Here is a 72,089-nt window from a genome sequence, read left to right on the forward strand (position 1 = left end):
GAGCTATTCTTCCTCTACATCATTCCTAGATTATGGATAATAAAATGATTGGGAAAGTGTGTTTTCAGCAGTTTTTCTACTACCTTTTTTTTTGTACGGCATTGTGATGAGGTATATCTTAGAGGCCCCTTTTCATTTCTTGGAAATCCTTTGCACACTCTTCACTTTACTCTACTAACTTTTGAAACGATAATGCTAACTGCCTTGAAAGTTGGTTAATTATGGATAGAATGTGGTAATTGAGCATGCTCAATTTCAGCTTAGTCTTATAATCTCTTCATCGTTGTTCCCCTGGTACATCCTGCGCCCCCCCCCCCATTCATTGCACATCTCGCATAGCATGGTAAAGACTAAGCGCTGGAATAGACGCTGTACTTCAGAGCCTCTTTTCTCAGTCACACTATTCTAGAGTAGGTGCTTTCTTTCCAATATATAGGTAGGTTAGGAGAGTTAATTCAAATTGAGTTATGCATCATTTAACGCTTACAGTCTGCTCTTTCAGAATCTGCCCTTCTATACCTAAAAATTCACGTCTGGCGACTTTTTGTTGGTTTTGTAATGCAGGGTCACATACAACACGGATTCTTATTATCACTGAGTAGCGAGTACAGGCGAGCAGAGCAAACAGCTCATTCATGTGCAACAGTGTGTAGAAGACCAACCATTATTCAGATTGCATTCAGATTGCATTATACAACTGTAGTATGCATGCCATGAAGGTTGCAGTATATTTGACTCCTGTACAATTAATAGCAATCAGAAGGTAATACAAACCTCACATCCAGTTTGCTGGTCGTCGACCAAATCTCAGAATCACCACACACAAAAATGATCCAGGAGATTCACAAGGCACATACAATGCAGTTGGTACAGAGATATATCAGAATGATATCCACGAACAACACAAAAATCTGAAAAAACAACAACTCAGAGCTTAGAATGGAGGTAATCACGCACAGCGCTCTGACAAAAACCAACCCCCAAAACTTTCTTTTATGCACTCTCAAACGGAAATAACATAAATAATCATTACATCCAAAATGCATATGTCTGCATGTAAATTATCAAAAGAAGTGATTTTTTTTCCTGATCATACGCAATGTGGAACATACAGTATGTAGATAAATCTGTAAGAGCTTGTTGTCCAAATAGTAGAGGCTACTACTAGTATGTAATTCCGTGAGGTTTTTGTGCCAAAATATATATATTTTTTTGGCTAACTTTGTCAATTTAGGGGTGCTGAATCCAAAAAAAACTTTGGTTCCATTTTTTCCAACAACGTCTTCAGCCGCCATTTTGAATTTCAAAATGGCCGCCATAGCAAACTGTACTTTGACACATATTATTTCATAAAGTGAACATTGTAGAAGCTTCAAATTTGGTGCAAAATGCATGGGTGTGATGTCAGACACTCTGATATCTCTTTTTCTGATATTGTCGATTGTTTTGATACAATTTGTAGGCTGCCATCATGAATCTCAAAACGGCCGCAATAACAAACTGTATTTTGACCCATATCTTATAAAGTGAGCATTGTAAAAACTTCACCTTTGGTGCAAAATGCATCATTGTGATGTCAGACACTCTGATCTTTTTCTGATATTGTGGATTGTTTTTTACAGTTTGTAGGTGCCATCTTGAAATTCAAAATGGCCGCCACAGCGTGTTTACCCATATCTCAGAATGCAATTGTTGTAGAAGCATCAAATTTTCAAGAATGCACATGCTTGTGGTGTCCAACGTTCCAGTACAGCTATTTCTTGATTGTGGATCATTTAGGCCACCATGTTGAAATTCAAGATGGCCGCCATAGAAAACAAATATAATACTGTGGTAAACGCCTGAGATGAATTTGCCAAAATTGTACTAGTTAGACCGACTTCATTTCCAGGTCACGCAGAATGACAGCCATCTCTCAATTCAAAATGGAAACCATAAATTCAAAATGTAAGGACGAGTTCCCAATGACGTCATCAAGCCATGCTGAGGAGCAAAAACTGTGTATGGGGGGGGGGGGGGGGGGAGGGGCATACCACTGTCCCATGTAATGTGGGCAAGGGTGTAAGCGTTACATCCCTTATAGCCAGGCGGGTATATGCGGTTCGCGAACTGCGCGTTAAAGTGGTTTGTTTTTGCCTCTCAGCAACACATTATTTTGCGTTGTGGAACCTCGTTAATGATTATATTTAATCCCAGTCAATGAATATTTGTACAAAAGCAAACATTGATACAATTGAAGGTGATCTTCAAAAACTTGATGCTGCCTCGAGAGAACAAAGACAACAAGGAAAAGTCTCGCAATGCCAAGAAATGCCATGGTCATCCTACCAGGCATCCCATTCACAACCTTGTTTGTTGGCCACAAACTGAAACAAGGTGTGCTAGATATATTTCTGGAATAACACAGAATGAATAAGGAATGAGTAGGCTTTTTCCTGATTGCCCTTGAGTGGGTCATCTTTAATTATTAAGACTTCCAAACTCTTACTGTTGTACAGCCAATGATTCTAAAACTACAAAAGAGCAATAATAGCTCAGTTCTGTGGCACTGTGCATGCATCAGAATTCCTCCACAATTTAGAAAACCATCGCACGAGGGTACTCTAAAAAATTGTCACCGCCTTTGACTGATAATGTGGTGTTTGGCAGTCAGGTATCGGAAACATTCAAGGGGGATATGCTAGAAAGAGATGAAAAGGGTAGTTGTTATGTTCTGTACTAAGAATTTTTATCTGAGAGAATTAGAATATATTAATCTCTGGGATAGTACGAGAAATGCCATACATTCAGCTCGTTCAAAAAAAAAAATACACAATGTAAGATTGGATCCAAAGCCATTAAAGCTTAAGAGGATCACCAACTTCTCAAAACATTTCTACTGGTTCTACAGACTGATAGACCTGTCATTATCCAGTCATTGCTGAACGATACAATTATCGAATGGTATAAGTTCTAATTAATTCCACAATCACTCTTCGTCTCATAATTTCATGGCCTTCTCCTCATTATCACTAACAAAGGTTCATTTTTCCTACCCATGCCTTATAAACCCACAAAACTGAGCCAAATAAACAGCCTGAAAAGTTGAAATACTGAGCAGTCCATCTGACACAGAGACCACATCATGGAAAGAAAAACAGGGTTCATCAAAGATGCCATGGGAGCTGTCACCCGTCAGTAACAACAGATAGCCTCATTCCATTGTATGTATTAGATGCTACTTCAAGAGCAAGGGAAAAATTGGATATATTAATGATTATTACGTAGACACTGACATTTCAATTGTCCTGATGGATCTTGTAAGTTTGCTTTACTTACTGCATTGCATGTTGTCTGCTCCATCACTGGAAAAGGAAATGATAAAGGTACAATTGACATTCTTGAGAGATTATGTTCTGCAGTTCGTTGTGAAAAAGACAACAACCAAAGGTCTGCTTTTTCATGCCTTTCATGGTGCTGGCTGAAGTTGAAAATGTGAGGATGTCTCAAAGAGCAGATGGACGAAGAAGTATCTAAACGTTGAATCATGCAGAATGTGCAATGACACAGTCCATGCCTTCCAGAAGTTTGGAGTGGATGACTTCAACCAGGACATTACTCCGGCTTTACCTTCGTAGAGTCTTGATACAACACATCCAGAGAAGTAAAACCTCGTAAACTCTCACAACCTAATTTGTGCCTCTACTACAGGGAATATGATATGCATTACATTGTAGTTATTTCCAGAGGGTATGCATAAACTGTTCAATTATTGTAAAATGCTTCGAGCTTCCTACACCAATGGTAGCCACAGAATTCATTATCATGCTCATATAGCAAGAAATGCAAAAGTCATTGTTTCTGGAAGAATTTAGAACCAATTGTTCCCTGTGTGGTACACAGTGTGTACGGCCTTAAAGTGCTGTTACTTTAAAAAACACATGCAGGGAATGAGCCTAGAAGACATCTATTAAAGTGACTATCCCATGAATTTTTAGAGTATAGGGCTAATATTGTAAATTCTACAACCAAATCGTCTAACCGGGGCATTTAGTCACTCAGACACAATTATTAAGAGGTTCTTTTGAAAGTCATTTGATTTGACACAATAATCACATGATTTCCCATTCACAAATTCTACCCAAACGCTATGCTTTTAAAGGAATGTTTCCATGGCAGCCATTTTGCATTTCAACATGGCAGTGTACCTACAGGACAGGAAGCACTCCCGGCTATCCAATTCACTGAAGTGATTGACCTACACATGAGACAAATGTTCCAACATGCTTTGATTTGCAGTTTAAAGATCTTACAGCACCAAATATGGTCGAAATCCATCTTGAATTTCAAGAGTAGCAGCCAATACGAACGATCCATTATTACAGAATGTATAGGCCCAATGTGTGTGTGTTTTTTTTTCTTAAAGAATGAACACTGTACGCCACCATAAACATTGATATGTCTAAAAGTTGCTTGTAACCAGAGATAATAGCTGAAAAGCAGGCATTTTGAATCTTAAGATGGTAGCTTCTAAAGTAAGTGACCTGCAATTTTAGGGAAGGGAAAAGTGCATCTGAATGTTCAACATTATGAGCCCGGTTTATGCCCGAAATGTGAACATTCTGCATTTCCTACAACATAGTTATGGGTCAAAATATACATTCTGGTATGGCGGCCATTTTGAATTTCAAGATGGCCACCTTTGATATCAAAATGAACCATCGTTTCAGAAAAAGATGTTTCAGAATATCTGATAGCATACGCATGCTCTTTGCCCCAAATTAGAACCTTACACAATGCATGCGATATGAGATACAGGCCCATTTACATTTGTTATGATGGCCATTTTGAATTTCAAGATGGCCACCAACGAACATGATCCATCTTTTACAATCAAATGTATATATTAGCATGTCTGACATTATAAGCATGCTTTTTGCTCCAAATTTATACTTTCCATAATGCTCATATTATGAGAATTGGGTCAAAACCCAGTTTGCTATGGCGGCTGAAGACGTGGTCAGAAAAAAATGGAACCCAAGTGTTTTTGGATTCAGCACCCCCAAATTGACCAAGTTAGCTAAAAAAAAACCACTTTTGGCACCAAAATCTCACGGGACCAAATGTTTCGACATAGCAGACTGTACTATAAGGGAGAAACAAGCTAATGGAATGCTTAAACGCTTGAATGCTTTCAAACATTCATGTGTTGTTGTTTTTTTTTTCGCCAGTAGGCCTAGTTATCTTCCACGTTTAGGTATATGTACTATTTTTTTTTTGTTTGAATTCACATGAAACGAGTACAGTCAGTACAGTACATGTATACTACTGACCTTTTAGTTGACTTCATAACTACAATTACGCCCTCTACCGGCAATTTCATGACTTCCATCATAAATCTCTTTATCATCGAGCTATAGAGATCAATGTTCTTTATCAAGGAATAATTATTTGTTTGTTGACCAGCCGTTGCGACGGCTGGTCAGCAGTGAGGGTATGTTTTGATGGTCAAGGAATCTAGTAAAATATACGAATGTTGGATTAGGGTTGAAATGAGCTGTTTGGCGGCTGTCCATGGGTGCGTTTATCAACTCTTTTTCTCGGCAGAAACAGGTTTTCCAAACAGCTTTCAAGGAATTTTTACGAGTTGATAAACGCAAAGCTGTTTTGAAAGCCCTTTCGGAAAGCCTTTTCGAAAGCAGCAAATTTGTGCTTTCCGAAACAGGTTTCCTAAACAGGTTTCCAGAAACCTGTTTCTAGAAGCCTTTTGAAGGGAGATAAACGCAAAGCTGTTTTGAAACGGCTTTGTACTACAGTTGCGAACCATGCACACCTTTGACCTTTTCTCCTCGGGTCGATTGCGCAATGCAGCTGGCAGTGACAGACCAGTTATCGTGTCCGCGAAGAGTTGATAAACGCAACTATTTTGGAAGCCGTTTCTAAAGGGCTTTGGAAACGGCTTTTGAAAGCCGTTTAAACAGGGGAAAGATGATAAACGCAGCCCAAGACTTTCCACGAGTGCTTTTTTTAGCCCTGTTTTTTTTTTATACTTTTTTCAGGAAACTGCAAGTTTTAATGGGGAAGTCCAGACGATTTTCATAATTTCACACAATGTAGAATATAAATCGTCAGTTCCATGTATACATTTTTAGAATTTAATGTTTGTCCTTGAGCAGAGAAACCAATACTCTACAAAAAAAATACTAAAAAAAAAGAATAAGGATGATGACATACAGTGTAGGAGACTGCGTTGTTGCTTCCGTTGTTACCATGGACCTTCTACACAATGGACGTTCATCAATCATTAATTAATTCATGCACCTGTTTCTGTCACAAGTGTTGCAATTACATTTTTAATATGCTTTCCTGCTTTGATCTCGTCATTACCGTCAACAGCCAGCCTGGATAAAAACAAGACAGCGCTTTGAGATATGTAAAATAAAGTAGGTCCTACATGAGCAAAAGATAGTCACTCTCATCAAGAAAAATGCACGTGTAGTAGATATTGTAGAGTGGGGAATCACTGCTCAAGCGATTTTCTTTGCGAAATGATCGTACGTTACAAGAAAAAGCAAATATTTAGGCTGCTGATTGTGATTTGTAATCTAATTTTCCGGTTTTCGCACATTGTTTTAGAGTAAACATGGACAGTAACAGCAGATAACATTATGTCTTATCATTTAGCAAAGTTACATGCATGTCCACAAGACTAAAGTGTCCCCTTCAGTCATGTCAGTTATAACCAAGTTTGTGACACAAAATTTGTCATGTTTTGAGGTTCGCCGCTCCCATCGTAGATGTTTATTAAAAGGCAGTTGAGTCTGAAAAAAAGCACCTCAGCCAAATAAGACCGAAATGAGGGAAACGGTTCTTTTGTATTACAGTGACGATGCACGATTATGCACAATCGTCATCGTCCAAACATTGGAAAGTACTTATTTATGTCAGTTGTCATTGTGTGTTTTCTTTTAATCGTGGCTCTTACACATGAAGCAATGTAAAAGGAGGTCTTACCTTTCTGCGCCAGGAGTGTCACATACATGGCGCATTAAAAGACTCTATAATTCTTTTTCTTCTTCTTCTTCTTCTTTATTTATTATTATCTATTCCCTATTATTATCATTATCATTATTATCATCGTTATTATTATTATTATTATTGTTATCATTATTATCATTATTGTTATTATCATTGTTGTTGTCGTTGTTATTATCATTGTTATCATTATTATCATCATTGTTATCATTATTATCATAATTATTATTATTAAGATGCACATAATCAGTTGGCAGCGGTGGCGATGGGATCAATGAAAGCCAACGACGCAATGGCTTTGAGGGTCGCAAAAGCAAGCGCGCCATCTAGCGTTCATGATTGGCCTACCAACGATAAAGAATAATACGTGCAATGAAAAAAAGAATATTAAAAAAAAAAAATCCTGGATCAAAAGACATAGCATCTTTGGTGGAGGTGCAAAATATGGTCATCCCCCAAGCAGTGACAAAAGTAAACAAAAGTCTTATGGATTATCATCGTCTAATCAGCCATTTTCTCGAAGACTCATACTGCTGGTCACGTTGCATCTGTATGAATCCTTTCTATAGTTCCATAATCTCTTTTATTTCACTGGTATGTACTGATTCTTTGTAAAGCAATGCTGCTAATAACTTTGTGTCCTATTAATGAACCAAAAACTCTCGAAATCAAGTAATTGCTCGTAAGAATAAATAAGCACATTTCAAAAATTTGATATGATCTTCTGTTTGAAATGTGAATATTTTTAGAGGTGATTTCAGATAATTTATTTTTCTGCTGCTTCTTTCCGTAAACAAGATTGAATGCTCGATCTGTGTTATCGTGAACACCAAGTATAAAAGAAGAAGAAGAAGAAGAAGAAGAAGAAGAAGGTACTACCCTGGGATTTTCACTGGCGTCACCTACTGCTTACCGGGCAGCGGCATTACCACTGGGCTACAGCTAGTTCGTCACTGGCGGAGCCAGGGGAGGGGGCGCATTTTAACATTAATTTCATTTATTCAGTCATTTATTTCATTTCAAATAAAATGCAATCAATCAAAGACTCACATTTTGCGTACATAGCTAAATGTACCGAATGCAATAATTTGTGTCATTTGTTGTTTGTTGTTGTTGTTTGTTTTTATTTCCGTCTTCATATAAAAATACACACATTATAAGTTGCATATACAGTGAAACCCCGTTATAACGAGGTCCGTGGGACCGGCGATATTACCTCGTTATAACCGGTACCTCGTTATAACCGTACGCATCAAAAACAAAGAAAAACATAAGCACGAAATCATATACCTATCAATCAGACGTTAGAACAATCTTTACGTTGTTATTACACAATTATGGATCATTATTATTGAGATATAATAAAGGGAAATTATTTGTGAATTAGACGAAAAAGTAGGGTTGAAATGAGTTAATTCTTTATTGTAATTCTTGTTTGTTAATTTTTCTAACACCAGCGCAAATATAGTAAAATACAGGCGTTTTTTACCGTAACTTGCGAGGTATTTTTACGCTGTTGGTGCCCAGCGGGAATGCGATGATTTCATGAATCATTCCGGTTGTAATCTTGTACAATGTATGATCGTTGCGCTCGAAGGGATTGAAAATGCGTTCTTTATTTTCTTCCGAAAATCTCTTCGCGTTTTTTACATCCGTTCTTAAAAAAATGCGACAGGATTGAATGTGGAAGGTTACGTTGTGATCCTTTTTACGCAAATCTGTACCTCGTAGACCATTCTGAAAGAAAGAAAAATCTTCGTTGTGAAATGCAGTGTTGAAATTGCGATAATGAACAAACCAAGATCTATTCAAACTAATAAATGCGTTTGTTTCTTTTTTTATTTAGGTTAACATGCGTTATTCAATTACTTTTTACGCTACTGTCACCTGGCGAGATCGCGATGATTTCAGAATAACATACATGCGTTATGATCGTTGCGTCCGAAGGGATTAAAAATGCGTTCTACATTTTCTTTCGAAAATTTCTTCGCGTGTTGTACATCCTTGAACTGTTGAATGCGTTTGTTTCTTTTTCCGAACACCGATTAAGTAGGTTAACATGCGTTATTCAACTATTTTACGGTATACTGTCACCCGGCGAGAACGCGATGATTTCATTAATTATTTCGGCTTTAATCATACACACTCATATTTAAATTGTCATTTTGTTAAATGATAATGAACAAATCCAGATCTATTCAAGTTAATAAATGCGTTTGTTTCTTTTTCTGAACACCGATTAAGTAGGTTAACATGCGTTATTCAATTATTTTTACGTACTGTCACCCGGCGGGATCGCGATGATTTCATTAATTATTTCGGCTTTAATCATCCACACTCATATTTGCTAACCAGCAAAAGAACTGGAAGTCGAAACTAAAAATGGAAAGGATATAATGACGAGTTGCACACGCATTCCAATTGTCCATTTTTGGCCACAAGACAGTGTCGCCACATGAAAAGTTTTTGAATGCGTGATTTTTTTTTTCTCGTTGCGCTGTGGCCTGATATCACGCACGCGTATCTCGTGAAAAAGAAAATCGAATGATTATGTTTAATGATTTAGTAGGAATATCGGAAGGCATTCCTGTGTCTTATCGCGTGATTTAGAAGAAAACATGGAGGGAACGGTTCTCTGCAAAACGGAGAAAAGACGTGGATAGCGTGAATTCGGCTTTCAGTGTTTCGTTTGTCGCGTGTTTGAAAGCGGCAATTTAGTCAAGAAATTGAACCTCGTTATATCCGATCAAATTGCTTATGTTTTTCTTTATCATGATGCTCTGAAATTGTCCTCGTTATAACCGGAATCTCGTTATAACCGAACTCGTTATAACCGACTCGTTCTGCCATAGGTTTACACGCAAAGGAAAACGGGACCGACGCGATCACCTCGTTATAAGCGGTTCCTCGTTATAACCGAACTCGTTATAACGGGGTTTCACTGTACATTGCATATATACGCACAGAAGAAACGGGGGATTGCCTGTTCAGTCATATTTTCAAAATATGTCTGTTCTTCCACAGGGTCCCGAATTTACAATACAATACAAGAATAATACACTGTATTATACAAAACGAAAGAAAAAATAATTTCTTCTTCTTCATTTCTATCCTTTCTTTCTCCTTCTCCTCTTGTATGAAGGAAAATAATTGTCATTATCATCATGATAATTTACTATCATAATTGTTCTGATCATAGAGAAAGAGAGAAAAAAAATGAAAGCTGGCATTGTCCCAGTGCCCCCTTTCGGGAAAACCCGGGACTTTGGACGAATATAGAGATGCCAGTCAACGTGACGCAAACACTCCCAAAGCACATTTTCGATTTTATATCATTTGTTCGAGTTCATATGAATCCTGTTTGTCTTTGCCATTGCTGCAGTCATTTCGGTTTGGCTCTGAAGTTTTAGGCTCTTGGGCCCATGGCTGGACTTCGGCTGTCCCAAAGATGCTGAAGACGATGAGACCAAACATTGACACACCTGCTGTGGTCCAGAAGACTAACCGCCATCCGTGCACGTTTCCCTGGCAACGGAAAAGAGAATGAATTAATCTTTGAGTGATGACAAGTTGCTTGAATTGTATTAATGACATTCAGTGTATTTGCCTGGACTTTTTGTCATAGATGTGATCATAAAAATTTCTCAATAATACGAATGCCTGGTTACTCAATAAGAGATGCCTTGTTACTCAATAAAAGAGATACTCAACTTGCATGCGAATTGGAACTTATGTTAACGAGTTAACAATTGGTGCAACTCGAGCAATAAGGCAGAGCAACTTGTCGATGATGAGATATTTTCCAGTTGTGATAATAATCACCGCTATCAAAAACAACTCTCACCATCAATAACCTTACATTATCATCGTACCACTTTATAATTGTCAAAATGATAATTCGTATCAGTATCATGATTTGCAAATCACATAAAATCAAATCAGATCCAAACATTAAGGGTGAGCAACGAAATACCTGACATATATACATGATATAGCTCAAAACTAAAACTAAATAACACATCGATATTTGTTTTACGATGGTAATGTAACAGAGTAAACTGCCGTGAGTTTCAGTATATGAACGCTCATTTTCATTTGAATGCAGTTAGGATCAAGAGAAGCATGTTGTGTCCATAAAATATGTGGGTGATACTAGTATTGTCACCGAAGAAGGCAAATCCAAGACAAACACTTCCTTTTTTCGAAGACAGTTTCAGCTGATATTGTTTGCATACATTGTCAAAAATTTCGCCCTGAGGATCAGCATGTCAAAATAAGTGTAAACACTTCTACAAAATAATGTCTGAAGAAAAGATTACACGATTATCACTTAAATGACTAAGCCTAGAGTGTTGGTACGTACACAGTACTCTTAGCCAGCTAGAAAAAGATAAATGCTCACATCGATACATGTATCTTCTTTAATCCCAATTATTATGGAATGATTGTGTTTGAATCTGAGGGACAGTTAAGCTCGGACAGAGTTGCATAAGGGATTATCTCGTCAAGCTCAAGATTCAAAACACTGTATAAAAAAACTTCCGAATTTGAAACAGTATCTTAAAGAACGTTTTGACATTACAAACTGTCGTTGACCATGAAGCTACGCCCAGTATCCCCATGCCAAAGTTACTATACCTCATTGGTTGTCAATGCGCCTATGAGGAGCGGAACGAGGAAACCTGCCGTGCCAGCAAAACAGTTGATAATGGCTAGGAGGAAGCCCGCGTATTTAGGCGCAATGTCAAAGCCACAGATAGACGCACCGCACAGACAGAAAGCACTGCTCCCAAGACCAAGCGTGAGCAGCGCCACACCCAATGTGACGTCACATCCAACGTAGCCAACGGACACCAGGCAGATAGTGGATGGGACGAAACCTTAATTGGCGGAAGAGAGTGTATAGGAAATATATGGCGTTATATATTCTGATGTGCCTGATCTTCTTCTTCTTCTTTTTTTTTTCAAAATCTGCACTTTAGTCACATAATATGTATTAAAGGAGAACTCCGGATGATTTTAACTTTTACATTTGATCAACTATGAATTTGTTATACCGGGAACAGAGTTTCAGAATCTATCGTGTTTGGGATAAGGAATAAGAATCTTTTCAACAAACTGAAAATGGATAATGACATCGTAGCTTCACCATAATAATGCATGAGTGTGGACTCAATTTAGGGGGCAGAACAAAAGAAGAAAGCATGCATATATTATTCACAGGTGACTTTGTTTAGCAAGCGGTATTGTAATGGAATTACATTGCTGCATTTCTGAAATATGTGAGTTTTCTACTCATTCATTCTTATGGTAAAGCTGCTATGTCATCATACTTGTTCAGTGTAATTGGTATTGGGGTTTTCAGAGTGTTGGTTCTCTGCTCAAGGGCCACAAAAAATAAAAAAATAAATCTAAACATGGAGCTGTAGACTTATGTACCACATGATGTGAAATCATAAAAAATCGCCTGGACTTTATCTTTAAATACTCGAATAATCAATCTAGTTTGCATCTTGTAACAATATGAAGCAAAGGTATATATTCTGTTCTCAGTGGATTCTTTTAAATTTTAAGATAATTTTAAATCATTTAGCATATGATTAGTCAATGATTCAATTTCTGAACCTCTTTTTTATGCTGTGTGAAGGATTTTGTTATGCACTTTAAGCACTCGAACTGAATAGTAACATGCATTATAACTAACCCCCATTATTATTATTATTATCATTATCATTATTATTATTTTTATTATTATCATTATTCTAAGGTTATACCTCAGCACTTGCAAATGCTCTTGCATTTTAAATATTGTTAATTCAGACTCTTCTTAAAATTGATTTCCTATAATTATCGTAACATTTATTACAAACATTTTCTTTTACAAAGACCTAAAGCATCAAAGGTGAGATTATAACTTAGATGACTGCGTGTTTCTACGATCTGTAAATTTAAAAAAAAACTTTATAAAAGGTATAATTATTTTTAAATCATCTTCAAGAAATGAATCTGCACATAATTATATAGAATAAATACTGTATGGTACTTCGTGATGCTGGCAGAAAATATTGTACAAGATTTTTTGGTTTTTTGGTAATGCAGAAATAACATGACATCAACCTAATCATATAATCACATACAGTAATCATATAGAATAACTACTGTATGGTACTTCCTGATGCTAGAAGAAAATATTGTACAAGATTTTTTTTTTTTTTTGGGGGGGGGGGGGGTAATGCAGAAATAACGTGACATCAATCTGGATACTTAACTATTCATTGAATATAAGCAAAGTGATGTCATTGACAGGCTCACGAATTATAATAACAAAGTAACTGAAGAAAGTCATATTAATGTTAATTCTTTCAGTAATCTCTTTGCAAGTTATGGGTTCCACTCTTATAGGTAGCACAGACGAACATGAACTTTGTTTCATACCTTGGATCATCATAATGCCACAACATATAGTACATAAATCGACAGCTCCATGTTTAGATTTGTGGAATTAATTGTGGTCCTTGAGCAGAGAAACCAATACCATGAAAATCCAAAGCCCTAGTCCCTATCTCTGCTCTGTATCTTCATCTATCATAACTTCATTATTAGTGCATATCATACTCATTTGAGTTAGGGCTCGGTCGCCACAATTTTTTTTTCTAGAGATGTGCTCCATCATGTTTAAGTCGATGCCATTGTTATCTGTGCTAAATTGCTTGCTGAAAACAAATGTCGTTGAACTGCAACGAACTGGACTGAACTTAGATAGGGAGTGTTTGACAGCATTTTACTGACGGATGGGGAGATCGTATCAGGGCAATTACCCCCCGAGGGCAATTACCCCCCCCCCCCCCCCGGCTAAATACTGGTTAGTGATAATATTAAAGTAACGATTAGGGTTAGGGTTAGGTTTAGGGTACATGCACTCCCGTTACAACAAACACGGTTATAACGAAATTTCGTTATAACGAAGTAAATCTTCTGGTCCCAAAATTATCACCATTAAAGCCTATGGTACAAAATTCGCTTATAACGAACACGGTTATAGCGAAATTTCCGTTATGACGAAGTCTTTTCCGAGCGCCACAGACAAAGAAAAACAAAAGAATTGTGCTCCGTTATAACGAAATGCGAATTGCTTTCGAAAATACGTAGCGGAACAAGCATTTATAGCGTCTCTGCATGGGTGAACGTTTCACACCACTGTGTGTTCGCTCCTTGTGTCACACACAGTTTCTGAGAGGAATTTGCGTTTATTATTGTAATACAGTTATCCCATCACATTTCACATAGCTTTGCAGTGTATTCAGCAAACGTAATATACGTGGTTCCTTGTTTTCGTTATATATTGTATTTGTTCGGTTATAACGAAATTTCGTTATAACGAAAGAAAACTGCCGGTCCCGAGCATTTCGTTATAACGGGAGTGCACTGTATAGAGTTTTTAGGGGGTTAGGTTCAGGATTAGGATTAGGGTTAGGGTCAGGGGAAGGGTCCGGGGTAATTGCCCAGGGGGTAATTGCCCTAGACCCGGCGACATGAAGCGAGCTATCGCCCCGCCTGATCTAGTGGTTCGTGGACTTATTCTCTCTATCACTCTCAACCCCACCCCACGACCTAGCCAGAAAATCGTCACTTTGAATGCTTCCTATACAGTAATGTCGAAATAATTTTGTGATGCATCTTTGTTATCATGAACTTTATGTCATTATTTCCATTAGCCATTTCAATAGTCACATTAATATAGTAATCTTCAAAGGCACAATTTTCACATACATTACACACACACACACACACACACACATATATATATATATATATATATATATATTATATATACAATATATTTATATATATATATATTATAAACAAGTCTAGTCATTTCAATTTTTTTCAACATTTTGAATTCAACCATATATATATATATATTTATATTTATATATATATATATATATTTAGAGCGTTATCATGATATGAGTGTATGCGTGGGCGCGTGTGTGTGTGCATGTCTTATTTTACCTAAGACAGTAAGAAGTTTTCTTGTTGCTGTTCTGTCTAGAATTGAACGGCTGATGATAAAGTCGGCCATATATCCTCCAAGGATCATTATCAACCAGTAGAAGAGGAAAGGTAGGGCGGAGATGAACCCAGTCTGCAATCAAGAGAAGACAAAGACGTTCTTCTTGAACATGTCGTTCGAGGTGGTCGTCTTGGGTATACACATTGTATCCCTTTTTCTCCGCACGGTAATCTTACGCTTCGCCAACAGACCGTTTCTCTCATTAATTACGATAATTCAAGGATGCTTCTTTACTACAGCCTAATTATAAACCATTTCATTCACGGTAAGACATGCAAGCGAGATAATAGCAACCAATCGAGTTAAGGGTATGGGAGGGGTTATGCCACTTGTCGAGGGAGTTTTTTGCTTTGTAGAATTAAAATTCAGCGATATGGCACGCACTTTTTGTGGAATATTTGCAACATTTTTAATAAAAAGAAATAGAAAAATTAATATTCTGTTACGGACTAAAATCAACAGTGGTATCTGTGACCGCTTGATTCGCCATTACGCTTCAACTGTGTTCTTAGTTTATGGAGATGGACTGGAGTGGTGAAGGTTTCAGAACTTAATTTTGTGTTTTCAGAAATGAAATTCAAAGATTTGGTTGCATACTTTTGGTGAAATATCTGGAAAATCTTAAATAAAAAAGACTTCACTTCATCCACTTGTTTGTTTGTTTGTTTGTTTGTTTGTAGGTTACTTAGGATAATGCCTGATGAAAGTGACAAATAACGAAATGTAACTTTTGAAATTGAACATATAGCAAACATATATATCATGACAAAGTATTTTATCAATGCGAATCTATGAAAATAAGAATAATGCATAATGATTATCCTTTAATTCTGCCCAAGTCTATTCCATTCCAATCTCTCTTTCTCTCTCTCTCTCTCTCTCTCTCTGTTAAAATGTCACATTTTTTCCTCTTTTCATGAAGATGGAACAATTCCAAATTCACACAAAGATATACAGATGTGGATGAATTGCCAACAAATTATTGACATTAACAGTGGAGTATACGATGACGGAGAACAGGAGCATATTAAAAGGGCATTCCAGACGATTTTCATAATTTCACACCATGTAGTACATAGATAGACAGTTCCATATATAGATTTGGGAAATCTATTTTGGTCCTTGAATGGAGAACCGATACTCTGAAAACCCTAAAACAAATTGCACTAAACAATGATAGTGACAAAGAGGCTCAATTTATATTTCAGAAAAAATAGGAATGTAATTCCATTGCGGTACGAATTGCTTAACATGTTCACCCGTGTTGAATTTATGTATTTTTTTCTTTTGTTCTGCTTCCTTCAGCCCCCACTCATGAATTCCCATGGTGAGGCTGCCATGTCATCTGCACCCTCGTTTATTCTGATTTGTTTTAAATTTATGAAAAAAAAACATTCTTATCCCTCATCCCAATCACAATGAATTCTGAAACCCTTTACCCAGTATAACCAATTTATAGTTATTCAAGTGTAAAAGCCTGAAAATCATCCGGAGGTCTCCTTTAAATTTCGCCCCAACACTTATGAAGAAGTTTCATGCTTACTTCACAACGGCATCAAATAACCTCAGCATACCTCACACACATCATCCTAATGATTTGTGTATCCTATAACCGACCTGATATATGTCAAAGTTGAGCACGTCAGCCAGGTAAATAGGAAGGTTTGTAGTGAATAGGAAAAAAATCCAAAGCACTGCGAAATCTGCTATGCACACCGCGAGCAACGGGACTGACGTCATGATAGACCGCCATGGCGTCACACTGGGTTGCTATGCAACAAAGAAAAGAGTACGGAAATTCACTTGTAGCACTTTAGTAATGATAATGAAGTCCACTTGTTAATTGGAAAACCATTTAAAAAAACAAAATTTCCTTAAAATGCTGAAGATTACAAAAACAGGAATTCAAAACGTGCAAATCAAACGAAATGCAAGAAGACGATAATTTCACGAGGAAAAGAAGCGGACAAGCAATAAAGACAAATAACGGAAAGATTAAGTTGTGACAAATGAATCAAACAGAATGAATAGAAGGACAGAAAACAGAGTGATATACCGTGGACGGGAGCTAATACGGAGACATGAAAAATAATGATGATGAGTTGAGTGCACTGTGTCCGTCGAATGTTTCGAGCTGGTTGCAAGTTAAATTCTTATTAAATGAGCAGCTACAGGGAAGAGGCAGAGAAGAGAAGAGGGGTGGAGTGAAATGGGGAAAAATTACGAATAAAATAATGCTCTGATGGCGATACGAATACACCTTACTGTTTGCTGAAGTCCCACAGCTTTGGTGATATAGTCACGTTCTGTGTCCGATATTCTTGGATGCGAGGAGGGCGAGTCGTACACGAGGCTTAGCCAACCTATACACCACACGATGTTGAGTGAACCTGCAAGAATTGATTATCGCAATTAACTCGTTATTATGTTCAAGCTGGATGACAGAATTGATTCTTAGAAACAGGAATATTGTTCAAAATTGGCAGGCTTGCAGTGTGCATATTCAATATGATAATTCTAGAATCGGAGGGAACAAAATATTGTTATCACGGAACGTACAAGAAACAAAATTGTCATGACCACGGTATTGATGTTTTGCTATTCGCTAGAAAATTTCATTTATTAACCTGCGTTTGAAAAACAAAAGACAAAAACGTAACTCAAAGCGATGACGATACAAATAACACAAAAGAGACGCACGTGCATGCCACATTATTTTACTCGGATTAGGATTTTTTCAGGTTAGTTTCTTACGGTTCTAACAAAAGATCGTTCTTACTTTGGCTTTTGATCTGCTTTTAACCAAGTTTTGGGCTGACTTTATGCGAAATTGAGAATTCCATTTTTGTATTGCCATCTTGTGTCACCTTCCGGACAGTGTGATGTCAGCATTTGCAATTGCAAGCACGAAATAAGATACTTTTTGTCAGAGTGTGACTGTTCATGTTAGCCATTTACGTTGCATCAATGTTTCTGTTTGTTTTCTACAAGCACGGGGAGCTATGGCTTTCGCCGTGAAGTTGTACAGTCTCGTGATGGTGAATCTATATCATTTAGGCAATATAAATTTTAGTAGGATACTATTTGTGTGTTCATGTGTCACTTTGCCTTTGACGAGTGTGTATACACGCATGCATGCCTGTGTGAGCACAAAATTGGACGATAAACCCTGTTTGGTGGATTTATGATGATATGTGCGAATGTCTGACATGTAACTTTCCATGTTATATAAAGACGATTTCTCTTAGACCCTATCATAACATACATAGTATGTTCTACCTGAAACCCCATTTACACTTTCAAGGATCGCATCACGGATGACCACGGATCGTCGATCCGGGATCATCCGTACTGTTTCCGGCATGATCGTGTAGACTTCGTGAAGTCACCCGGCACTATCCCTGATCATCCGACATGTCCGCTGAAAAAAAGCCCCTTTTGCACCTTCACGGATTGCTTCACGGATGACCACGGATCGTCATCCGTGGTGTTCCGGCATGCAAAATATCGATTTTCCTCTCAATGCCGGTGTGAATACGACCCTAACTGGGCGTCTACACGGACAAGTACGGAAGCTACACGGACAGACAAGGAATGAATGTGGACCACAGCGGAAATGATACGGAGCTAACACGGCTATATCAAGGAAGAGCACGGATGCAACTCGCGGTTTTTACACGGATATCTCCAAAATGTTGACAGATGACATTTGCTTTTGCTTTTGATACTTTATCATTTTCGGACGACATGCTGTATAACAAGCACACCAGAAAATCTACAGCAGCCTACATACGCCTCTGCTTGTCGACATCATAAAGGCAATTCTTTTTGTTGCAAACTCTCATTTTGCGGGAACATCACGACATAAATAAAGCAAATCAAAAAAAAGAAATCGAATCACAAAAACAGCAAAGCCGTGTGTGTGGGTCAGTGAAGCTTCTCAGTCGACCACTATGCTATACGAACCGTATATGAGGGGTTGGTGGCTGTGCTGATGGGGAAAGATGTGAGCAAATTTCATGGACTTTATGAGCTGGTATTGGCAATATACACGAATTTTTCATCCCGGAGTGAGCCGATGCTAATACGGACGTCCCGATGTCTTAACGGATTGTCCCGGAATGAGTACGGAGGCAACACGGAATAGACGGTGCCAACAAGGATGAGTTCGTATTAATTTTCATCCGTGATGTCCGGGATGAAAAATTGAGCAAGCTTATTTTTTTTTTTCCGCGGACATGCCGGATGATCAAGGATAATGCCAGATGACTTCACGGAGTCTACACGGTCATGCCGGAAACAGTACGGATTATCCCGGATTGACGATCCGTGGTTATCCGTGATGCGATCCGTGAAAGTGTAAAAGGGGCTTAAGCTTGCGTAATTTTTCATCCCGGACATCACGGATGAAAATCAATACGAACTCTTCCTTGTTGTCACCGTCTACTCCGTGTTGCCTCCGTACTTATTCCGGGACAATCCGTGAAGACATCGGGACGTCGATCCGTATTAGCATCGGCTCCATCCGGGATGAAAAATTCGTGTATTTTGCCAATACAAAATAATACAAGCTCATCAAGTCCATAAATTTTGCCCACATCTTCCCCCATCAGTACACCAACCCCTCATACCGTTCGCTTAGGCCTAGTGGTCGCCTAAGAAACTTCAGTGACCCATACACATCTCCTTGCGTGATTGTGTGTGTGTGTGTGTGTGTGTGTGTGTGTGTTATTTTTGATTTGTTTTGTATTGTCTTTCTTATGTCACGATGTTCCCGGAAAATAAGAGTTTGCAACAAAGAGGTTTGCCTTTATGATGTCGACAGGCAGAGGCGTATGTAGCCTGCTGTAGATTTTCTGGTGTACTTATTATAGCTCTGGGCTCGGCATGTCGCCCGAAAATGATGAAGTATCAAAAGCAATTTAAGCAAATGTCATCTGTCACCATTTTTGGGATATCCGTGTAAGGACCGCGAAGGGACCCAGTTGCATCCGTGCTCTTCTCTGATGTCCGCGTTAGCTTACCTGCTGTAGTCAGCGTTCATTCCTCGTCTGTCCTTGTGGGTACCGTGCTTGTCCGTGTAGCCTCCGTGCTTGTCCGTGTAGAGCACGCAGTTGGGATCATATTCACATCGGCGGCGTTGAGAGGAAAATCGATATTTTGTATGCCGGAACACCACGGATGACGATCCGTGGTCATCCGTGAAAGTGTAAAAGGGGCTTATGGACAGATTACACAACGAGAAAAGAAGACATACACTTATGTGTATGAAAATGATTAGAAAATAGTGTGCTTGCAACTGCACCGAAACCTGAAGAATGTTAAATATTACGAAGAATTAGTCCTGAACCTGTGAAGTAAAAAGCAGAAGGCCAGCCGCCTGCTTCCCTCGAACTTGTCCACAGCCCAGCGATAGGAAGACCGATTATCTGCCCAAATGAGATTCCTGCAAGAACACGGAAAGTCATTCAGTTGTCATTTTCCCAAATGCAGGCGTCACACTGTCCCGAAATTATAAAGGTGGACACACAATACAGGAAATGTTCCAATACTGCTATGAATGTTCCAGTGTTGCTCTAACATCGGATTATACGTTGGGCATCTGGAAAGCCATGCCATATAACCGTCAGGGGAGTTTCTGAGGTTGCTAACAGAAGGTCGCACTTTGACTATTGATCAGCTTTGTACCGGATTCGGCACCTACCTCATGACAATCAACAATTTCATATTCGTATGGCCATCCTGTGTCAATTTCCGGACAGTGTGGAGCCAGGCTTACAGGAGACTTAATGATGATTTTCAGATACATTGTATTTTACAAATGAACACCACGTGTATGAATAACACGTATAAATTGGTTATACTAAGCATATTTGGTACAGAGTAACAGAATTCAAAGTGTTTGGGATAAGGATAAAAATGTTTTCAAAATTCATAATGGAATGAACGAGGATGATGACATAGCAACTTCACTTAAGCATAATCATGATAGGACGCTCAGGGAAGCAGAACAGAGGAAGAAAGCCTGAATAGATTCTTCCTGAGTGGATTTGTTGAGCAAGGTGTATTGTGATGGAATTACATTGCTGCACTACTGGAATATATGAGTCCCCTATTTGTTATAATCCTTGTTCAGAGTGTTATACTTAGAGTTTTTAGAGTATTTTTTTTTTTGCCTGTTTAGGGAACAAAATAAATTCCACAAATATACACATGGTACTATTACATGATGGTAAATAAGTATTGTCAGAAATGTCCCTTTAAGTCCAGCATGATACTTGGTGAACTCAAATGATTATGTTATCGGCTAAGAACTATTTACTATCTACTTTCCGCAACAAGGCAAACTCTGAAATAAATGGAGGGGTCGCATAATACTTTAGATCACAGAAAATGTGAGGGAACAACATTTGAAATTACACCTCTTATGAAAATGAAAGTAAATTCGTTTATGTAAATTACATAAAAAATAGATAACTCGTTGTTACATTGATCACACAGCATCAGAATGCTTGAGTAACAGACCTGAGAGTCCGATGGATATCAGACGACTTCTTTCTTCAGGAGGAGCCCATCTGGCCATGATGGCGTAATAGACCGGGTACCTGCAGCCCTAGCAAAGTGTATGCATGATAAGGTTGTTATTGGTTATCTATTGTCTAGTGAACAGAAAATCAGTAATATATATATATATGTATGTATGTATGTATATATATATATATATATATATATATATATATATATATAGAATCTTTATACATCTTGGAACTTTCCACGTGTTGGACTTCGAATGTTGTAATTATAAGAAGAACGAGTCTCAAATACGCCATGGATCCAACAAGAAGGTGGTTTTTTTTTATTACAAAATTTTCAGCCTGCCTCAGGCCTTCGTCAGTGTAGTGTATTTGTATACTAAGACAAAAGAGCACTCACTATCGGCTTCTTAGCTACTTTGATGATTCGCAAGATCTGCTTGCTAACAGAACGCTGATCGGGTTTTTAATAAGAGTCCCATTCAATTAACCACAACGAGTTTTTTTTTTATTGTCTTTGTATACGAGTACACTACACTGACGAAGGCCTGAGGCAGGCTGAAAATTTTGTAATAAAAAAAAATAAAGCCCTTCTTGTTGGATCCTTGGCGTATTTGAGACTCGTTCTTCTTATAATTATATATATATATATATATATATATATATATATGAAATTAAAGATTTATTGAAAATAAATAATGAGACAAATAATATTGTATTCATGGGGAACATGTTGTGGATTAACATTGGATTGAAACAGAGTTTAGTGTTATGTTCAGTGATTTTGGAAAATTGTTTTGTGGTAATAATGGAAAGACTGGTAAAATTCAGCTACGAGAAGATTGTTTGAATTGTTTTTCGTGCTCGATCTTTTCTTTCTTTTGATTGAAATAATATGTGCAATTTTTAAAAGAATTTGAGGGATCTCGGCAGTATAAAATCCTTCGGGCTAAATAAACTTCTTCCAAGCTTATCAAAATAAGCACTCACTTGATAGGCTCACCTTTATGGCATATATCTAGGCAGAGGATCATTCCCTCTTTTTTCAAAGCTTGGGGGTAAAACCTTGCCTGTACCTAAAAACAAACTCTCGCGTGGCATAAGCAATTATCGTCATATCTCACTTTTATCCACTGCAGTCAAAAGTTTCGAAAGAGCACTCACTATCGGCTTCTTAGCTACTTTGATGATTCACAAGATCTGCTTGCCAACAGAACGCTGATCGAGTCCCATTCAATGAACCATAACGAGTTTTTTTTTTCTTTTTAATTGAGATTTTTAATTTTTTTCTGAAAACCTTGCAAAGGTAATACGGTTTGGGGAGTCATATCAGACTGAAAGAAAGAGGCTTTCGATGTCATGCCCCATGACTGCTTTTGTTGAAATTGTATAGGTTATTGTTGCTGTTGCTATTTTTTTAAAACTCTGATGTCCAATTCCAATTCCTATGGGTTAACTAAAAGTAGTTGTGCATTTGCTCGAAGTAAATGTTCTGTGAAAACAAAAGGAACTAAGATATTATGAATGATAGGACAATAAGGTGGATGAGGAATATGATAGAATAGCTGATATAAAAAGGCACAAAAAACATAGGGATGACTAAAACTCTACCACAGACATGGAAACAAAAGCACATACGAAATCAGATTAATACGTGCGACGGAAGCCAACAAGGCTTTGTCATGATAACAAAATTAGTGTCTAAAGAAGTCTCACTGCTTTCTTTTCAATTCACAAGTAATTTTTCGTTAGACATGTTGATGGCGCGTTTTAATGTCATTTTAGGTTTTCATCACATATGGAATATAGGATCTCTTACTTAAAATATCTCATATATACATATATATATATTATATACATATACATATATATGTATATAGTGAAAACTTTGAGCAAAGAAAATGGGTCTTCATAGGGATTCGAACCCGAGACCTCCGGATTACTAGACCGGTGCTCTACCGACGGGTGCTGTTCGTTATTCCGAAGGTTCGTTAATCCGAACATTTGTGGCGTTATTTTGAAGGTTCGTTATTCCAAAGGTTCGTTAATCCGAAAATAAAATAGGATTCGCTATTCCGAAGGCTCGTTTATCCGAAAATAAAATAGGGTTCGTATTTCCGAAGGTTCGTTAATCCGAAAATGAAATAGGGTTCGTTATTCCGAAGGTTTGTTTGTTTGTTTTGTTTGTTTGCTTTTATTTCTGCATTCAATCAGATGCAATTTGAATGCAAACTTCAAAAAGTACAAAGACAAAGAATAACAAGTGCAATGAAATAAATCGATAACAGTACATAAATAGATTCACATAGGTGATTGCATTGAGCAATGTAGATACACAGAAACATAAAATAAAATATACAGTATTTTTCAGTAAACAACAGAGATAATTGAATGCAGGAGACCACCATCATAAGCGATTAAGCTTGAAATGGATGGAGGCCTCATAAAATGACTATCCAACGACATAACTCTCTTGGAGGAAGGTGATCAGGTGAGTGCAGTGCAGTTGCAGGTGAGAGTGCAAGATGCAGTTGTAGGAAGAAAATTGAGATTGACAATAAGATGACAATCTATACTATAAATATTTGTTAGCTCAATTGGTTTGGAGAATATAATTGTATCAAATATCGTTTAAGTGAAGCTTTCAAAGAATAAATACTTGAACAAGACTTTATATTATCCGGGAGATTATTCCAAATATCCGGACCCGAATGTCTTATAGATTTGTGAGTCACTAATAATTTGGGATTCAAAAGGTGGAAATTTCTACATATACGAGTAGGGTACGAATGGACAGAAGTATTGAACCTAAACATGTTATCAAACGATGATGGAAGTTGATGATGTATATATTTGAACATAATTACTGCTACTTGAATAATATTCAAATCAAAAACCTTCAATGTTTTAAGCTCATGAAATAAAGAATCAGTATGAGCCAGAAAATGCGATCCTGTACAAATACGTATAACTTTCTTTTGTAATTTAAATATAGAATTTATTTTGGTAGAGCCGCAAGTACCCCATACAACATTGCAATAACTTATATATGGGAGAATTAAGGAATTATATAATAGAAATAAAGTTGAACGAGGAAGAAAGAACTTCAGCTTGGAAATTATCCCTATATTTCTAGAAATACACGTTGTAACATAATGTAAATGCTCATTCCAAGTCAAACTTTCATCTATATATACTCCTAGAAATTTTGAATTCATTTTCTTTTCTAATGGGATATCATCAATGTTAATATGTATCAACGTATCCTCATTATGAGAATGAAGTTTGAAATGAATAAAATGAGTCTTTTTTATATTCAAAGAAAGTTTATTAGACTTAAACCAATTTGATACTTTACTAATTTCAATATTCAAAGTGTCATTTAAAATCTTAAGATCTTTATGAGAATAAAATATATTCGTATCATCAGCAAATAGAACAAAAGAGAGAAGAGAGGATGTATTTATATCATTAACATAAAGAAGGAATAATAATGGGCCTAGAATTGAGCCTTGAGGAACACCACATTTAATTAAAAGGGGGTCAGATTCACAACCATTAAAAATAACATATTGTCTTCTATTAGTTAGATAATCTTTAAGCCATAAAAGTGCTTGTCCTCGAATACCGTAATGACTAAGTTTGGTGAGTAAAATAGAATGATCAAGAGTATCGAATGCTTTACTCAAATCGCAAAATATACCTGCAACATGTTCTTTGTTTGCAAAAGCACTCGTAATTTTGTCATAAATTTGTATTAGTGCTAAATCAGTTGAATAATTTTTTCTGAAACCATATTGATTGGGAATAAATAAATCATACTTATTAATAAATTTAAGAAGTCTATTATAAACAATTTTTTCTAAGATTTTGGATATACTAGGCAATAAAGAAATAGGACGATAATTGCTAATTTCATGAGGATCATCTTTTTTATGTACAGGATTAACTTTCGCTATTTTCAGCAGGTCAGGGAAAATACCTTGTGATAAAGAAAGATTAAATATATAACTTAACGGTTCTGCGAGTGGATAAACTATTTCTTTCAATAACATCATACTTATTTTATCAGAACCACAAGATTTAGAGCTATTTAAAGATTTAGTGATACTAATGATTTCACTGGGACTTGTTGGGTTAAAATAAATAGACTCTTGATTTTGGTCAAAAAGATAATCTGTAAAATGAGCAGAAGTATTGCTAATTTTAGTAGCAAGTTCCGGACCGATATTAACGAAAAATGAGTTAAATGAATTAGCATACATATTAGGATCATTTATTTTAATACCGTTTAATGTGATATCATCCGTTGGCGGAGAATCAGGCTTCTTACCTAGGACCTCTTTAATAATTTTCCATGTTGCATTAATATTCGAAGAAACCTTTTTCATTCTATCAGAAAAATATAATCTGCGGGATAAACGAATCAATTTTGTCAATTTATTTCGATAAACTTTATACATATTCAAATTAGATTCAGTTGGGTTACGAATATGTAACTTATACAAAAAATTACGAGTGTTTATGGATTTCAAAATACCTTTTGTAATCCAAGGATTTCTTGGTTTATTTCGGTTACTTTTTATTCTGCATAAAGGAATATTATTTTCATAATAAAACAACAATTTATCATTAAAACATTTATACACCAAATTAACATTGTTAATACTATAAATATCTGTCCATTCCTCTAAAAATAAATTCTGTTTCAATAATTCCACATTACGTTTTGACTCTTTATAGTACCATATTTTATCATGTAATTTATTACGACCCACTTTACATTCACAAATTGAAAATATTGGTAAATGATCAGAAACTTCAGAACATAATATACCCCCCATAATTGTATTATTATACACATTCGAAAATATATTATCAATCTGAGTTGACGAGTGTGGATTTATCCTGGTGGGTCTATTGATAATCGACATAAAACCATATGAATACATTAAATGCATAAAATTAAGGGAATTATTGTTATCGGATATGGGGGAAAAGTTAATGTTGAAATCACCAAAAATAAAAACATGTTTGCTTTCATTACCTATCTTATGGAGATATAAATCCAATTCATCACAAAATAATTCACAATTCAGATCAGGAGGTCGATAAATTAAACCTATAATAACGTTTTTAGAGATTGGGTTCTCAATTTCAATAAATAACGTTTCTGCATATCTTAACGTGATTTCAGAACGGATTTTGAACTGTAAATTTTGCGCAATATAAAACGCAACACCGCCACCCCTTTTTCCTTGACGATCAGCCCTAACTAATTTATGATTGGGTAAATTAAAGATATCTGGGGAGTTTTGATGTAACCAAGTTTCACTTATTCCAATAACAGAAAATTCAAAATTGTTTAAAGAGTGCAAAAGATTTTCCAAATATTCAAAATTTTTATTCAAACTCCTAGAGTTTATATGAAGAAGTGAAATATTATCTGAACTATACGATACAATATCATTGAATTCAAGGGGTGTGTAATATTTACTGTCGCGCATAGGCATAATGTCAGCAGGAATATCGGGGGTATTCACATGTGACGATGCCATTCCGTAATACAGAGATGTAAATTACCGGAGATTTGAGAGACAACAACTGCATAGGTGCTAATGTGCATTTTGCAAGTGCATACTACTGTGCAGGTGTGTGTGCAAAGTGCAAATGTGTGTGGGGTTTCAATATACAATACAAAATTTGGTACAATTAGACCCATCTTGGTCACACTTACAATAATTACTAGTACGCAATTACAACAGATCACCAGGGGATAGCCGGACCACTCAGTATAAAGGTGTTGTGTTTTAAAACACGTACAGACAGAGAATTCAAGGACCGTGACACTTGCCCAGTTAAAGTTCAGGGAGACTTTCCCGTATACGGGGGGGGGGGGGGGGGGGGGGGGGAGTAAAGGGGAGTAAACAGTAAAGGTACATTTCTTGCAACATCTGTATTGGCTATTGAATGTGGGACTTTTAACCATGCACCCATTAACACACGTATCAGAGAAAAAAAAACCAGTACAAATACTGAATGGAAATCAGGGTGTTAATAGCAACCCGTTTAACATGCGTCAAACGCAGGTGCTACTTGCAGTGGCTTAATTACCATTGGAGATCAGTCGGCCGTGGCGCGAAAAAGCAGCCACGCCTCGTGTCGACACACAACATGTGAACGATTATACATTCATGGAAACTGCTTACTGTACATGTATAATACGGACGTCTTATCAATGGGTTCGGAGTTTCAACAGGTGATTCGTAGAACAAAGGGATTTTTTTTCCGGACAGTTCACAGGAGGATAAATATCTGCCAAAGCAGCGAGGGATGTGCTGTACTAAAAATAATAATAATAATAAAAAAAATCGGAGTTCAATACCAAAAAATGTGGGAGGTTTAAAAGAACCATCTACCAGTTATAAATTAAAAGAGATTAGTGACTTTCTTTAAAAATTTAAAGTTATGGGTTCAAAAACATTTTGAAACTATGAAGTGAAATATGTGGGTAGAAATGTCTGGCTTCAATCTATACGTGAAAAAATGAGGTACTATAAACTGTCACCATACTGTGGAGAATGACCAGGTGGTGGATGAGCATAACCTTGCAAAATTGAACCGTGTATCCCTAAAATGATGACCGAAAAAGGTTTTCTTTTTTTCCCGTTAAACTTTTTTGATAACCGCCATCAAAAAAAAAAAAAAAAATATATATATATATATATATATATATATATGTACATATGAATGTATATAATAGGAAATAAAAATGGTTGAAACAAACCATGGTTCTATCATTCAATACACACAGCGTTGGGAGTCACAGTGGATCAACAAGGAGGACAGATAGCGGAGGCGTGGAGGGGAAACCTCGCCCTGACATTGGTTTACGCACAAGACACGTAATTAACGACACATATATTTGTAGTGATGTTACAAGGTACAATTGAGTTCTACGGTTAAATATCGAAAAAGGAAAAATGTATGGAAGCTTAGTTGACAATTTTTTGACTTTAGATGTTCTTGCTCAATAACAATAAGTTGTAAGAAAAAGGAAAACTGTCAACCAAAGAGCTCCGGATGGGAATGTGCTTTGACATTCCCATTCCCAGTAATGGTGGACTTGGCAATTGAAGGCAACCATTTTCAATCAAAGATTACGTAACTTTTTTATGAGTCAAAGGGCGATGCCCGTCAATAAATCCAACAGGGCAAATAAAATCTTCCTGTATGGTAGCTTTTTAATGGTTCCTGGAAGGTAGTGACAAACATACATTCTTTTCGTGGCTAATGTGTTAAACTATTATTTTTTCTTTATTTGTTTTTTTTTTTAACTCAACCAACGCCATTGTGCCTTACATGATCCTTAGCCACAATAAAACCAATACAAGTTGATCATGAGAGTCAAAGTGTCGAAGTGTTTGACCCCTCCATACGAACAGGAAAAATGGCTCAAAAGACCGATATAAAATATTAGATATAATTTTTGCCGTGGTGAGGAAGGGGAGCCACGCCCTGTGTCTATATTTTAGACGTGTGTGGACAACTATAAAGACTACACATTTGTTTGTTTTTTTTATATATAATTATGGTTACGTTGCAGAAATAACTGAATAAAATCATTGGTTAACACAAATTCATTATACAAATTCATTACAAACTTTAGAGTTCCTTTATATGAAAACCAAAGGACCGTGGCCCTTGTCCAGTTAGGGAGGGGAGGGGGGGGGGGAGTAAAGGGGGAGTGAAGGTACATTTCTTGCAATCTCTGTATTGACTATCAAATACGAGACTTTTAACCATGTACTCAGTACCCATTAAAAGACACGTCGAAGAAAAAAATACTGTACAAATATTGAATGGAAATCAGGGTGTACAAACAGGAACCCGTTCAACATGCGTCAAACACAGGTGCCACTTGCAGTGGCTTGATTAACATACAGAGATATAAGTAGGTCGTGGTGTGAAAGAGTAGCCACGCTCAGTATCTACACTAAACATGTGAACGATTACACATTCTTGCAAAATTCTGATAGTACACATGCATAGAATAAGAACGTTACGTCAGTGGGAACACCTCTGACTTTCACAAAGATGATTTGCAAAACAAAATAATTTTGTTGGGCAAGTACAGGGATAAATGCCTGCCAAAGCGGTGCAGGGGATACTATACTGAGAAAATCGAGGTTCAATAACAGGAAGTATATATGGAGGTTTGTAAAAACCGTTTGCCAGTTATCAGTAAACTTCAAATTGATTAGTAACTTTCATTCAGAAAGTTGGAGATATGGGTTCAAAAAAGTTTTGAAACTTAAAGGGAAACAGGCAGGTGAACATTTCTGGCTTTACAATTAATACGTGAAAACGTAAGGTACTAATTGTCAACATTCAGCTCGCAGGCTGGTGGCGGATGAACATAACCTTGCCGATTTGAACTGTGTACCCCTACAGTGATGACAGAAACTGATTTCCCTTTTTTCTCATTAGGTTTTTCATCTTACCGGTTATCAAAATCTTTACAATATAATGTGATTTCTTTAAATATAATAATTTATGAAGTGAATCTCTATACATTGATTCACAGTGGATCAACGAAGAGGTCAGATAGCAGAGGCGTGGAGGGGAAACCTCGCCCTGACATTGGTTTACGCATGCACAAGACACGTAATTGGCCACATGTGGTGAGGCTAATACACAATTGAGTTCTATGGTTGAATATCAAAACAAGGAAAAATGTATGGAAGCTTAGCTGACAATTGGTTGACTTCAGATGTTCTTGCTCAGTAACAATAAGTTGTAAGAAAAAGGAAAATTATCAACCAAAGAGCTCCGGGTTGGAATGTGTTTTGACATACCCGGCCGCAGTGATGGTGGATTTGACCATTGAAAGCAGCCCATTTTCAATCAGAAATTATGTAACTCTCTTTATTTATCAAAGGATAATGCCCGCCACTAAATCCAACGGGCAAGACAGGGTATAAAATGGAACATTCCTGCATGCATGGCAGCCTTATTTAGCTGCTGAAGGGTGGTGACAAACATACATTCCTTTCGACGCTAAAACGTCAAATGTTGTTATTTCTTTTTCTTTAATTATCATTTCTTCTTAACAAGCTAACGCAGTTGTGCCTTTCAGTTGTTCTTCGTCACAATAAAACCAATACAGATTGATCGTGAAAGTCCAGGTGTCAAGGTATTTGACCCTTCCGAACGAACAGCAAAAATGGCCTAGAAGACCGATGTAAAATATTGACTATAGCTTTACCGTGGTGAGAAGGAGCCACGCACTGTCTATATTTTAGACGTGTGTGAACAACAAATACAGGGATTTCGTGTTTATTTTGTTTGTTTTTTTTATACAAAAGTATAGGTATGCTACAGACATTATCTGGATCATCGGTTGATACAGAGGATATACAAAATTCAGAAGGTAGTTAAATTAAGCTCGAACGTAATTCATCAATAACAATTCACAACAAATGAATAGATAATTTGTGATTTTAAGAAGTACTTTTGAATGCAATGTATCGTAGTGACAAAAGAAAGGAATGGAAGGTCATGCCAGTAGAGGAAGAAGATTCACGCACGTGGTTCAACATTTTTAAAGGCAAAGGACTACCTTACATTCGCCAAAAGAAAAAAGACAACAAAAATAGAAAGAAAAAAAAGGACCAGAGTTATCAGATAAACCTTACTCAAAACGACTGGACAGAATTTCCCTACGAAAAATAAGACAACACAAAAAGCAAATATTTAAGCAGTCGTTAAAGTCAGATTACTACTGTAGTGAATGCATGCTTTGAACAAACCAATCTAACCTTGGAAATATTTCGGTGCTATAAATTTGTTGTTGTAGTGACAAATATACATTCCTTTCAAGGCTCATGTGTTTGACTTTTTTATTTTCTGTTAGTCAACATGAATGTGCCTTGGGTAGTTCTTAATCACGATGAAAGTCAAGGTATCGAAATAGTTGACCCTTCCATACGGCCAGTGTGCCTAGAAGATATTAAGCAGCCGTGGCGTGGAAGAGAAACAGCGTCCTGTGTCTGTTTTAGAAGTGTGTGAACATTATAACTACATGTTTTAAGCTGTGGGTATAAGCTGTGGGGATAAGATTATTGATTGATACAGGGGATATACAAGACTCAGAAATGGGTTGATACATGCTCGAAGTTCAAATAACAATTCACAGAGAATAAATAAATTACAAATTGTGATGTTGAGCTGTATTTTTGAATAAGATATATAGTATTCACATTTTACAAGGAGTGATGGGTCGTCCCAATAGAGGGAGAACGTTCACGCATGACATTTAACGTGTTCGGAAGTAAATGGGATCTTACGTTTGCCGATAGAAAAAAAAAGGCAAACAAGTAGAAAAAAAAATGAGAATTTGACTCATCAGATAGACCTTTCTCGTATGAAGCAAATTGGACACTATAATATAAAAAAGAGGTATTATAAACATCAGTACCACAATCACTAAAGTGAGTGTAATGAATGCATGCCTCCAATCGATCTGAGGTGGAAGTATTTCTCTGCTACATCAAACATTGCATTCCATTTTTTCTTTCGTTATAAATTTCCTTGGGTGTAATAACGTAATAAGCAATGCATAGTACACCGGTAAAAATTCGTTTCGCGGGGATTGTCAAGAGTGTGGAATAGGGTCATCATTGATGACAAATAAGTTCAGATTTAAAACAACAAATAAGACTGTACATCCCTCACTCTGACCCAGTGTTCAGTATGTTCGGCTAACATGAGTTTGTACGTGAAAATCACAGCCGTGGTGTACAGGAAAAGTAAAGCTCTGCTTCTATTTTGCGTTGAGAGCATGTGTACCTGGTACCAGTACGGAAGCTCGTTTTTATTCTGTTTAGTTTTTTCCCCATATTGTTAATTGATATTCATTTTTTATATAGCAAAAAGAAAAAAAAAGGTCATAAAAATCAAACATTCTGTGTACGATATCTTTATGGTTTGCGGTGAGACAGAAAAAAGAAAACCACTCATATTACTTCATTATAATATGACAGAAATTTAAAGTCATAATTACAAATTAAACTACAATACCGAAATGTATCGAAATGTACAATATACTGAAGGTGTTTTTCCCTCTACATGTTATTATAATTTCAAACCGAGGGATTTTAAAGTTTGGATAGAAAACACATTGGAAAAAGGCTTATAAAGAAAGTGCCAAAGCAATGTGAAACGCAAAAGAAACAACGTTTGCTATTTTTCCCCCTCAGTTTCACATTGATTATAATATGTAGCTGTAATTCATTTTACTTCTTATTTCTGAACCATTGAGAAAAAAAAATACCAAAAAACAAGCTAGGTCACCTGAGGTGATGAGGGGTTCAGTCTTGGTAAGGTTTCCATGCTGTTGTTCCTTTCTCTCTCCACTGAAGGACGATGTTGACTCCTAGTAGTTTAATTCTGGTAGACAGGTTTTTTTCCTTTCGCAGCTTGTAAGCCACCTCAGCAAGGTGGCCGCGCCGGGCTTTCAACGTGGGAGGGAGATCGGTCCTGACGGTCATCCGGGAAGGGGGAGACGGGTTGGTTCCGTCTCCTTCAGGGGTGTTCCTCGGTCGCTTTTGATTCTCAAAGGTGGAGAGGATGAGATCCCGGTCAGCCATCCGAACGAACTTAGCGATTATCGGTGCGGGGGATGGGCGGTTTGAGGCTGGGTGGTGGGCGTCAGCGTTCCCGTGTGGGTTGCGGCGGGGAAGCCTGTGGGCGTTAACTAGCTGTATTCCTTTGGCCTTCTCTTCATCCAGGCCGAGGAGTATGAAGACATCAGTAAGCGTAGTGTAAATGTTTTCCTCTCTTTGCTCCTCAACACCGTAGAACAACAAATTCTGCTTCCTGTAGTAGATTTCCGTTAGAAGCAGTTTCTCCTTCAATTGAGCAATTTCTTCTTGTAGGGAGGCACGTACTTTCGGGATTTCCTTCTCAACTTCAGCGACCTTGGATGAGTTCATTTCAACAGTGGCCTCTATGTCAGTCATGCGACGGCTCATAGATTTAATTTCTTCAGTCAGAGTTTCCAGTTTTGTGTAGACTTTGCTGGAAAAGTCTGCAATGTCCCGCTGCAAGTCTGCGTTCGTAGGTGAACCTCCCTTTGGGGAGGAGGATTTGTCAGCTGCACCCGCTACGGGACCAGTCGATTGCTTAGCCGATGCTTGGCGGGTATTAGGCCGCTGGGGTAACATTGTACGTGCTGTAGCAAGTTGGGTGTGTAAAAGCAATAGGGTGGTCGGAGCTAAGCCCTGGTGCGTCCGTTTAGTATGAAAGCATGTCGTGGAAGATTCGTTGATTGGTTGATTCGTTGATTGGTTCGTTGATCCGAAATGAAATAGGGTCAGTAACGAACCTTCGGAATAACGAGCTTTGTTTCATTTTCGGATTAACGAACCTTCGGAATAACGAACCTTATTTCATTTTCGGATAAATGAACCTTCGGAATAACAAACCATATCACATTTTCGGATTAACGAACCTTCGGAATAACGAATCTTCGGAATAACGAATCTTCGGAATAACGAACCTTCGGACTAAAGAACCTTCGGAATAACGAACTGTAACCCTACCGACTTAGTTATTGAAAGCCCTAGTTCGGTGTTCGTCCTATAACCCTTAATTCTCTTTGCTCGTACGGTCAGAAGCTATAGTGTGTAGGCCGTTGTGTGAAATACCTCTACCAGACCAGAAACCACCTGGTCTATACATAGCCATGCCACGCCTGCATGGGCCGCTACTGGTACCAACACGTTACACACACCAGTCACGCCAAGACTTAGACCGAAGAACCAAACGCTAGCTCTGCTGTGTTTATTAGCAAGGTAGCCGACTGGGAGTTGAAGTACTAGGAAGCCATAAGAGAAGGAGGCCAGGATAAACTCTTGTGTTTCTATGGTCCAAGAAAATGGACCATCCTGTGGAAATGGACGGACAAACAAACAAATAAACACACACACGTAACATAAAATGGCAAATTTATATCAAAGAACCTTTGTAAAATGAACCTTTATACACAAGCACTTTGAAACGTTCCTTAAAAAGCTCTTTAAAAAAGAAGGCAAGGAGAAGAAAAGAGCTTGTTATTTGTAGACCTCAATTAAAAGTGGTAAGTGAGAACAAGCAATGCTGGGTGCAAAGTTGACCGAAAGATCGGTCTGTATCTGTCCGTCGGGGAATGTTCCGCGGAGACTGCGTCTGGCTTCACGGATCCCCTCCGTATACGGAGGACGGCGTTAATGGCAAAATATAAAAGAGTCCTCCGGACAGACGGATCTTTCTGTCTAGGTGCAAAGGTAACCACATCAACGGAAAACCAAAGGCCTATGAAGTGAAAGTTGTGTGCACGTAGTTAAAAGGGCTATACTGGAGGCTTTGAGGCTGCCGGGGACAAGGAACGGATACCAATTCTCACCTCTTTCAAACGGGATGCATTGGAATTGTACGCCGAACAGAGTTGGGAAGATGCATTGGAGTCCTTGTGGTGTAACTCTACATTAAGAGCACTGTCGTTAACCATTGCAGTCATGGCAATGCTTATGGTGACCCTTGACATGTAGCCGCAGGTAAACACACAAAAGGCCAGGTAGGCAATGATGTAACGCGTAGAGAACATCATTTTCAAGGCCGCTGTAAAGGAATGGAACGCGTAGCCCTCTAGTCAAACATATTGTTACGGATTTTTGATGATAATATTACAAATAACTACGTCTTATGAGTTAGATTATAGCCTGCTATCATGGTTATGTAACGCTTTGGAATGTAACGGTCATGGTCTCGCTTTCCCTTCCCCCATCTGCTATTCTATTTACTCTGTCTTCGACAAGTCCTTCTCCCTTCCAAGTCCCTTCGATTTCCCCGACTGTTATCTTCCCCTTCGGGACCACAGTGTCCTCGTTCCACTAGCCTTTTGTCAAGGCCCTCTCGCTGTAAGGTAAAGAGAGCCCAGCTGAGTGGGGTTGCGCTGGCGCGCTCGCTTCGCTCGCCCATTACAGCGAGAGGGCCTTGACAAAAGGCTATCGTTCCACTGACCTGACCTAGCCATGTCCTTAAATTGTCCTCAGCGAATTAGGTCAAGGACTAAGTTCTTAGGTCCAGCCTTGTGGCCAATTAACTTTACTCTCTTGGGGCTTGGTCGCGTGCCGCCCAGGCCAGGCCCAGGGACGTATGAATGGTATAAATACCGGCTCCTTGCAGAAATTAGAGAGTGGAGAGTCGGATTGAGATTGCGATTGCTGGTTCGAACTAGACACTTATCACCTTAAAGGGTGTGTACAGTTCTGGTTGAGGTGGGGATTTTAGCTTTTAATGTTTTGCAAGATATTCAGAAACCACTCTATGAGATGTTAAAGAGCGTGCAATTCCACGGGGTATCAAAAGTTTATTTGATGAAAATCAGTTTTGAAATGGCTGAGATATCCAAAAACAAGGTGAAACAAAGAGATCCTAATAAAGTTGTGGCATGTCGCCTTTTATTATGATCACTTTTTTTTGGATATCTCAGCCATTTGAAAACCAATTTTCATCAAATAAACGTTGAACCCTTCTTAACATTACAGGCTCTTTCATGTTTCATTAGAGGTTTCTTATTATCTCACTGAAATGTGCAAAACATGCATTTCCACCGCAACCAGTACTGTACAGTCCCTTTAACACTGCGAGTCGGGCTGGAGAGTCAGCCAAGAGATTCTGTTCTGAATTGGGGAACACTGCGAATTGGAATGAGACAATAAACTTGCTGTCAGGTCCGGAAGACATTGTGTCCCCTTTACTTTCTACTAGCTGTCCGACTGAACTGCGTGTAGAGTGTGTGGTGCAATGCTTTACAATACATTTCTCGTTATCCTTGTATTCTCATCATCAGAAGCAAGGGAAATTTTACCCACTTTCGTTACAATATGCCCGAAAGTGAATAAAAACACATCTTCATGTACGTACAAGAAGAAGAGGCACATGCTGCCGCGACTTGGCACTGTATGCACGCAGCACACAGTGTTGTCGACTTGTGGACTCCGACGTGCACAAGTTAACCTCGACACGTATACGGAGTTGGCAGTGATGACCAACACACTCATTAAATAGGATGGAAAGAAATTGTGGTTCTGTGATCACTTGATATTCCGTGATCTTTGAACTTTTTCTCTTTAATCTATGACGGGGACAATTGGAATAGCATTTGCCACGCAAATGTGTTGAACCAGGCATGCACGTTTCCGTTTGAACGGGAAAAACTGGTGAAACTTGAAGACATCAAATTGGTGATCAAATTGGTGATCGAATTTTCCGCTATGTTTCCTGTTCACATCTCTTCTCGTTCCCCCACATAGAACCGGGATTGAGAGAGGTTCAAACACGGTCATACAGTTAAATCCCGTCATAACGAGGTTCTCCTAATAATCGCATTCATAAAAGAGACATTAGCGTGAAGTCATGTACCAATAATATTAATCAAATCTATGAGCAGCTCTTTTCCATTGTTACAGAATTATACAAGAGTATGCATTGGCAGTAAGATAGATGGATCATTGGTGAACAGTTTGATACAACATATAGAAAAATGACAGGCCTTCAATACGCGTTCTTCATTTTTCTTGAAAAAAAAAATCATCGCATATTGTATATTTGGTTTATCAAAATTACACGCCTATAGGGTTGAATTCCTAGCAATTTAGCAAAGGGGTATATCCAAACAGCTTCTTGCTTTACGATGTACTTACATAACTCCCTGGATTTTCCCTCTTGTCCTGACGTCTCATCACGATAGTTCAGAGCTTTCATATGTCCCGTTAGTTTGTTATCTTCCATGCTTCTGCTCTAATGTCGATGTGTCTTGACCACTTGGCTCTCTTTGTTTTCTGTTGTCATTGCTTGAGATAAGGACACGGAGGAACAGTTATATCTTAATAAATACCGCATATACTCGCTCTTTTATTCACATTACAAATAATTACTAATACCTACACTTTGGGGCATATTTGCAGAATTGCATGGGGCCATTACAAACAAGGTACTTATTTAAGCTATAGAGTGCGCGTTATCTTATGTATTATACATAAGACCTTTCAAGGGTGTGTAGGGGCGGATCCAGGAATTCCGTAAAGGGGAGGCGCCAATTCAAGGGGGCGCACGCACACCCCTCCCCCCATTTTTTACTTTTTATTTCTTCTGTTTTTACCAAAAAAAAAAAAAATAAGAGTGGGCACGCACCCGATGAGCCCCCCTCCGGATCTGGCACTGTATGTGTGTGTGTGTGCGTGTGTGTGTGCGTGTGTGTGTGTGTGTGCGTGTGTGCGTGTGTGCGTGTGTGTGTGTGTGTTTGTTTGTGTGTTGTATGTTGTGTGTTGTATGGTATCAGGGAGGTGGGAAAAATTTACTTCTCTTGCTGTTCACTGATACAAAGTCCCTAGACTGATTTATAACATGGAGCTATATTGTCGTTGCTCCATAATTTCTCTCTCCACTTGTTTTCCAAACCCTCGGAAACCTCGTCACAGAATGACATATGAAAGTCAGGCGCCGTGGTTTAGTGGGGAGGGGTGGTTAAGGGTGAATATACCCACTTGCTTTGACAGTTTCAATTTCAGTAAGTTGTATTTCTCCACTTGTACATAACAAAAAATAAGTCTGACAATATGAATCATTTTTTTCACAAGTCATGAAACTATAAACAAGATTTAACATTACAAATATATAATCTTGTGGAATAATACATGAATTTCATAATTACAGATCTTTAAGTGTACAGGTGAGGGAGACCGTTATCAATAAGCAAATCGCTTAATTTGGACAACGGCTTCTGAATATAAACCAATGCCTTGTAAAAATCTTTTTAACTTCAGGAACGGTACACACACGCGTGCAACAAATAGCATAAATCTTAAAGTACTTTAAATGTCATTTTACCAAAAAGGACAACACAAGGTGGAATGTAAAACGACGAAGAAACAAAGACAAGAATAAGGGACCCGAATAGGAAGAGAAAGAATCTCCGGGGGTTACATTTGATGGGAGAGTCATGGGTTTGTGTGTGTGTGTGTGTGTGTGTGTGTGTGTGTGTGTGTGTGTGTGTTTGTGTATGTTTGCGTGCTTGTGTGTATTCTGTTTTCTTTTTTAGCACATCATCAAAACGATCTCCCAATAGCCCCAACAATAAAGCCCCCTTTCTATACTATCTAGACTCCGACCTTTCCCGATCTATCAGATCGGCGGAGAACGGTATATAAGAGCGCACAGGGATCGGTTCAAATCGTAAGCATCGTAGCAGCAGCGCTTGGAGGGCGGGGTCGAAGCGGGCATTTCTCAGATTGGCAAGAAATTTTGAAAATTTCTTCCGATATTCCCAGTCAAACTAGTCCCTGTTCCACTTTGCGACTCTCGCCACGATTTGGCAATTTGCTAAGATCGGGAAGGATCGGGTAAAATTGAGCCGTTCTGGACACTGTACGATGTTGGAACGCTCTAAGAACGCTGTATTTACGACCAACACGTGCTTGCTACGCTCTTACCACGATGATCAGAAATGAGACATTCTCTACCGGTGAAGTTACGCTTGAGAACGATGTAACTACGCTGTCAGTGCAATATTGCCGATGTTATCCGATCTATGCACGCTGTATTTACGCTGTGAACGAACTGTCAGGAGGATCTTATTGTAATGTGTATTTAGGACATTTTAATAATGTCTACATTCAGTTCAGTTCAGTTCAGTTTTATACATTCTGTATAAAACTAGCTCAGTACTCCTGAGCCCATCCCACCTTTAAAGTCACCCTCCTTTTAATGACCATCTTGTATAATTTCTCCCAGTCTGCAAACCTTCCCTTCCCCAAACAGGTGCTCTCATTCAGACCAATTATGACCCACTCAGCTTCAAGGTTCATCCGGCTCCCCCAGTGGCTTCAAACATCCAGGCCAGTCCCATCTAAAACATGACCCCTCCCCCAAGCTAACTTTCCCTCCAAAAATGACTTCCCCTTCATATGATTGGTCCAAGTACCACACCCACTCCTCTTCCCAAATTGCTGATGTGTCAAGAAGCACGCTGACCATGCAGACTGGACATTCATGTAAGGAGAGCTTGTCAGACGGTCATTGAGAAAAGACCGCTCTCTTGAGTTGCTCCCTTCTCTATACACCGGCTATGTACATTGTACCTTTTGCCTGTTCGTCGTTAACATACCTTGGATGTGGGCGTAAAGTTAGACTTAACTTATTTGCCCCTTTGGCGTTTCAATAAAGGAGCAATAGCTATCTTCAGAACGAAGAACTTTGATGTGTACGAGCTCATCTTTACTGCGAGTACCTCTCTGGAAATAATATACAACTATACATTACATTATCACGCTGTTTCCCCGTCCAGAGAAATGAAAAGTGCCTGGTGTGCCCCGATGTGCCTCGATTCAACTGAAGATCCTCAGTCGGTCAACTTTAGCATGCAGAACCAAAGAGATTTGTGGACTTCGGAGAGGCTCCTCAACTCACGGTTGTTCTGCAGCAATTCATTACTAATCAAAGACGTGCTGATCTTTCCACTTTTTCTTGCTTTTATAGTCCGCCTTCTTCCTGTTGTATACCATGATTTCAAAGTCTTCAAAATTCTATACCATGTCCTCTTCTTCCTCCTTTGTGAGCATCACACCCAGTCTTTCTTCTTCACCTTGTGGGAAGCAGCTTAAATTCGCTTTCTTCTCTTCTCAAGTTGTCCCCTCTCTTCTTACTCTACGAAAATTTGGGCTCCTTCTTCATATTCTGCCTCGACTCGACAGTTGCAGCGACAATATCCTACTCCTCAACAGTTTTGCCCCCCCATCTCTTTCATCTTCTTCTGGCTGACATTTTAGCTGCAAATTTTCCAGCGTATCGACTGCGTTCCTACTGGAGCGGCGGCAGCGGGAGACGTGCGGAAACAGCGTAACTAAAGCGGGAATGAAGCATACTGCGAGCGTTGTAGGAGCAGGCCTTGATTCTATATACGAGAGTAGAGAGCGTAGTAAGAGCGGGAATGTCGTGCTTTGATCAGGGAAGAGAGGCGAGCGGGGCAGCAGCGGGACCACGTCGCGTCGGTGTCTAATTTGTTTCCCGTTCTTGTGCCGATCGATGTTACTACTCTCAGAAAGTACCTTGTTACGCTCATCCCGAGATGTTTATTCTGTCACTACGCTCTCCCCGCTTGCCTTCTAATTCAAAATACATTGTAGGTCAATTTTGATCGCGAAAATCGGGAAGAAATTTTGTAAATGTTCAAAATTTCTTCCCGATCTGAAGAAAAAAAATGCCCGCTCCAACCCCGTCCTCCAAACGCTGCTGCTATATGCGATGCTTCCGATCCCTGTACGCCTTTGTCGCTCTCTCCCGATCTGCTAGATTAAAGGACAGGTTCACCTTCATAAACATAAGGATTGAGAAAATGCAGCAATATAAGTAGAACACATCAGTGAAAGTTTGAGGAAAATTGGACAATCGATGCAAAAGTTATGCATTTTTAAAATTTTTGTGTTGGAACCGCTGGATGAGGAGACTACTGCAGCTTGTGAGTCATATGCGTACAACAGTATAAAGAAAATGTAAAGAAAATTCAACATATTTTCACTTTTTTTCGCATAATAAAAGACCACTTGACTTGTCTCTTTCTAAAGGCAGGGGGAATAATATTACCCATAGCATATGTCGGTAACGAGTCAAGGGAATGTGAACTTTTTTTCAAAAGATGAAATTTTGTGAAATTCTCTTTATATTTTCCTTATATTGTTGTACGCATGTGACATCTGAGTTATTCATACACTGCAGTAGTCTTCTTATCCAGCGGTTACTGCACAAAAACTTCAAAAATTCATAACTTTTGAACGGATCGTCCGATTTTCCTCAAACTTTCAATGATGTGTTCTACTAATATTGCTACAATCGCTCAATCCTTATGTTTATGAAGGTGAACTTGTCCTTTAAGATATTAGATCGGGGGCTTACCCAAGTTTGAATCGTGAGGCAAGCAGGAAGAACCATGTAGTGCACAGTGTAAACACCGCGGGATGAGCAAGCATAGTAACATCGGCACAAGAACGGCAAGTAAACTAGAAACCGATGTGGTCCCACTGCTGCACCGCTCTTCTCCGATCAAAGGACAACCTTACCTTACCGCTCTCACTACGTCCCCCCCCCTTGACATACCAATTGTGTCCACTAATTACCAGCGTGATACCAAACGTACAACTTGCCTCACGCCTGGTTTGAACGCTTGAAAAGAAGGTGTAAAGGAAGACACAAAGCAATAACTTTCATTTCAATTTACAAGGAAAAGGGTGAACTTGTTTATTCAAACGTTCACACTGATTCCACCAACAAATTGACATAAGACAAAGAAACCAAAGCAACACTATTGCTTGCACGTCACTGACTGAGCGTACATATAGATCAATGTCCTACGCAGTGAATAGAGTGAAAGGAAAACAATACATGAATGTCATAAAAGACACATTACAGGGCGGATATCAATGATGAATCAAAATGTTATCAATGTAATGCATCCCTTTAAAACCAAAGACGATGCTGCTACACGCGTTATATTTACGTGCAATATGGAGGAGGGAATGAATTGATTTCTGTGAATACAATTAACAAACTAAATCGCATCAATATAAGAATTATCTGCATGCTAACTGAAATGATAGATGGAAATGACCGTGCCTTAATTGAATTACTGCAAACAACAACACACTACTATAACTATACTACAGCTCACTAACACGTTGTGAGCCTTTTCACATTAATTGTAACCAAGGTTACCACATTATCTAAACACATTATGAGATATTAAAACACATGGTATATTTGCAATGAAGCGGGCAGGACAAAATATCAACAATTGAATTACCTTCGGGGGATACGTCACGACAACAAGTATCCGCACGTGACTTGAGTTTTGATTTACATGAGTATGCTACAGCAGAAAACTAATGTAATCTTTGTGACTCTTTGGAACGGTTTGATTGCTATAACAGTATAAAAAATGTAACTTTGGTATAAACGACTGCATAATCCTCCTCTGCATGATATTATACTTATACATCATCGATAACATTGACTCACTGTCATGCGCAGTGTTATATACAGATTAAACCACGAGCCTCAAGCCCCCGTTCCACTATGCCGTTCTCGCTACGATCTGACAATTTTCTCAGGTCGGGAAGGATCGGGTAAAACCTGAGCCGATCTGGACACAGTACGATGTTAGAACGCTCCAAGTACGCTGCAGTTACGACTACCAAGTGCTTGCTACGCTCTTACTACGATGATCGGGAATTAGACATTGCGATCTCTGCCGCTGCCGGTACGCTTTAGAACGATGTAGCTACGCTGTTAGTGCGATGTTGCCGATGTTATCCGATCAATGCACGCTGTATCTACGCTCTGAACGATCTATACGATCTTATCACGCTGTTACCCCGTTCAGAGAGCTGAAAAGTGCCCGATGTGCCCCGATGTACCCCGATTCGACTGTGGGTCAGCAGTCAGTCAACTTATTAGCATCAATGCAGAACCGAAGAAATATACTGTGGACCTCGAAGATTCATTCTTCTTTTTTTACTTTTGATTTTCAAAGTTGTTGTTGCTTCGTTATTCTCACTACTCTTTCTTCATCAGCGAGCCCGTGCTTCTGTGCCTCCAGTGCCCTGGTTATGACCCACCATTTCCCTCTCCTCTCCCCTCCTCCCCCCCCCCCCCCCCCTTGTCCACCTCGGACCTACTACCTTCTTCACTACTATATATTTCTATCCTCTCATCAATTTTTTCCTTACAAGAGAGCCGCCATGTGTTTGTTAATGTGCGTCCGTATGTGTGCATGTATGTGTGTATTACTCTGTCTGTCATTTTTTTTTTGCTACCGCTTAGGAAAATTTGTTGTTGTTTTTTGCAATTATATATTTTTCTCTATGAGGGGACTGCATTCTAATACTACAAGCTCTGCTTTTTAGCAGTCCCCTCCATTTCCAGCAATATTTTGTATGCATTTACCACAGTGACGTAACTGTTATTTGTATCTCTGTTGATATATTTTGCCTGTATCTCTTTTACAATGCTATTCTGTTCATCGCATTGTGGTACTGATTTCATGACGTCTGTGTATATGAGCGTTTCTTTGTATTTTTTAGTATTTGTTTGTTGGAAGTGAAATAAATTAACTTGAACTTGAACTTGAAGAGCCTCCTCAACTCACGGTTCTTTTGCAGCAATGCATTGTATAAACAAAGACGTGCTGATTTTTCAAAGGATTTTTCTTGATGTCCTTGCTTTTATAGTCCGTCTTCCTCCAGTTGTAGATGATTTCATATTCTTCAAAATTCTGCTATGTCCTCTTCCTCCTCTTTCAGCATCACGTGCAGTCTCTCTTTCTTCGCCTTTTGGGTAGCTGCTTCGCTGCTTTCTTCTCTTCTCTGTTCTTCATCTGTTCTTCTTCTTCGAAAATTACAGCTAAAATTACTTCCCGTTCTTGTGCCGATGTTACTACGCTCAGAAAGACCTTGTTACGCTCATCCCGCTGCGTTTACGCCGTCATTACGCTCTCCCCGCTGCGTTTACGCTGTCACTACGCTCTCCCCGCTTGCCGTACGATTAAAAATATGTCAATTTTGATCGGGGAGATCGGGAAGAAATTTTGAACCGGTTCAAAATTTCTTCCCGATCTGAAAAACTGCCCGCTCCAACCCCGACGTACGCTTTTGCCGCTCTCTCCCGATCTGCTAGATCGGGACAGATCGGGGTCCAAATCGTGATAGTGGAACGGGGGCTTCAAATATAATACACAGTTGGTGAAAATAAGGAGATATAATTTATATAGAACACAACATAAATCACCTAATTCAAGTCCTCAGCTACACCTACTGCAACTACGATATGAAGGAGATGTTCCCCGAATACTCCACTCAATAATGATCAACTTATATACAGCACCTGGAGAACAACTTTACATGCGCATATTCTGTCATGGGGTATAAAGTAACATACATGTATACGCGTAATAAATCACTACTTTCTTCTTTTCTTATCTTTCGTACAGAGAATACCGAAATATCCCTCACATTGATACAATTCTTTGTTGTCAGCCAATACTAAACATAATTGTGTCTTATGGCACATGGAGAAAGTAAATTTTATAAATTTTGGAGAGAATATAAATTCTCTGCATTTAGAAGGCTGCACGTCTCTCACAGTCGGAGCGGGTGGAGGGTTTTGGGAGAGGCTACTGCTCCTATGTATAGTCAGTATGTGATGTTGAACGACTGCTCAGATATGGGGTAAGCTACTGCAGTTTCACGTAGGACCTCATAATTAATTATACAGGTCAATGAAGCAAGCTGGTCTTTGCTTCACTTATGAGGGTCCAGGCCAAAGACGTATTCCTTGTCGGAGTAAAATTTTATAGCACAGCTATCAAAATTCCAGTTGATCGTTTATCTTACCACAACCCTTGTTGAGACCTTGTTGAGACGGGCACTACTCCGACCTTTCCTCCGACCCTTCCTCCGAAGTTACTCTGACCAAAACTGCCTCGGCTCCGTCTGAACGCAGCTATAGAGATACACAAGTCATTCCTGTGTGATGAATGATTTATTGTTCCCTCTTCCTGCCTTGACTTTTTTATTACTTCCTGCTTGCCTCTGTGCCCCAGTCCATTGTGTCCTAGTCCATTACAGTATAGACAGGGAAGTGTGATAAATGCGCTGCAGTAACAAGGTACATTCTCACAACTCTGCAGAAGATATTAGTAGAGTAATTTGGGCAATATGTGAATTCAACACACACTCTATATATATATATATATATATATATATATATATATATATATATATAGCATATATATATATATATATATATATATATAGCATATATATATATATATATATACCGGGTGTCCCAAAAAAAGCGGAACGGTGGATTTTCAGTACCTTGCGTTCTAAAAGTGATATATTTTTTGACATTATTAGAAAGAGCATCTTCCGCAGAAGACCATGATACCAAAATCATTAAATTTGGTTCAGTACTTTTTATTCTACGCCAGTTTCTGTAAATGCAGTCATTTTCAATTTTTGGCGACTTATGAGATAATAATTTGGGCGCGACACGCGTTCCATACGGTGAATTGTGTAAGCTCGTTGATCCATGTCAACAAAAGATAACGCTTTCATATTGGGAGTGCGCACACACACACACACACAGACACACACACACACGGTTTTTTCCTGGCCCGTGCCTAATGTGAAAGCTGTATCTTTTGTTGACATGGATCACCGAGCTTACACAATATTCACCGTATGGATCGCGTGTCGCACTCAAATTATTATGTCATAAGTCGCAAAAATCCGGCGAAATTTGGCAATGACTGCATTTTCAGAAATTGGCGTAGAATAAAAAGTACTGAACCAAATTTGATGATTTTGGTATCATAGTCTTCTGCTGAAGACGCTCTTTCTAATGATGTCAAAAGATATATAACTTTTAGACCGCAAGGTACTAAAAATCCACCGTTCCGCTTTTTTTTGGGACACCCGGTATATATAGAGCATATATATATATATATATATATAGCATATATATATATATATATATACATAATATATATATACATTTATTTATCTATTTGTATTATGTACATGCATGCTTAAATGAAACTAAAACCCAAAGAGAAATGAGGATTGAGTGAAAGCAGCAACATTAGCACGTTATCAGTGAAAGTTTAACTTTAAGGAAAATCAGACAATCGATGCAAAAGTTATGAATTTTAAAAGTTTTAGTGTTGGAACCACAGGATAAGGAGACTACTTGAGTTTATGACATCATGCATGGACAACGATACAAAAAAAAAATATCAAAGAGAATTCAACATGCTTTCACTTTTCTAGCGGAAAGAATTAAAAGCGCACTTGACTCACCGCTTTTAGAAAGCAGGAAGAATAATTACTACCCTTAACATGCGTCAATATCAAGTTGATGGAACATGTAAATTTCATGCAAAATGATTTTTTTTTTGTGTGTGTGTGGAATTCTCTGTACATTATTGCTGTCCAAAGGTGACGTCATGAATTCTTGAAGTCTCCGTAACAAGTAATTATAACACCAAAACTTTAAAAATCAATAACTTTTGCTTCGATTGTCCAATTTTCCTCAAACTTTCACTGATGTGTTCTAAAGTTGCTATCTCACTTAATCCAAACTGCTCTTTGGGGTTTGGTTTCCTTTAATCAATAATTAAGATTACCAAGTAAAACAAAATGATTGGGTGAGGGATGAGAATTATTGGGTGAGGGATGAGAAGTTGTATACAATATTGCCCGCTCACATCTCGAATAAAATTAAGGCCTGTTCCTTTAACGCTCTCAGTATGCTGCGTTCCCGCTTCTATTACGATGTTTTCGCTTAAGCTACGCTGTTCCTACGCTTTCCCAGACTTATTTAGACACGTCTTCCGCTCTCGCCTCTGTAAACATGGTAAAAGGGACACAGCCGACAAGCTGGAAAGCTCGCTGCCAAAATAAAATCTGCCAGAAGAAGATCAAAGAGATCGAAAGACAAAACTGTTGAGGAGGGATCCCGGAGGACGTTGTCGCTACACCTGTCGAGGGAAAATGAAGAAGAATAAGAAGCCCAAATTCTCGAAGAGAAGAAGAAGGAGAAGAAGAAGAAGAGGAGGAAGAGGAATGAAGAGAAAAAAAGAGAAGAGAGCAGCGACCCAAGAAGGCAAAGAAAGAGAGACTGCACGTGACGCTAACAGAAGAGAAAGAAGAGAATAAAGAGCCTTTTTTAAAGGAATAAAATCGCCATGAGATCATCTGCAACCGGAAGAAGACGGACTATAAAGCAAGGACAAGAAAAAGCCTTGCTAAGATCAGCACGTCTTTAATTGATAATGAATTGCTGCAGGAGAGTTAAGGAGCCTCTCCGAGGTCCATCGATCATAATCTCTTTGGTTCTGCTAATAAGTTGATGGAGGATCGGCAGTCGATTCGGGGTATTTATAGGTACAACGGGCAGTTTTCAGCTCTCTGGAAAGGGGAACAACGTGATAAGATCGTATTGAACCTTTAGAGCAGGGAGGTGTCTCACCTCCCTGTTTAGAGTGAACGCAGCTTGCATATATCAGATAACATCGGTATAACATCGCACTCACAGCGTACTTACATCGTTCTAAATCGTAACTGCGGCGTCCGAGATTGTAATGTCTCATAGTCATGCCCGTAAGAGCGTATCAAGCACGTGTTAGTCGTGAATACAGCGTATTTAGAACATTCTAACATCTGACTGTGTCCAGATCGGCTCACCGTACGTTTTACACACATGTGTATTTTTCTTTTCATTGCACTTTAGAATGTTACATTATAGTGGAGATACTTGTTGAAGTAGATAAGAGAGTTGTTGGGCTATGGTTTTGGCATCAGCACCTTTTCTAATTTGCCCCAGTGGTTGCTATACTGATATCAAAGTTTCGTAAAGGCACTTGAAACATAGAACTACGTTTGGTTTTACAAAATATAGCAGAGCCAACTTGAACACGGAGTACTATAACATGAGCAATGACAAAAAAAAAACAAAACAAACAAAAACAAAACAAAAACAAAAACAAAAACAGCCTCGGGGTTTAAGTTTGAGCGCCAAAAGCATCATGCGTGTGTCTGGCGCCTATAGTGTTTCTGCTGATATCAACTACCTAAATTGTCATGACTACGGTAATGAGCTATGACGATGAAGACAACAATCGGATGTAATTGTAAAGGAAAGAAGAAAAGAATAAGTGAGGGTACTCGATGATACATGGAATGATGACTAATAGTACAGACGACTCACGTTAAAATGAAGTCCTAGGGACCAGCAGTTTTCTTTTGTCGTATCAAAAATTTTGTTATAGCCGAACAATACAGTATAATAAGATATGTTTACAATGATTTTGGGACCTAATTTTTTCATTCGTTGAATGAGATTCGCTATAACTGTGTTCGCTATAACGGGAATGCACTGTATAACATTATGCAAATGGGAAGGGCTCATGGAGAACATGACTGTTGTAACGGCTGACAAGCTGTCGTGGTGGTCGTGGGTTTTGCCATCGTTAACAAAACTCAATACACCGTTTCAACTTTCCATGATAATCCACCTGCTCATCCACATTGTCTCTCCCACTTCAACCCATTCTCTACGACATCAGAAAGATCTCAAGTAATACATTGAGCTTTTTATTCATTTCTGCACAAAATTGCTGAAATCGACATTCCACGTCACAGTCCACTGACCACACGCCATTCACGAAAAATGAATCAGACAATTCCTCAACGTGAGAAAGAGGAAATAATCGTTTATAATATGGCTTATAGTTTAAATATAGGATAACAATGCAGCAGCTCGAAGGTTGATACGGTTGCTTGACATCATACAATTCAAGAAATTCACAAGTGAATTTACAAGTGAAGTATTGAATATAAAATTGAGTGCCTAAAAACATCAACCAGCCAACCAAAAGATAAGGGAACACCGTAGACGTATAATTATTATGATACTATTGTTGAATGGGAGTACAGTGTGTCCTTAGGTTAAAGGTACTTCCCATAACATATATAGACAAATCTGATGAATGAGGTGACACGAAATATGACAAATAACGGATAATGCTTACTGGGTCATATTGTACATTGTGTAAACTGCAAGAATGACTTTAAAAAAAGGATCAAAGGATTAAATCGTAAAATTTGTGATTAAGATACAAGATTATGGTTGAAGAGTTTGTAGCTATGTTGAATAATGTACGGTATGTTTTGGTATGATCATAAAACAATATGTTATATACGGCGCTTGGAAACTGTGCATTAAACGCGGTAAAAGTGTACTTATTATTATTGTTATTGTTATTATTATTATTATCATTATTATCATTGTTATCATTATTACCATTGTTATTGTTATCATCATTATTATTATCATTATTATTATTATCATCATTATCATCATTGTTATTGTTATTATCATTATTATTATTATTATTATCATCATCATCATGAGGCCACCCTATGAACAAAAGGGTGGTACTCTTTGCGAAATATATGTAAGCATCCGATCAATTCAGTCTTATACACTCTGGCATGTTATGTGGTGTCCCCTTCGGCCCATTGTTTGTAATATACAGTTAGTGCCATCAGTATGATAATTCATTCCCTCTTACTCGCCGATGTTTGTATTTTGTTTTTATTCCCGTTAAAAAGAGTTATGATTGAATAATTGATATTCTTAGTAATGAACTAAATAAAGTTTTGAATGATTCGGTAATGAAATATCATTACATATTAAACAGAACATGCTTGTTTCAATTTCCACACCCTTCAATCTTATTCAGCACTTCCAGAAAATCTATAGCAAAATTAATTTTTGTGATAGCAGAAAAACAATTGACCAAGCCCTAAAAAAACCCTAAAACGGACTTAGCTGGATCATCATCTACTATAGATGGCAGGCCAGTACGCCCTTGCGGCATATAGGTTAGGGGTCATCCCACAAGACCGATACTCCTGAGTTATACAGTCCACGAGTCCTACGTACAGCCCACGAGGTCAACACTAGGAAAAATAAAGTCCATGAGACCGACACTAGGTAAAACAGCCCACGAGTTCGACAGATACAACACGGGGTTTAGTATGACTGTATGACTAGTGGGTTGGTAACCGGCAAATCATGTATAATGCTCACGCACACGGAGGAAGTGAAATGACCCCACACTAACTGGCCTAAAAAGGAAAATTTATCCAACATTCGAAAAGGTTCCCCTCTGGGTTCTTGCTTTTTGTATATATTCTTATAATAATAATAATAATAATAATAATAATAATAATAATAATTATTATTATTATTATTATTATTATTATTATCATTATTATTATTATTATCATCATTATTATTTATACGGCTTTCAATCACAAATATCGTATTACATTTTTCGAAATCATACACTGGAGTGGTAAGGGTGCACCAGGTTGGGCAGCCCGGGTCTGGAGGCCCTCAGGCCATCCTCCCCAACCCACCTGGTGCACCCAAAACAGTAAATTTCATTAAGAGGCATACATAAAAAAAAACAAGAAACAAAAACAAAAACAAAATAACTGTTTCTTTGTAAGTGTCAATTCAAGATATGTGTAACTACCAATCTTTCTTATTCCATTTAAATATCAGAGGTCATTTTCTACATAAAAAAAACTAGGAAAAAAATATTGATAAGACATTGCAAATAGTATGTCAGCTCTTAAATGGCTACCGACATCAAAACCTGACTCACTTACAAGTACATACAGTTAATGCACAATGTATAAATTTGAAGTTTCCATATAAACCATATTCCCTTACAGCATTTCATTTTAACTTCATTTTACTTGGACAATTAACAAAAAAAAAAACTGCAAGAGAGAGAGAGAGAGAAAGATAGAGAGAGAGAAAAAAATAAATTCATAAATAACTAAAACTATCACTCAATGTGACTAACACCCCTACCCAACACCCAGGGAGCCAGCTATCTGCATGCTTTCTATTGGGGGGGGGGGGGGGGGGGAACTACCATGGCAATGTACCGTTGCGGCGGCTCAACATTGAACAAATGCACACTCTGCTTACTAATAGTCACATGTGCCATATCTCAAATCAAATGCTCATAACCCGAATAAGGTATTGGAATAAACAATTTCTATGATTTTTGTTAAAGAATGCTGTTACCATGGCAACACAATGTTTGACATGAAGAAATAAAATATGAGAAACTAGAGAGGGGCCGTCAAAGGCGGCAGACCCACGCCTAAGTACAAAGTCGGGGTAAACATAATGTGCATTCGGTCATCTACCAGAATTCGGCCACTTAATTGCCAGTGTGCTTTATCACCAGCCAGTGAGTTCTACCAAAGATCGTATACACACTGAAGTGTACGATCTTTGGTTCTACAGTCACATCACACGCAAATCACATCATTACACATACGGTATTAACACTCATTCACGTACAGGAAAGTCCTTAAGTCTCCTCCAAAAATCCATCGAAAATCCCAAATTACACCGTCAAAAGTGCAGAATCGGAACTTTTCCAAGCGCGCGCGAATTAAGTCCAGTTTTAAGAGTATTGTCTACGCGACGGGTCGCGGAAAAAGCGCTAAAAATCGAGAAATACGCCGTTTTCTTGCGGGATATTTTGATTATAGCAAGCCGAGAGTGTGATGATATCAAAGGTCGTATGAGTGTACGATCTTTGATGGTATCCACAAAAGCAAAAAAGAAAAACAAAATTTACGTACCCACTAGGCAATTACCCCTATGATTAGTGTCTACGGGAATTATTCAATGCAAGGGTTGAATGCAAATGTCTACTGCACCAGTATTCGGCCACCAACGAGCGCCGCAACGTCCCCGGTGCAATTTTGCACCAACAGTGTAGAGCGCGATGCATTTTCAGCGGCCTTGCACACGCATTGACATTGAGCACGCATGTCGTGCAGTGTGACTGCGACCGAGCAAAATGCTCCTCCAACGAAAAAAACAATCAATGTTAATTTGAAAAATCATCAAATATCAAAGGTCGTATGAGTGTACGATCTTTGATGGTATCCACAAAAGCAAAAAAGAAAAACAAAATTTACGTACCCCCTAGGCAATAACCCCTATGATTAGTGTCTACGGGAATTATTACAATGCAAGGGTTGAATGCAAATGTCTACTGCACCAGTATTCGGCCACCAACGAGCGCCGCAACGTCCCCGGTGCAATTTTGCACCAACAGTGTAGAGCGCGATGCATTTTCAGCGGCCTTGCACACGCATTGACATTGAGCACGCATATCGTGCAGTGTGACTGCGACCGAGCAAAATGCTCCTCCAACGAAAAAAACAATCAATGTTAATTTGAAAAATCATCAAAATACGGGCCAGTTTGTGATGACGGAGAACGAACTTTCATAAATCTAGAAGGACATAGTCCCTCAAATAGGCCTAAACGTAAATTTCGGAATTCTTACGAACATTTGAGCAGCGAAGTCGGATCGTTGGGGAGTTTATGTGTTCGTATGGTAGCGGAAAATCGCAAAGTGAGAAACGGGAAATTTTCGGAATGGTCACTATACCATGGGGTCAAAACTTCAAGGTCACACAGAATTTGCAAGGGTCAACCGATTATCACCAAAATCTAATCGATTCTTTCCTGTCATTATCCAAACATTCCCTGAACATTTCGTGCAAATCCGTTTACCCGTTCTCTTGTTATCTTGTACACAAACAAACAAACAAACAAACAAACAAACAAACATACAAACAAACAAACAAACAAACAAACAAACAAACAAACAAAAAAACAAACAAACAAACAAACAAACAAACAAACAAACATACGGAACCCTTTACATAACCCCCTGCCGATTTTCATCGGCGTGGGTAACTAGAAATGTCGCTATGGCGACTGATGCCTCCGCCATAATGCATGATTCTCCCAATAGGCGTATAGCACAATGTCTTCACAATGTGTGATCCATGACAATTTCACATAACTGGCAAAATATTGATATGACAGGTTTGTCAGAAATGACTTGAATGTTCACTTTCCTTGAACTGGGTTTGCTACAATTGTCGAAGAGTGCAGGTACACATATTTGGGGAATTGAGAATTTTTACTTGAATTCTGACGGACCCTTTTATAAGTTTATGTATTGAGTAATTTCCAAGGTATGAAGAAAGAGTGTAATTACAGTACAGAATAGATTTTTTTTTTTTTTTTTGGGGGGGGGGGGCATTGAAACCTGGCCTTTGACCCTTAACCTTTGACCTTTGACATTCTGGCTGGAAATTTCCTGGAGAATCTCCATTAGGTAATGCATGTATATATTAAGTTTGAAAACTAATAATGCAAGCATTTCATATACTAGTGTATGAGGGAAATAGTAAAATATTGAGGAGTTGACCTTGACCTTTGACCCCATGACTATTGACCTATGACCCCTAAATTCCCTAGATAATCTCTGCCAGTCAGTACATGCGTTATGTACCAAGTTCCATGAAGATACATTGAACCATTTGTGAGAAAAGTGATATTACAACATTTTCACCAAACCTTTGACCTTTTACCTTATGACATGAAACTCTCTCTGGAGAATCTTTATGCAGTAGTACATGTCTACACCAAGTTTCAAGAAAATACCTTAGGGCATTGCATAGATATTGGGGAAATAGCAACATTTTTAGCATTTGACCTTGAACTTTTGACCTTTGACCTCTTGCCAATGTCACTAAAATCTACTCAACTAATTGTCCCACCATACATCATCCTTGGACCAAGTTTGGTGAAAGCTGCTTCATCCAGTTTTGAGTTATCACGTAAACAGATAAATTTCAGGATTTGACCTTGATCTTTGACCTTTGACCTCAGTCCGATTTCACTAAAAAACTAATCAAGTAATTGTCCCATCATACATCATCCTCCGACAAAGTTTGGTGAAATTTGCTCGATCCAGTCTTGAGTTATCGCGTAAACGGATACAATTTCATGATTTGACCTTGATCTTTGACCTTTGGCGGATTTCACCCAATTGCCCCATCATACTTTATACTTGGACCAAGTTTGGTAGAATTCAAGTCAATATTACTCAAGTTATCGCGTAAACGAAAGCGGACAGACGTACGGACGTACGTACGGACGTACGTACGGACGGACGGACAACCCGAAAACATAATGCCACTTCGTGGCGGAGGTATAAAAAGATGAAGTTTGCACAACTATATATCATAGCTGTCACATGTGCCAAAATTTAAGTCAAATTGCTCAAAAGCAATTAGTTAGTTCCTTTACCAAGTAATATGAAACTTTGTATTTTCAGATGTGTTTAACGTGTTTCTGAGTATATTGCTTTATTGATTTTTTTTTTCTTTGCCCCTGAGGAAGCACTTAATTTTTGGAAGACACAAATTCCTTTCTTCACAGAAATAATCTCTATGAAGAAACACTTTTAGTGCATTGTCTTGTTTTCATTTTATCCCTAATATGAAGGAGGGAAATTATCATAGTATGTCCAACGGCGTAAATCCGTACTGAGGAGTGGGGGGATGATCGGCGATAGTCACCATCACCACGATTACAAGCCCATAACCGGACCGGCGCAGCCCTGGGGGGGGGGGGGGGGGGGGGGGGGGGGGGGGGGAGCTTGGTTCCCCCCCCCCAACACCCACACACTTTACAGGGATCGAATGTCCCACTCTTTTCCATGCAAAGAGGGAGGGAAGTGGCAGCAAAAATATGAAGACTTTTTGTTCTTGTTTTTGTTTGTTTGTTTGTTTTTGCTTGTCAGCTGACTTTCGGCGGAAAATCAGACCTTAAAAGTATGAAAACTTCTTTGTCCTTGTCTTTTGATGTTCTTTCTTCTTTACTGACAGGCGATTTAGACACCCCCCCCCCCCCCCTTTCAAAAACGTAGCGCAGCCCTGGGGGGCGTTTCATCAACGAGTTTGTCGGAGGTTTTCACCGACAAATTTGCTGTCAGCCAATCAGACGCAAGGATTTCAGTAGCTTTTAACAGTTGTCAGTGTAAATCACTGACAAAAAGTTTCATGAAACGGTCCCCTGAATAATGCCCAAATAAATTCAATAAAATGGTAATATGGATATCCATTTCTTTGTGTGTAATAACGTAGTAGATATTTTCCTGTAGCTATTAATTGTATTCTTCAATTTTCTTGATTTAAGTCAATAAAGCAATCATCCCAGGGGCATCGCTCCGTTTTCATGATGGGTGGGGGAGAGACTTTGAGTTTGAATATCTGTGTGAGGGAGCGGAGCGGCCTTACGCGGGGGGAGGGTGTGGGGTATCCCCCTCCCACACGAGGAAGATTTTGCATTTTCAGACCTGAAATTCAGCGATCTGGTGCACACTTTTGGTGAAATTTGGGATTTTGTTCCTATCAAAAAACAAGAAAGAGAAATATTCATAGATAATTGAATGACTGTATATTTTGTAGTATTTCAGCTCTTGCTCCGTCTGTGCGACATTACTGTGAAGGCCTACTAAGTAGTGGGGCCTATCACCGGCGTATATAGCCAGGATTTGATCTTAGGGGGAGCGAAGCGAGCGAGGAGGGATCGAGGGTGTGGGAGGGGGTTTCCACCTCCCAAAGTGAGAACTTTTTGCACATTGATTTTGATGCTTTTTTTTTCGTGTTTTATCGACTTTAAAATGGATTATTATTGAACAATTTTGCCTATAAAATGGTATCATTTAGATAAACTTCTTGTATTAATTCTTACACTGAAGATCATGAACGCGACCGAGGGGATGGGGGGGGGGTGGGAGGAGGGTGTCCCCCTCCTATGGTGAGAACTTTTTGCATTTTGATGTTGTACATGGTGCAATTTGATGCATATTTTTGCGCGGACTTGAAACAGTTTCACTTGTTTAAGGTAGCAATAATGATGTCGATCATTATTACACAATTTCGGTATAAAATGGTATCATTCAAATAAACTTCTTGTATTAATTCTAACACTGAATAATTATCATGGACGCGACCCAGCCGGGGGGGGGGGGGGGGGGTGGGAGGGGGGGGGAGTTTAAAATCCAGGTACTCTTTTAGGAAAGCTGTCAAACAATGTTGCTCTCTGGATATCAGTAATTACGTTGTCATTATTACTGTATAATACACGAAATTCTTTCGTAGAAATATCGCCGCATTTAATAATTACCGGGTATACAATCATGCAACCAACCATGAACTGTAGCTGTTCACCTGTACCTCGATGAGAAAATATTTTGTCATGCCTATACTGATCAGTGGTCCAAGTGAACTAACTCCGTGTAAGCCTGTAGAGAAAGCAGGCAGACCTCTCCTTTCCCTTTCTCCTTTCTACTATTCTACTAGGTGTTTCAAAAAACATTTCCCACTTTTGATTCGTAATAATTCATAAACTATGCATCAGATAACACTGTCATTGATATCAATGATAGCTGAATAGTGTACAATTTTGTTGGAGGTGGTTTGATTATGAAAGCATAAATCAGTTTCATGAAATCCATGATCAATTTCACAGTTAGGTTCCAGATTTTGCTCTATTTTCAACCCTCTGTACAAAACTTTCACTTTGCACAGGGGTCAATGGGTGTGTATGGGAGTGTGTGGTTAACACCCTGACAATGGTCCTGAACACCAGGGTTTGAATGCTTCATTATTATTCATGAGAAATTCCACTATCACAACTAGTCTTTATTCAGCCTCTGGCAGTATCTGTGTAAAGTCAAACCCCTGCCGATACTGTCGATGAGTGGCGACAGTGCTCTCCCTACTTCTGAAAAACGAAATTTCAATGAATACCTTCTGTTCTGTCGTAAACAAGGTGACAGGAAGCAAAGAAAACCAATTACAGTATACACTTGTGTATACGGAACCTTAAATAAATCTACTCACAACTGTGAAACAAATCGCCCCAATGAAAAATGCTGCTGAACTCTTTACCAAAAATGATCTCTTTTTATTGAAAAAGCGACAAATTTGTCAGACTATTAGTAAACAGTTGTATTAAAATGAAGAACTTTAGATCATTTATACTTATTCATATCCCAGATTTAGTGATATGTGAAGCAAAATTTGAAAATGATTGCCAGCTGGAATGAAATGTAGTGTTTGCGAGCACATGGAAGCATGTGCTTACTTTTTCCATGTGCATGCATTTTACCCTTTACTGTGCATGAATTCAGACTAGCAGTGCCCAGGGCAATTCACATGAATTATTGATTAAGCATTCATGTGCCTGGGAGCGCGAGACTGACGCCTCGTCAACAGGTGGTTCAGGCATGTCCATTGTTCAGGGCCATTGTCAGCACACACTCACATACACATCATTGGTTCCTGTGCAAAGTTCTTTTTGTACAGAGGGTTAAAATTTGACCAAAATCTGAAACCTTACTTCAAAATCAATCTTAGATTTAATGAAACTGATTCACGCTTTCACATCCAAACTACCTCCAAAAAAATTGTACACTATTCAGCTATTACTCATATCAATGACAGTTTTATCGGATGAATAGTTTTTGGACTATTAATGATCAAAAGTGGGAAATGTTTTTTGAAACACCTAGTATCTCTACACAAGTCATCCCTTCCTCCTATCTGTTTTTCTATGTGTACCATGTACGAGTGTGGGAGGGGATGTCCCCCCGCCCACGGTGAGAACTTATTGCATTTTGATGTTGTAAAGGGTGCAATTTTATGCATGTTTGGGTGTTTTATCGACTTGAAACAGTCCCACTTGTTTAAGGTATAGCAGAATATTTTGATGTAGATTACAATGAACAATTTGCCTATAAAATAATATTACTTGAATAAACTCATTGTATTAATTTTCACGATGAATAATTATCATGAACGCTGTCTGTTAAGCAATTCAAACAGAAAAAGCAAGCACACGAGGGTGTAGATAAGGGCTAACTCTCCTCCCACACGAAGGTGATTTTACATTTTCAGACCTGAAATTCAGCGATCTGGTGCAAACTTTTTTGGTGCAATGCTTGGAATTTCTTCCAGCCCCCCCCCCCAAAAAAAAAAAAAAAATGAAGAAATAAATACCGCTTTTTCAGGAAAGTGTTAAAATCATGGAATTTATTTCTTATTCCGAGTGTGCACCATCTTTGTGTTATATGTACAAAGTCTGGAGGTAGGGCTTAGGTTAGGGGGAGGGTGAACACAAGACGGAGCTTTTGGCGTTATTAGAATTGAAAATAAAAGCGATCTGAAGCACACTTTCTGTGGAAAATTCGGAAATTGTCATTCCCCAAAGTATGCTAAGTCTATAGAGGGGACCAAGCAATGGGAGGGTGGCAAGATACGTCTCCCATATTCGAGGGAGCTTTTTTTTCAGTTTTAGAACTGAAATTCAACAATTTGGTGCACACTTTTGTTGGAATATATGGAGATTTGTCAGTCAGAGAAGGTGGGAGGGGGTAAGCCCTATTCCCTATTCCCCCTTCCTACACGAGGGAGATTCTGTATTTTCTGATTGCATTTAAGCGTTTTGATGCACACATTTTGTGGCATATTTGGAAAACTGTCTATGTTCAAAGTGTAACCACAGCCTACTTGTATACATAGGGGCAGGGGTGGGGGGACGGGACGGGCGAGCAGGGAGAAGGCGTGGGCGAGTGCTAACACCATCCTTCCAGTTTTCTATCAAAAAACGCAAGAAAATTTTCCTCATTTTCGGGAATCATTGGGGATCATAATGATATGTTTGCCCCTCCCCTCTTCCCCCGTCCGCGCTCCCCGTCCTCCAGGATCGACACCCCTGCATACGAGGGTGCTTTTGCATTTTTAGAATTCAGATGAAAATATCTCGTGAACACACTTATGATGTAATCTGGGGAAATTTCAATCCCAGAAGTGTGTACTATTTTTTTTTTTTTTTAGAGGGGGGGGGGGGGAACCCTCCGTTAATTTAAAGTATCTAGATATCTCCTCCCACCCACGGAACATTTGAATTTTTGTAAAACTGAAGTAACAGACCTGGTGCACACTTTAGATGAAACATTTTAAAATCTGTCAATCTAAAGTGTATTAAGTAGAAAGGACTGAACGGGGAGGGTACAAGGCCAAGGGGTTAGGCCTATCCCCCTCTTACGCGAGGGAGATTTTGTATTTTCAGAATTGAAATTCAGCCATCTTTGGGTGAAATATTTAGACAGTTTTCTATCAAAAAAGTAAAAACATTTCCACATCTCGGGAGTTACGAGGAGGAGCAAAATGATATGTTTGTCCCCAATACTTTTATGGGGGAACCATCCCCCTCCCCCTCCATCGACGCCTCTGCATATGAGGGAGCTTTTGTAAGTGAAAGATCTGTTGTACACTCTTTAATAAATAAAAGGAAATATACGTCAATCTCAAAAGTGTGCAAAGTCTATCGAAAGGGACCCAGTCGTTTAGCGGAGCTTTTGCATATTTATGATTGCAATTCAACGATCCGGTGCATAATTCTGGCGGTAGTTGAACAATTTTCCATGAAGAAAGTTCGAGATTTGTCCTCATCTCGGGAATTGCTTGGGGGGCAAATGATTTGTCTGCCCCCAAAATTTCCGTAGGGCGGGGCAAATGCCCCTTTGCCCCATGAGTATGTCATATGCACTTACCCTCAACTCGATGAAAGCAGCATTTATACGTTTGTAGACTAGATCAAACACAAACGAGTCCCCGTCCTTCCACGTGGCCGGGAGCTGCATTCAGCCATGCACCACCTCCCTGCATGCACCTATGAACTCATTTCATTTCGATTGCCTCCATAGACTACGCTTTCATGTTGTCAGTAAGGTCAAATACCTCCTCTATCAAACCATCGAATCAAGGTGTTGAGTTTATGGCTCAGGAGTAACAATGGTTCAAATTGAATCTATACTAGCTCTCTGTAGGGATTCTCATCTCGTGAATCTGGATATAGCTTGCAAGCTCACAGTGCTACAAGCAGATGACTGGTCAACCCAGCTGATGCACACGATCTCTTGTGTAGAGGGAGGAGATAATTTATGCACCCGGCTTCCTTTTTATACGCACGGTAACACTATACTGTCAGTACGGAGTCATTCGTATTATGCCTGCGGGCCAATCGAACGAAACTGTCGCCCCGCATTTCTGCATAGCAATGGAGGCCAGCCTTCATTCATTAAAGAAATGTGCTAGTAAAATATTTGAATTTGACTACAGGTACCTTTCAGAAGATGTCATATCAAACATTCTTAGGGCGCAGCTTCCATCCCTTCTTCGGTACTTTATTCTATCCCTACGTTGTTGTTTTAGAAGTGTATTTCCAGTCTGCTGTCCCCCATTACAAAAACTGTCAAACGCCACCAAGCGCGCCAGAACACTTCTAATTTTGAGGGGGCAAAAACTCGACTGGGGCACATTATGTGACGGTGTGAGATCCTCGGCGAGGGAGCGAAGAGACCGTGCGGGGGTAGGTGTGGGAGGGACTTCTTGTAAAAACAGAGTACAAAAGTCGCGTTTATATAGCATTTAAAAGCACATTTCTAGGAAATTAAACAAAGTGAAAAAAATAGTGCGAAGGACATATTATAACAAACGAGGGTATATTTATGTGACGGTGTGAGATCCTCGGCGAGGGTGTGGGAAGGGGAAAGTTATGAAATTGACAACTATTAGACAGGAAAAGTGCCTTCATTTTGGTCTTTAAAAAATGATCGTCATTTGTTACGGGGAGGTACTTGCGGAGTGGGGGTCGGGGCGCCCTTGAACGCCACAGTGCCAACGGGTCGATTTCCTTCTTCTCTGACTCACTGACACAAGTCTGAAAACAGAGGGATCGACTGCCACGTGATGATCTTACATTGGCAGCTATCGGCCTTTTTCTAAAATGAACTTCAGTGGAAAATTGATTGAAAGAGCCGCATCGCATGCACAGATTAATGAGTAGGCCTACCTCTCTGAGCATGACGTAATCCCTACAACGCAGTATGCATATAGGAAAAATGGGGCCTACAGTGTAGGAACAGCACTTTTGAAACTCTATGTGCAGAGCTACCAAGTCTCACGCATTGTGAGTGAGACTCAAGCATTTAGGGTCTGTCTCACGATCTCACGCATGACAACCATTTTTCTCACGCATTGGGAGCATAGCTTGAAGGATTAAAGTGAGAGTGGCAATTGAGGGCATATTCCCCTTTTGTCTTTCAGATTAAGTAAAAAATAGTCACTTAAGTATTCACCAGCTTGCACCATTTAGAGCTAAAAATTGAAAAAGCTCCCAACCGTGGGAGGGCGGACACCCCCTCCTACACCCTCCCCTCGCTCAGTCGCTTCGCTCCCTCGCTCACGCACATGCGCGCGCGACGAGATGCTGAGTCATGCAAATCTCACTCAAATTTTTTTTTTAAAACTTGGCATCTATGTATGTGCCTAAGGAAACTGTCTTTATCCTTCTCACCTATAGTGCCGCATTCGACCATCCCATCCTCTTTCAAAGGCTGGACAAGAGGTAACCATGCATGCTTCCGAGGAATCCTTCATATTATGGCTCATATCTGAAAGACCGGACACACGTTGTGCAGATTACGGTCGATACAATATGTGATATCTACCATGACATTAGTGGCGTCCCACAAGGGTCAGTGATGGGACCACTGGTTTTTTACACTCTACAGTAATCCGGTCATCGACATCATCAGTGGACATGGCTTACAGGCGAGGATTTATGCAGATTAGACATGGATTCTGGTCATCCTCAACCCTGCCTATCGAAAGGCGTTTGTTCTCAAGCTGAATGCCGTAAGTGTCTGGCTGACATCAAACGATGGTCTGTCAACAATTGTCCTAGCTTGATATTGACTCCAAAACAGAAGTTATTCGATTCTCCTCAAAATTTCTTACATCATATATATCATGATTTTGTTGATTCAATAAAACATGAAAAAAAATTCTTGCATCACCAACTTAGGCAGTACATATCGGTGACGCCATCATTACGTTATCGTCCTGTGTTCGAAGTCCTGGAGACCTTCTTGACAAACATCTCACCATAAATAAGGAGCACATCAAGCAGGTCTCCAAGTCTGTTACAGTTGCGCTTCTATGTCTTGAGAAACTACTACCTTACCTTCACGAAAGAGATCACTCACACATTAGTTCATTCTTTTGTAATGAGTAAGTTAGATAGGTGCAACAGTTTATTGATTAATTGTCCTCAGTCGACTTGTCATCATCTTCAAAGGATTCGAAGCACTGCTGCCGGCTTCATTGAAAAGCTCCCGATTGGCATAATGAGATCTCACCTACCTCGACTCAACTCACTGCCTTCCTACTGAAAAGTGTCTCTGAAGATTCTCCCTTGTGTTTACAAAGTACAAATTAATATCAGTCCACAATATCTTAAGGAATTACTTACCTCACCCTGTACTCACACGCAGTCGTATAAATATCACAACTTCAATATCCCTTCTTCTTCTTCTTCCCAAAGTTTATACAAAATGTAATGGTGACAGGTCTTTTCCGGTTGCTGCCCCAAGATTATGTAACTCACTTTCATAGCATCATGTCCGTCAGTCCTTTACATTGATATCATTGTAATCCACTTTGAATACTTATTTATTAAAGGACAAGTTCACCTTCATAAACACAAGGATTGAGAGAATGTAGCAATATTAGTAGATCACATCATTGAAAGTTTGAGGAAAATCGGACAATCCGTTCAAAAGTTATGAATTTTTGAAGTTTTTGTGCAGTAACCGCTGGATGAGAAGACTACTGCAGTGTGTAATGTCACATGCGTACAACAATATAAGGACAATATAAAGAGAATTTCACAAAATATCATCTTTTGAAAAAAGTACACATTCCCTTGACTCGTTACCGAAATATGTTATGGGTAATATTATTCCCCCTGCCTTTAGAAAGCGGCAAGTCAAGTGCTCTTTTATTATGCGAAAAAAGTGAAAATATGTTGAATTTTCTTTACATTTTCTTTATACGGTTGTACGCATATGACATTACAAGCTGTAGTAGTCTCCTCACCCAGCGGCTCCAACACAAAAATTTTAAAAATTCATAACTTTTGCATCGATTGTCCAATTTTCCTCAAACTTTCACTGATGTGTTCTACTAATATTGCTGCATTCTCTCAATCCTTATGTTTATGAAGGTGAACTTGTCCTTTAATACGTACACGGGAAAAGAGTCGGTGTTAGACTCACAATAAACATACTCCTCAGTCCATCCATTATACCATACGGCTTATTATCACTTACTAGTATTATTATCACTGAGTAGTGAGTACAGACGAACAGAGCAAACAGCTCATTCAAGTGCAATAATGTGTAAAAGACCAACCATATTCAGATTCCCTTACAGTGGAACAGTTGAATGTCCCAACACGTGTGCATGCCATGAAGGCTACAGTAAATGGTTCCTGTACAATCAATATGAATCAGAAGGTGATACAGACCTCAATTTGCCGATCGTCGACCAAATCTCTGAATTACCAAACACAAAAATGATCCAGGAGATCCACAAAGCACATACAATACAGATGGCACAGAGATACGAGAATGATATTCCAGAGCAATACAAAATTCTGACCAGAACTTAGAGCATAGAAACTTAGAACTGAAAAAAAAAACTTATTTCATGCTCTCTCAAACGGAAATAACATGAATAATCATTGTATGGGTAATTCCATTAAAAAGGGTCCCACTAGTTAAATGCCCCTTCTATTATTGTCATTGCTTAAAAATTACATCCCTAGATCAATTTTACTTCTGAATACTCTGATTCAGGTTAAGTATCTTCCTTTTCAAAGTAAAATATAGAAATTGCTTCTTCAAAGTTCCACATGAATTTTCACAAAATGTGCAAAATCACAACTTTTTTGGGCAAAATTGTGTGACATTTTACTGTAACACCAGTTAGACAGAATTACAGCTTGTTTGTGGATTAAACTCTAGTTTAAGGGGTCAAAAATGATAAAAGACGAGCAAATTTTGAACACTATAAATATATTTCATGCATCAATTATTGATACACATTTGCGCACGTAAATCCCAAGAAAGACGTTTCACGTGTAAGTTTTGGTGTCCCCATAATTGCTTACACGAGAAACCTTAATTTATGAGTGTGGAATCCATATTAAGGACCAGTGTTGAACTGTTTGTCGTTATTTTGGTAGCAATCACATAGTTTAAAAGATTTCAAGAGAAAATTGGGGTAAAATAAATAAATTTGAAAAAAAAAAGACCAAATTATAATTTTCACACTCGTGGCTTTGGTTTCCCCCTAAATATTACGTCGGGGCACAGTGAAATCTAATTTTTTGTGTCTTATCACAACAATAATTGCTCCTCATTGGCATATTTTACAATGTAGCTGTGGTTTCGTTGTAACAGGTATAGCAAAAATTGACCACTCTATATTAATTTGGAAAAAAAAATGCAAAAATAATATTTGGTGTCCCCCTTACACGAGAAACATTGAAGAATCTTTTTCCTGGCCAAAAATAGGGGTTGTGTCATTTTTTTTCAATAGTATAGTTAATTTCTGACTTCAAAATAATCACTTCTATTGAAACAAACATAGAACTAGTTTGAAATATGTGGTAAGATGCCAAAATGGATGGTTCACCGTGTAAGGACACCAATGGTGCCCCCTTTACATGGTGAACCAGTTTTTTCCCCATACACTGCAATTTAGTATGCTGACTTCCTTCAATTTCAGTTTAGAATGTTAATTTTCAGTCAGTTTTCAAGGGACTTACTCAATATGAATGTTTTTTAAAGTTATGTTGAACAAAAATCTGATTTTCTGATTTTATTGGCAAAATAGGCATGTCACAAAGTGGGTCCCTATTTTATGGAATTACCCATATCCAAATGCATATGCCTGTGAATTATCAAAAGAAGTGATTTTTTTTTTCTGATTTTACGCAATGTGGAACATACAGTATGTAGATAAATCTGTAAGAGCTTGTTGTCCTAAGGGAGAAACAAGCTAAGGAAATGCCTGAACCACCCTACTAAAACTTCCAAACATTCTTTTTTTTTTTCGGTAGTAAGCCGAAAAAAACCGCGATATATGTGATGCAGATTTGACTTTGAGAGAATTCACGGCGGCTCTGAAAATGGTGGCTAAAAATAAATCCCTCGGAAATGATGGTTTGACGGTAGAATTTTATATCAAATTTTGGGATAAACTTGGTGCTTTTTTCGTAGGAATTATGAATTACAGTTCTACGTCTGGTAAATTATGTTCGTCGCAACGACAAGGAATAATAACGTTGATAGCTAAGAAAGGGAAAGATAAATTATCTATTGAGAATTACCGTCCGATTACTTTATCAAACGTTGATTACAAGATATGTTCGATGGTGTTAGCGATGAGGTTAATACCTAATATCATCCATTCGGACCAGGTATTATATCCTTCATCAAAGATAGGTATGTAGGTGAATCGGTTCGCACCGTTTCAGAGACACTCTTTTATTCTAGATTGAAAAATATTTGTGGTTTTATTGTTAGCCTTGATTTTAAAAAAGCTTTTGATTCCCTCAATCATCAATATTTATTTGAAACGTTGAAATTCTTTAAATTTGGAGAACAATTTTGTAGATTTGTGTGTGTGTTTTATAATGACATAGAAAGTTGTGTTTTGAATAATAATAGGTCAACTGGGTATTTTAGGATTGGGAGGGGCGTCCGCCAAGGCGATCCTTTGTCACCTTATATGTTCTTTTTAGCCATAGAGACACTTGCACTCCATATTAGATCTAGCCTAGAAATTATGGGAATAAAGTTAAGTGTACAGGAGGAAATAAAACTTTCTATGTATGCTGATGATATGACAGTTTTGTTTGTTTGTTGTTGTTGTTGTGTTTGATCAATATTTTTCTAATCTCGCAAAGATTTTAGATGATTTTGCCATCGGTTCGTCTTTATCAATTAATTATGATAAGACAAAAGTGATGCGAATTGGTCCATATGTGTTTACTACTGCACCTTAGACGGGCGTGCAACAATTTAAGAATGTAGAATTTGTATCTGCTCTCACCGTTTTAGGAATAGATATTTCGTATTCTTTTCATGACCGGAAGGCACAATTACAAAGAATTTTGATGAATATTAAATCACAACTGCATAGGTGGAGATTTAGAGATTTATCCCTCTACGGGAAAATTCAGATTGTTAAGACTTATGCTTTATATCAGTTGCTATATATCGCAAGTATAGTTTCAGTGCCAGATTCTTTTATACATGACGTGAATAAAGTTATTTATGAATTTATTTGGAGAGGCCCAAATAGAATAAGGCGCGATGTTTTAGTAAAAGATTATGAGGAGGGAGGTTTGAAAATGTGCTGTTTAAAGTCAGTGATGCAAGCTCGAAAAATAAAATGGGTGCAGAGGTTATTTGGGTCATGTTCAAAAGTGTGGAAATCGATTTGTTTGAATTTGTTATCATTTGTAGGAGGAGAATTTTTGTTCTTCTGCAACTTTGATGTTTCAAAGTTAAAGATTAATGTTTTACCATGGTTTTTAGAGACATTAGAAACGTGGTCCCTTCTTCAGAACAGAGAATTAAGTATACCCAATCAAATAATCTGGAATGATAAATACATTTTGTTTAATGGGAAGTCTATGTTTAATACGCATATAGTATAGAGAAAGGTTTTTTGAAGGTAACTGATATATTAGATGAATACGGCCGACCTCTGCGTTAGAAGGATTGTAAGGGTAATGGTTTGCAGTTTACTCAGTATTTCACTCTTCTTGATTGCTTCAAGAAGATGCCAAGTGAATGGAAACTTTTTTCTTCTTCTTCAAGATTATCACCCCTTTATCATACCCCTGAGTATTTTTCCTTTGATTTGGATTAAGGGTAAATGGTTGGAATTACATAACGTAACAACAGAGCATTTATATAATATATATCTGCATTTGAATAACCGTGGAAAATCTAGTGTTGTTGATCGTTTTGATGTTATGTATGACATTGGATTTGAAGATGTTCAATTTTTTTTCATATTACCTGCCAGTTTGACAATTGATACAAAATTGAGAATAACGCATTATAAGATACTGAATAATTTGATCCCCGTTAATTCGTGGCTTGTTTGAATAGGGAGAAAAGATGACTCAAGATGTTCCTTTTGTAAAAGTGAACCGGAAACAATAGAACATTAAGTTTTGTTTTTTGATTGCCGGAAGGTGTCAGTATTCTGGGAATCATTGTTTAAAGAGGAAAAAAGGAAAATTGATTCCTTGCAATTGTTTTCATGTCAGGAACGATTTTGTTTTTTCGTACAATTTCATAATATTATTAGGTAAACAATTCATTTTAAGCTGTAAGTATCAAAGTTTATGTCCTCAAAGGCAACATTTTGTGCAATATGTAAAAAAATAATGTAGTTTGATTGAAGAATAGATAACTAAAAGTAAAAATAAATTTGATTTGCATGGGGCAAAATGGAGGAAAATAGAACAAATTATATCTTTATAGAAAGTCAATTGCCCTTCCCCCTTTCTTTTTCCTTTCCCTTGCTCAGATGGTCCTTTCTTCCTCACCGCGGTTTATACTCCTTTTTCTAATTCCCTCCCTCCCTCTCTCTCTCCCTCTCTCTCTCTCTCTCTCTTTCTTTCTTGTCATGGAGTTCACTGCAGTTTATGTTTATGAAACAATTGTTTTGTCCTGCATTATCATCCCAAGCGTCGAATACCACCCCCCCCCCCCCCCAGGCCGGGATAAGGGACAGGAGACTTGGCATCTTCAGCTCAGGGCTGGGTGTATACATATGTATGTTAATGTAGATAGGAATTTACGGAGAGTGCATAAATGAGCTAGGTGAATAGTACCTTTGTTTTGTTTTTTCTGGTTTTGATTGTAGTGTGTGTTCTTACGCCTTTTGTTTGTTTTGTCTTGTCTTTGGTAATATTTAGTGTTTCCATTGAAGGCCATTTTTCCTTTTTTTTTTCTTTCTTTCTCTCGTTTTCTGTGTATACGATTCTAGAGTCATTGGTGTTAACGTGCGTAAGAGAGTATAGTCCAAAAAAGGATCAGACGCCTGGTAATTTTACTATCATTGAATGCTATCAAATGCTTGTTTTGTGATGTCAAAAATGTATATGTCATATGATTTATGAAAAAGCATAATGTTTTTGATCTGATCAATAAAATCCAGAGACACACACACAAAAGTAAGCCTAGTTATCTTCAACGTTAAGGTATATGTACTATTTCGATGAAACTTCTGTTTTGATTCACATAAAACGAGAACAGTCAGTACAGTACATGTACTGCTTTTAACTTATAACTACAATTACGCCCTCTACCGGCAATTTTATAACTCCCATCATCAATCTTCTATCATCGAGCCATAGAGATCAGTGTTAATTCTTTATCAAGGAATAATTTGTTTGTTGACAAGCCGTCGTGACGGCTGGTCAGCAGTGAGGGTGTATATTGGGGAATCATCGCTCAAGCAATTTACTTTGTGAACTGCACTTACTTTACATGAAAAAGTAAATATCTAGGCAGCTGATTGTGATTTGTAATCTAATTTTCCCATTTTCAGAGTAAACATGGACAGTAACAGTAGACAACATTACTATATTATTATGTCTTATCATTAAGCAAAGTTACAAGAATGAGGTGTCCACTTCAGTCATGTCAGTTATAACCAAGTTTGTGACACAAAATTTGTCATGCTTTGAGGTTCGCTGCTCCCCATCATAATTGGTGTTTATTTAAAGGCAGTTGAGTCTGAAAAAAAGGCACCTCAGCCAAATAAGACTGAAATGAGGGGAAACGTTTCTTTTGTATTACAGTCACAATGCACGATTACATGCACAATCGTTATTGTCCGACCACTGGAAAGTACTTATTCAGTTGTCATTGTGTGTTTTCTTTCAATCGTGGCTCTCGAAGCAATGTTTAAAAGGAGGTCTTACCTTTTTGCGCCAGGAGTGTCACTGTGTGACATACATGGCGCATTAAAAGATTCTATTCGTTTTCTTCTTATGTTTATCATCATTATCATTATTGGTGTTATTATTATCTTTATTGTTATTATTATTATTGTTAATATTATCTTTATCATTATCATTACTATTATTAATATCATTATTATTATTATTATTATTATCATTATCAATATTATTATTACCATCATCATTTTTATTATTTTATCATCATCATCATCATCATCATCATCATCATCATCATCATCATCATCATCATTATTATTATTAAGATGCACATAATCAGTTGGCAGCGGTGGCGATGGGATCAATGAAAGCCAACGACGCAATGGCTTTGAGGGTCGCAAAAGCAAGCGCGCCATCTAGCGTTCATGATTGGCCTACCAACGATAATGAATAATACGTGCAATGAAAAAAAAAATCCTGGATCAAAAGACATAGCATCTAATCAGCCATTTTCTCGAAGACTCATGCTGCTGGTCACGTTGCATCTGTATGAATCCTTTCTGTAGTTCCATAATCTTTTTTTAATTTCACTGGTATGTACTGATTCTTTGTAAAGCAATGCTGCTAATAACATTGTGTCCTATTAATGAACCAGAAACTCTCGAAATCAAGTAATTGCTCGTAAGAATAAATAAGCACATTTCAAAAAAAAAATTATATGATCTTCTGTTTGAAATTTGAACATTTTTAGAGGTGATTTCAGATAATGTATTTTTCTGCTGCTTCTTTCCGTAAACAAGATTGTATGCTCAATCTGTGTTATTGTGAACACCAAGTATAAAAGAAGAAGAAGAAGAAGAAGAAGAAGAAGAAGAAGAAGAAGAAGGTACTACCCTGGGGTTTTCACTGGCGTCACCTACTGCTTACCGGGCAGCGGCATTACCACTGGGCTAAAGCAAGTTCGTCACTGGCGGATCCAGGGGAGGGGGCGCATCGGGCGGGCGCCCCGCGCCCCCTTTATTTTCTGCTATAAAAAAGAATAAAAAAATACAAAGGAAAAATGGAGGAGGGGGGGGGGGTGCGCGCCAGTTTAATTTTGTAATTGTAATTTTGTATTCTGTATTGGTCTTACTCATAATTCATTGGTCTCCAGTGAGGCGAGTTACAAATATGAACGAATCGTAATGGAATATCATATAGAATCTTCACTCTCTATGTGTAATCAGCTATTGCGAGACACGAAACAGATAGAAAATAAATATTACAAAAAAGAGAAAGAGGGAAATATCCATGCAGGAACTGTTGAATATTCAACCCAAAGTGTTCTATATACTTATTACGCTATAATCGTAGCAGCCCCCCCCCCCCCCGCCAGTATAAAGTTGATAAGCTCGCGTGATGTGTTGAAAAATAAGTCCCTAAAGCCATCTGATATTGATATCCAAATCTAAATCTAAAAAAGACAAAACAAACAAACAAACAAACAAACACAAACAAGCAAACTTTGTCCCAGCTCTTATCTTAACCCATTCCATATTTAATTCTAAAATGCCCATAGACTTAACACAGGCCACCATGTTCCCTTATGAAACGGGTTAAGGATATGAAATGAAATGAAATGAAATGAAATGAAATGAAATGAAATGAAATGAAATGAAATTTATTCATATTCCACATGGTGGACATTATATGATAGAATATACAGGGTATAACACATAGTGGACATTATATCAAAACTATACACAGTATGTTACATGTATATACAAGATATAGTGATATTCTGAGATAGAATAACACCATATACAAATGTGGAGGGGACTACTTAGAAGCACTGCTTGTTAAATGTAGTCCCCCTACAGATTATAGACAAAATGATATCAAAGATAAGGCTGAGTGAAATATAACAAAAACACCATAATTATATACACTATTTACAAGGGCACATGAACCGTACTATGGATATACAAACAAGTCATGTATATGTTACAAAGCATAAGTTTATGTATAAAGTGTTTACAGTGTACATTATATACAGTGTACCATTAGAATAATGAATGAAACAGAAGATGACCTTCCGAGTATACTTAATGAAGTACTTCTAGAAAACATTGATTTAAATATACATACGTTTAATTACCATAAAACTGTTTATTAATACTTATCAAGAAACACATTTTTGAGCTTATACTTAAAGCTATTCAAGCTCTGAGCTTGTTTTAGTGAACGATCAAAGGAATTCCAAAGCTTAGGACCAGTAAACATAAAATTTCTGTTAGCAAAACTGGTTCTATTTTTAGGAAGATGATAATCATTCGCATACCTTGTTGAGTAATTATGTATAACATTATTTTTTCGAAACATTTCCTTAAATACAGCAGGAGTAGCGTTAATTTCTACATTGTACATAAAACAACCCAGCTGAAGACGATATAAATCAGTAATCTTAAGAATACGGTTTTCTTTAAACAAAACATCAGTGTGTGATCTATAAGCGGTATTGCATATCAAACGCATCGCTCTTTTCTGCAAGAGGAGCACCCTGTCCATTTTAGTTTGTATTGCATTTCCCCATGCCATTACGCCATAATTAAGGTAAGGAAGAATAAGAGTTGAATATAACATAAGAAGCACTGACTTGGGGAGAATCCGTTTAACGTGATTAATGATACCAATATTTCTTGAAACTATCTTACAAATATTATCAATATGACAATTCCAAGTTAGCTTATTGTCAATTGTAATACCGAGAAATTTTGTAGTCTTGACTTCTTTAATAACAGAATTATCAAATATCACTTGGTCAGGAAGTTGTTTAACAGAGTTACTGAATAACATGTAATTGGTTTTTTGTTTATTTAAAGATAATTTATTTGCTTTTATCCAATTTGTTACATGTCTTTCATAGGACGAAATATATTGTGAAATAAAAAGTTGTGATTCTTTAGATATAGTTCTGAAGAGGACAAAAGAAAACTAAAATATTTTAAGAGGGGGAC

General features: G+C 38.2%; 2 protein-coding genes across 2 annotated transcripts; both read right to left on the reverse strand.

Moving 5' to 3' along the window:
• Positions 1-10,243: 10,243 nt before the first annotated feature.
• Positions 10,244-18,042, reverse strand: LOC139714057 (sialin-like). The gene is made up of 6 exons (XM_071625788.1): positions 18,009-18,042; positions 17,354-17,478; positions 16,706-16,858; positions 15,028-15,160; positions 11,653-11,894; positions 10,244-10,539 (listed from the first exon to the last, which is right to left on the reverse strand). Exons 1-6 carry the CDS (start codon positions 18,040-18,042, stop codon positions 10,342-10,344), a joined length of 885 nt encoding a protein of 294 aa, XP_071481889.1. The 3' UTR covers positions 10,244-10,341.
• A 2,358-nt stretch (positions 18,043-20,400) lies between these two features.
• On the reverse strand, positions 20,401-35,209 carry LOC139714068 (putative inorganic phosphate cotransporter). The gene is made up of 4 exons (XM_071625797.1): positions 35,069-35,209; positions 34,332-34,571; positions 21,614-21,701; positions 20,401-20,534 (listed from the first exon to the last, which is right to left on the reverse strand). The coding sequence occupies exons 1-4, from the start codon at positions 35,207-35,209 to the stop codon at positions 20,410-20,412; spliced, it is 594 nt and encodes a 197-aa protein (XP_071481898.1). The 3' UTR covers positions 20,401-20,409.
• Positions 35,210-72,089: the final 36,880 nt, after the last annotated feature.

Source organism: Diadema antillarum, unplaced genomic scaffold, assembly GCF_040938485.1.
Source record: "Diadema antillarum isolate AM-2024a unplaced genomic scaffold, OU_Dant_1.0 scf00000045, whole genome shotgun sequence".
Lineage (NCBI taxonomy): Eukaryota > Metazoa > Echinodermata > Echinoidea > Diadematoida > Diadematidae > Diadema > Diadema antillarum.

Bases quoted from the DNA above. Each gene is read 5' to 3' on its own strand.
- LOC139714057 (XM_071625788.1), bottom strand. From the start codon at position 18,042: ATGGCTAACATGAACAGTCACACTCTGACAAAAA. The intron at 17,479-18,008 runs GTATCTTATTTC...CAATTCTTGCAG, and splicing joins CAGTCACACTCTGACAAAAA to GTTCACTCAACATCGTGTGG. The intron at 15,161-16,705 runs GTCGGTTATAGG...TCTTGATTGCAG, and splicing joins TCAACTTTGACATATATCAG to ACTGGGTTCATCTCCGCCCT.
- LOC139714068 (XM_071625797.1), bottom strand. From the start codon at position 35,209: ATGTCAAGGGTCACCATAAGCATTGCCATGACTGCAATGGTTAACGAC. The intron at 34,572-35,068 runs GTGAGAATTGGT...CCATTTCCACAG, and splicing joins ATGCATCCCGTTTGAAAGAG to GATGGTCCATTTTCTTGGAC. The intron at 21,702-34,331 runs GTATTTCACACA...ACACTTTGCTAG, and splicing joins TGGTTTCTGGTCTGGTAGAG to GGCTGCAGGTACCCGGTCTA.